The sequence below is a fragment of the Asparagus officinalis genome, chromosome 10, assembly GCF_001876935.1.
Source record: "Asparagus officinalis chromosome 10, Aspof.V1, whole genome shotgun sequence".
Taxonomy (NCBI): domain Eukaryota; kingdom Viridiplantae; phylum Streptophyta; class Magnoliopsida; order Asparagales; family Asparagaceae; genus Asparagus; species Asparagus officinalis.
This window is the reverse complement of record NC_033803.1, coordinates 60,166,689-60,238,777: the sequence shown is the minus strand read 5'-3', so window position 1 is coordinate 60,238,777 and position 72,089 is coordinate 60,166,689.

Below are 72,089 nucleotides of genomic sequence, written 5' to 3'. Positions count from 1 at the left end.
CGAACTGTCCTGACTTAAAGTTACCACCCTTGAACTTAAGGAAAATTGCTGTGTCTATCTCCAGAGCCATGACAACATCCGCCACCTCCCGCACTGAACAGAACCTCCGAGATACTAAATATCGACGTAAACCTGGGTGAAGTCCCATCATGAACATCTGAGCATGCCGCTCCTCGGTGTGCCACATGCCCGTGAATCTAAGTAATGACATGAATTTACTCTCAAAATCTATCACAGACATATCCCCCTACTCCAACCAAGCTAACTCTAACTCCTTACCAGCTTTCACTATAGCTGAAACATACTGCTCATCAAAGAAGTACACAAAAGTCTCCTACGAAACCATCATCCTCTGCTCTAGAGTAAAACAAAATCGATACCATCCTCCTACATCACCCTTGAGGCTGAAAGCTGCTAGTCTCTGCTTCTGCACGGTATTCACATTAAGCATGTCCAAGATGTTGCTCACATCTTCCTTCTATTTGTGTGTAGCAATCGAATCTGTCGAACCATGAAACTCTGATGCCTTCAACTTTAGGTACCTCTCTACCAGACGAAGCTAAGCCTCCTACTCAAGAGCTAACTGAGGGTGGTGGTGTATCTACAAGTGTCTCCTCTGGTATCTCCTCCTAAATAGGTGTCTCCTCCCAAATAGGAGTCTCCAGTCGAGCCTGATCTACTAGCTACTCCTCAATAGCTGCCAGTCGAGCTACCAATGGTGCTATGAGATCCACAAAGTACTACGAAGCTTGCTGCGACTCTGGCTCTCTGTTGTCTTGCTCAACTCCCTGTGCACGAGCACCTCTGCATCCACGTCCTCTTCCTGACATCTATAAGTTTTGGAGTAGACCTTATTAAACATAGTAAATAGGATCTCAAGCATGAGAAGATATAATGTATATCAGTAAGTAAATCGTATAACATATTCCTCATAGCATGCTTTATAATTCAAAGCAAATAGTTCATAAAAAAATTTAGAATTTTTTTGCATATATATATAATACGTCCTCACTCATACTAAGAAATCCTACGGACTGTATACATGATTCCTAGGAAGCTCTATCCTAGCTCTACAATATGACACAGGGATGACCCAAAGGATGTTAGAACTAGAGCTCTGATACTAACTGTGATGCCTCAGAGTTCACGCAAGGCTGCAGTCCAAGGTGAAATCCGGATTTGTCAAACCTGCCTGGCACCAAACACCATGCTACGATATGTTTCACCATACATAAGAAGGGATTTGTAAGGTGCATAAGAAGGGATTTGTTCAAATACATCTAAGAGAGGATGATACGTGTTGCCGTGCGAGCACTCTTGATCGCGGAATTATCAAGAGTGGGTAAAGAAGAAAACAACTGAAGAACACAAGAGTTATAATTAGGGCGAAGGAAAATACCTTCTCTAGATTATGAGAATCAATTAGATTTACAAAATCTCTCTTTCACAATCTCTCTAGATCAAAGAACAACCTCCCTGATCTCTTTTCTGATTACAATCTGAGTTCTAAACCCTAGAAAAGTCATGTTTCTATTTATACTAAGCAGAAATCCCAACTGGAGCAGGAAACAGACCCAGGCCCGGAACCGCTACGCGGTCGACCGCAGTGCCCAAGGTGGTCGACCGGTCAGAATGATGAAAACTAAAAAAATCGATTATAGTGTTTTCGGTCGACCGCAGCGCCACCATCGGTCGACCGATCTCAGTCCCGAGACATAGTCTAGGTCTGTGCACTAAGCGGTCGAGAAGATACACCCGTATCATGGGTCCCCCCTTTAGGAACTTAAAGTCCCATTCAAGTTAGAACTTCAGCTGAGGGAACTCGTGAGCCCCTCCTTCTCTGTTGAACCACTTAGCCTTGCTAGGAGCCTGACCTTGACGCCCAATGAGAAACGACTCCATTGTCCCCCGCCTCATCTTGGTCGTCTTCCGTTCCAAAATGCAATCTTCTTTCAGTGACTCCTCTCTATCAAACCACAAGTCTTCAACATGCGGTAAGATCATCTTGTCATCACCTTCATCATCCAATAATGGAGGCTCAAACAACTTCAAGTACTCTACATTGATTACCGAATACATGCCTAAGTAAGGTGGCAAATCTAAACGAAAAGCGTTGTCGCCAATCTGATCGATAATCCGAAACGGACCATAACGAATAGACTTCAACTTCTTCCCTTCTCCTTTGAGCCTCTCCTTACTCAATTTTAGCCATACCATATCGCCTTTGCCAAAATTACAAGGAACCCGATGTTGGTCATGCTTCGCCTTGTACTTAGCCTGTGATTTCTTCAATTGAGCTTCAACTGTGGCATGGATATTTGCAATCTTCTCGAGAAATCGCTGAGCACGTTGTCTTTCATTCCCCTCCTTGCCGTCCACCGTGGCTTCACCTGAAAACACAAGATTGAACGGGCTCGGCGGTAAAAATCCATAACAAGTCTCAAATGGTGACTTTCCGGAAGATCCATGAATTGCTCTTCTTCAATTTGGTGTCCATCAAACTCCACAAAGAATCCCAAAAATGCCCGAGAAAACGGCTATCCCGATCCGAAATAATCGAATTCGGCAACCCAAAGTGCTTCCACACATGCTCAAAGAACAATTGTGCTGCACCCGCTCCCGTCACGGTCTTCTTACAAGGAATCAATATCACCATCTTGCTGAATCGGTCCACCACAACGTACAAATAGTCATGCCCGCGCTTCGTAGTCGGCAACCCTCCTAGAAAATCCATAGAAATGCTCTCCCACGGTCTAGAAGGAACCGGTAATGGTAGGTACAATCCCCTCTTTCTGTTAGAAGGCTTCGAAATACAGCATAACTTACACCCTCCAACATACTTGGTCACATCATCAAGCATCCGTGGCCAAAACACATGTCGCCGTAGATTAAGAAGCATTTTCTGAATGCCAAAATGCCCTTGCACACGCGAGGTATGCGCTTCCCGAATCCACTGCAACCTATCACCATCTTCCAGAATGCATAGTGATGTCCCACGATACAACAAGCCATCTCCTCCAAGTGCATACTCCCCCCTTCGACCAGCCCTCGCCTGCTCAAACACACTACCGAAGTCCCTACTGGATGCATACAGCTGTACATACTCCAAAGGAACCAAGGGCTGAATACGCGTCGCCACCAATAACGACCTTATCGGCGGACGAGATAACATATCGGCCAACTTGTTCGTCGCCCCCTTCTTGTACCTAATAATGATGTTGAAAGCCATCAAATAAGACATCCACTTCATGTGCCGTGCCTGCTGTAGCTTTGTCTGGGCATGTAAGAACTCCAACGGCTTGTGATCCGAGTGCACGACCACCTCCTTCCCTAATAAGTACACCCTCCAATGCTTAATTGCTTTATATAGTGCATAGAACTCCTTGTCGTAGGTTGGGTAGTTCGCAATAGCACCCAAAAACTTCTCAGAATGGTATTCCACCGGTTTCCCATCCTGAATCAACACTGCGCCCATCGCATAATTAGACGCGTCGGTCTCTACCTCGAAAGTCCGCTGCAAATTCGGCAATGCCAACACCGGTGCCTCCGAGATCTTTCTTTTTAGCAACTGAAAAGCCTCCTCATGCGTCCTTCCCCACTCAAACTGAACTTTAGCCTTTGTGAGGCCATGTAACGGTGCCGCATAAGTCGAAAAATGTCGAATGAACTTGTGCAAATACTGGCAATCCCCCATGAAGCTCCTCACCTCAGTCACTGTCTTCGGCGTCGGCCACTTTGTGATCACCTCCACCTTGCCTGGATCTATCCTTCGCTGGCCCTTCCCTACGATGAAGCCGAGATACACCAACTCGTCCTTCCCGAACTCGTACTTCTTCCCGTTGAACTTCAGTTGTCCGTCCTGCAACACTTCAAATACCTTCTCAACATGAACGAGATGCTCCTCCCAAGTCCTGTTGTACACCAAGATATCATCAAGGTAAACTATCACAAAATCCTCTATAAAGGGTCGCAACAAATCATTCATAAGCCTCATAAATGTAGCCGGAGCATTGCACAATCCAAACGGCATCACCAACCACTCGAACAAGCCTTGCTTGGTCTTGAACGCAGTCTTACAAGTGTCTTCCTCCCGAATCCTCACTTGATGGTAACCATACTTCAAATCTAGCTTCGTGAAAAACCTCGCTCCCTCCAACTGGTCCATAAGATCATCGATCCGCGGTAATGGGTAGCGATTCTTGATGGTTATCTTGTTGAGCGCCCGGTAATCCACGCACATGCGCCAGCCTCCATCCTTTTTGGGCACCAACAACACTGGTGACCCGCAAGGTGAACAACTCCTTGCTCAAGGCGGACAAGCACATCCTACTCAGCTGCTCTTCATACGGTCGAATGAACAATAAAACGAACTTCCTGCCCGCGTTCACCAACCTCTTAGCCTGAGTCACTATCACCAAGCTCGTCTCCTGTGGAAGAGATGTTGAACGAAAAATGAATTGCTCGCCATCCTTGTTGAACGTGTACTTTTGGGCTCGCCGATCATATACTGCGTATCTATCCCACAAATAAGGATTGCCCAAAATAACTTGGCAAACATCCAACGGAACCACGTCGCATGTGACCTCGTCAATATATGACTCATGGAGTGCAAATCTGAATGAACACTGGTTCACCACACTCAATCCCGCCTCCTTCTGAATCCACCCTAATGGATAGGGCTTCAGATGCTTCACCGTTTTCAATCCCAGCTTATGTACTAATGCCTCAGATATCAGATTTTTCTGACTCCCTGGATCTACAATAACATCCACTAAACTGGTCTTGACCTGCAATTTCAGAACAGAGAGCTGCTCCCTCGGGTCGTCATCTTCTTTGGTGGCCTGCTTCCCCGCCATAAGGTTGAGACTACTATTGGGTTCGGTCATCCCGGGAACCTCCTTCGGACCCTGTGCTATCACATACGCCTTCTTTTCCTCCTTCTTCTTCAATCCTTTTGGCTTCAGATGAGGATACTTATCCCAGCAACGATCAGCCACATGCCCTGTCTGCTTGCAGTGATTGCATGTCAATCCTGCTTTTCCCGAGTCAACCTTCTTCTTTTCATACTTAGACTGAGAGCCACCCGTCTTGCTCCCCGATGGTTTGGAATCCCCCTTTGTCTCGTTGCCCTTCTTCTACCTGCCCTCAATGGCAATGGCCTTCACGCTCGCCTCTGCGATTGTCTCTACTGAAAACAGCTTCATCTCCTTCCGGATATAATCATTCAGACCCGCCATGTACTTCATGAAGATGGGGGTATTCTGACGTTGCGATGTTTAGGACCATCGCCTGTTGCTGGAACTCCATCGTGTACTCTTGAACGGTCTGATTAAATTTTTGTCACAAGCTATACCACTTGTACCAACGCTCCTCAAGGAACCCCACTGGATAAATTTACTTCCGAAGTAGCTCCTTGAACTTGTTCCACGACGCCGCTTTCTTCTCCTGTTTGCAATAGGATTTCCACCAGGTCAACGCGTGCCCTGAAAGCTTCAATGTCGCGAACACTATTTTCTCCTTGGACGAATATCCATAGAGAGTGAAGTACATCTCCATGCGTTTGATTCAATCATCAAGCTTCTCCACATTGATACTCCCATCATAAACAGGAATCTCAACCTTGAAGTCAATCTTCAGATTCTGGTAATGATTCTTACCCCCTTGATGTCCAGCAGTCTTGACAATCTCAGTCTCCCCCTCTGAATCAGCTTTCTCGCTCTCCTCATCGGATTCGAAGAGTCCCTTCTTACCCTTCGAAGAAGATTCCTCCTTTTTGTCTCCTCCGTTGATGAGACCCACGAGTTGGGTAAGAGTCGTCCCGATCATCTCAATCTGCTTTTCCATGGCATCAAGTCTTGCTGAATTATCTGATTCAGTCATCTTCCCCTTCCTTAATTTCTGGACCCCCTCCGAGGAATTAAGGATCTCGCCAAGCTTCTTTTACTGTGAGCGAGTAAGGACCATACACAGTTCCCCCTTTCACAGGATCTAGCACTATGATACCAACTTGATACGTGTTGCCATACGAGCACTCTTGATCGCGGAATTATCAAGAGTGGGTAAAGAAGAAAACAACTGAAGAACACAAGAGTTATAATTAGGGCGAAGGAAAATACCTTCTCTAGATTATGAGAATCAATTAGATTTACAAAATCTCTCTCTCACAATCTCTCTAGATCAAAGAACAACCTCCCTGATCTCTTTTCTGATTACAATCTGAGTTCTAAACTCTAGAAAAGTCGTGTTTCTATTTATACTAAACAGAAATCCCAACTGAAGCAGGAAATAGACCCAGGCCCGGAACCGCTACGCGGTCGACCGCAGTGCCCAAGGCGGTCGACCGGTCAGAATGACGAAAACTGAAAAAAATCGATTACAGTGTTCCCGGTCGACCGCAGCACCACCATCGGTCGACCGATCTCAGTCCCGAGACATAGTCTGGGTCTGTGCACTAAGCGGTCGACCGCCGTGACCAAGCCGGTCGACGGGCCAGAGTCCAACTGTAATTCCTGCAGTTTTGACGAATCCTTCGACTTCGTCGCCTCCAATGGCCTCGTCCACGACTCCTCTACTCTATTCTCAAGATACCATGAGAATCATCTATCCTCAAGCTCCCATGAGGATCGCTAAGCTCCCGAAGAGAAGATACAGCCGTATCAGAGGAATGCTGACCTTAACCTTCTTAAAATTTTCTAGGATCTTCTCTACCTGATGGGAATTTTTTCTATGTCTGATTCTATCTAGAAAGAAAGCAATTGGTTTAAACCGATCAAAATTGAGCTCAGATTAGTGTTCGGGTTCAGGTTCATGGTTATTGGAAAGGGGTGATTGTTGAATAGAGTTATAAGAATAAGAGAGAGAGTTTGTTCAAGTTCAAGAGTTTGGCTTGGAGGTGTTCTAACTTGATTATCGACCTATTTTCCTGACTGTAGTGAATGGATTTCATTCACTTAAGCTTTCTAGGTTGAACTTGATCCAGTATCCCTAGGATTGGCCACGAGTTGACTCGAAGATTCCCCCCCTCTCTCTCTTTCTCTCTCTCTCTCTCTCTCTCTCTCTCTCTCTCTCTCTCTCTCTCTCTCTCTCTCTCTCTCTCTCACTCATAACACTAGCTAGTTGACCAAGTTGGGTTTCCATCTTAGATATAGCTTAGGTATTGAAATTGAGCATTTGTCCATTTGTTTGCATTAAGGAATTTAAACTATTTGATGTCTGAGTAGTAAACTGGTGGTCTGTGTAGAAGCTTTAATCACAATCTCAAAACCCTTTTCTAAGACACTGAGTCATTTATCATGATCAGAACTTGAAAGAATATGATATACAGATCGATGGTGAGGAGGCTGATTTGGATAAGGCAGATTTGGTTATCAAAAATTATTTTATAAATTGAAAGGAATTGTGTTTATCCTAGGAAATTGTTAGGTTGAAGTAGGAGTAAAGTTATGATTTTTAGAATAGCTTCCTTAATTTCATCCAAATTTTGGGTGATTTCTCCAATCTGGGTTATAGGTGAGGGAAAATGGATCATTCACGGGATGTTGTAATGCAGCGTTTACCTAACCTAATGGTTAATTATTTTCCAAGAGAGGATGTTTCTCTCAAACATGTGTTGGCGAAAGATAGTTATGATAATATGAGGTAGAAACTTGATTGATTTGAGCTGGATCTCGTTCTTTGATTTTTAAGGCCTCTAACTTATGCAGAACCATACCCATCTTTGCTTCAGATGCTATGTTTACCTCTAAGAAAAGACCATAAAATTTAGATTGAGGAACTAATAAAACTCTTTCATCACAGTATTTCCATTGCATGGTTTTCTCAGATAAGCTCTCTAAAAATTTTCAAGTTTCATCGGCATTTTTCTTCATGAAATCCCCTTGACACATTGATTCTAAGGAAATTTTTGAAGAATAATTTAATTCTTTATAGATGATTTGGCATAATTGCCACTTTTTTAGACCATGGTGAGGACATTGGATAAGAAAATCCTTAAACTTATAAAAATACTTTCAGAATAAATCTCTTAGGACCATCTTAAAATTCTAAATATTGTTTCTAAGCTTAATCATTTTATAGATACGGAAAAACTTATTCAGAAAACAGTAACAAACTCACCCCAAGTTGAGATAGAATTTGTGGGTAAGCTATACAGTCATTTCTTTGGTCTCAAAAAATAGTTCAACATATATTAAACAATTGGTATTATTCCTAATCCAAATTCGCGTACAACAAAATAAATTCATTTTGGAAATCTTTTTTAGAATATTAGGGAAAAGATCTAGGAAAAACAAGTTAATTAAAAATAGTTTTGTAAATAAAAAATAGGAAAAAGATCTAAGACAAGTTAAAAGTTTCTTAAAGAGAATCTAAAAGACCTCAAAGATAATGAGAAGAAGTAGAACGATAAAAGAAAAACCTAATTAAATCAAATTAAGAGCAATCTCCTTGTATTAATAACCTTTAATTTTAGGATTAAGCCTAAACTTAACTAGACCAGCTCCTAACCAATAACTCTTTAGTAAAAAAGATTTGAAATTTACTCGGTCAGTTAGCTAGGTAAGGATATACTACAGGGAGGTCAAAGACCAATTAAGTACTTCATTCCTTACGGAGCGCTTTACGTAACCTCTAAATCTTACCTTAAACACCGACGAATTCAAGTAAACTTATACCAGTTCACTTAAGGATTTTTTTTTTGTTTCTTAATGAGCTTGAATCCGTAGGGGACAACGTCTAATGAGGTTAAAAAAGACTTGGGTTTGTGTAGTAAAGAATTAGTGATTTGTGGGCTAAGAAAAGAGCAATGAAATCTCTCATCTTATCTTGATTAGAGAGTATTGCCCTTAAGAGTATTTTCAAGTGAGTGCTTAAATCAAAATGCTTAAATCACTTTGGTAAATTTCTACTATTATATTCAAAAATAATGTTTTTATTTTTAATTAATGTCAACAATCATATAAATATGAGAAAGAGAGCTTTTGTTTAAATTTATTATCTTGTTAGTCAATACCCAAGTGGAGTGTGAATTTTATTAAGGTTGACAAAAGTAAACTTCTATCAAATAAAAGCAACTATAAAATGATGCAAAAATATTTTTTTTTATTTTTAGTTAAGGTCAACAATAAAATAAATATGAGAAAGGGAGCTCTTGTTTGAATTTATTGTCTTGTTAGTCAATATCCAAGTGGAGGGGAATTTTATTTAGGTTAAAAAAGGTAAACTTTTTTAATTAGATCGTAATTGTTTCTAATTGTGAGAAACTAACTAAAGAATAAAATTGAAAATACAAGAAAGATGACTTATCTTAAGCAAATATTCAATCTTCAATATTCAATCCTCAATCTTCGATCTTCAAAGTGGTTCCTTCGGAAGAAAACACACAAATTAAACAACTAAAATAGAAAAATTCTACTTATAAGCACCTTCCCTAGCAACAACGCCAAAAACTTAATAGGAGATAAATAAAACCTAAGTTGCAAATGCACAACTATCAAGTTTTAATATAAAAGATATTAAATCCTCGAGGAAAGCATTGCAGGAAATAATCTAGATTGGTTTATAAGTTATGTGTTGTGTTGACAATTAAGAGTGATAAATGTGGTTGTGGAGAGATATGGAGAGTGGGTGTGATTATATGCAAATAAAACAAAGCTAGATTAAAAGGGGAGAAGAAATTAGAAAAATAAAAAATAAATAAAGAAGAAGCAAGAATAAAGAGGAAAATCACAAGTAAATGATGGATAAAAATAATTAGAGAAATAAGGAATCGATAGTTGAATCTACTAGTTAATTTTACTTAAAATTTATAAACTATTCTCTTTTTAACATATTTTACTTTAGATTTATTAAGCATAGGCTATCAAACAACTTAAGAAAAGTATAACCGATTAAATTATCATCTAAGTAAAATTACTATTCATGAAAAGAATAACAACTAGATATTAATTCTATAATTTATAAGTATAACCTATCAAACCACTCAAGATAAGCATAGATTATTAAATTCTTCTTTTACCAATTGGTACTCTAGTTGATTATCCTCAACATGATCATTTTAAGCATAATAAAGGAATCCACAAATTAGAAAAAAATCAAACTAGTTGTGACGCCCCTGGGTTCACACAAGGCTGCAGTCCGAGGTGAAACCAGAAATGTCAAATCTGTCATGCACCACACCATGCAATAACATGTTTCACCATCACATTTACTATCTCTCTAGTGGAATCAACAACAGGTGTAGGTACAAAGCAAGTATAAGGTTTTTCAACAAATACTTGATGAAATGATAGAACATCGAACTAACACATCTCATCAACCAAATAAACTAGAATACATAGTCAAAGTCTGAAATGAATAACAACAATCTGGAGATCTCAACATATCTCAAAGTACATGATATCTGATACAGGAAATAAGGCACACAGCCTTTACAACTCTAGAATATAAACCTCTCAAGTCTAAAAATGTCTCAAGTGGAGTACAAAATAAAATACATCTAAATAGAGGATAAATAGGCACTAGTAAGGGTCGCCCTCAACCTGCGACTCTCCGGGCTCCTGGCTCGTTACCTGAAAGGGGGAGGGACAACGAGCGTCAAAACGCTAGCGAGCAACATCACAACCAACCCCAAGGGATAGGGCTCGTTGTATAGGAAAATACAGTTAATACATAATAATATAAAATCATTTATCCTAACAACAATGGGTTTTGGTACTTAGGAAATTACAACACGAGCATAGGTACGTCGAGCGAAATAATCCAAACAAGGAAACCCTCATGTATATACCTTGTATCTCAAATTGTAAATCCCTAAATACTAAACCCAAAATCTAATACAAGAAACAATAAAGGAAACGAATACAAACCCATCTCTACCGATAAGTACTGTAATCATGTCATGGCCACAATAAGTGTCATGTCTGAAAATGATTAAGCGTCCGACCCATAGACTATATAAATTAAACGTCCAACCCATAGACTGCATGAAGTAAACGTCCAACGTATGGACCAGATGTAACCGTTGTCCAACGCATGGACCGAATATAACCGTTGTCCAACGCATGGACCGGATGTGACCATTGTCCAACGTATGGACCGAATGTGACCGTTGTCCAACGCATGGACCGGATGGTAATGCATATCCAACACGAGGATTTAATAGCAATGCATGTCCAACACGATGACTAAGTGGGAAGGGTGTCCAACACGAGGACTAAAAGGTAATGCTTGTCCAACACGAGGACTGAGTATAAGAAAGTATGCATGCCATATTCCCGTACTTACCCTACTTGTACTAACTTACTTGTGTCCGAAAGGTCATCTCACATGTATAGGTGAAATCATATTCACTGCAAATAAATACTCAATAAACCAGGCACTCCTCAAGTCCAAACATGGTAGATAGTACCCTTGAATATGTAAACACTGTATACATACATACTTATGTATATATATATATATATAGATCTGTTACGAGTCGACTCAGCAGAAAACATATGATAACAGGAAATGACTTCGTGAGTCGACTCATGGTTAGTTATGAGTCGACTCATGACTTATGGGTCTACTCGTATTTCTGACGAGTCGACTCAGCAGATACTTAAGGCAACGTAACAAGGCTTCGTGAGTCGACTCATGACAGTCATGAGTCGATTCAACCTGATGAGTCGACTCGTGATGAGTCGTGAGTCGACTTACGGGCTGAAATCTGCATATATCACAACTGCAACTCGTCCATCTCGATCCATACTTCCACTATACTGATCTACACCTCCCTAACTATCAATTCTAAACTATGAGGCAGTGAAAGAATTCATACATAGCATGAGAAATGATTACTTGCATGTTAAACCTAACATTTAACCCCTAAACATGAAAAAGAGCATTTAATCAAAATAAAACTCATATTTTCATTTCTTTAAATAAATTCCCAGATCTGGGTTTTCATCAAAAACTTGTTGGTGGAAGTTTAAAAATCTGAAACATATGATCTTTAGCATTTACACTAATAAGAACATCGTTTTATATTTGAAAATATGTCTTAGGCTCAATAAAACTCATGAAAAACGTTTATAAATTCATAAAAGCATGGGAGAGAGATTGGGCGAGATGTTACTCGCCTCAGATGTGATGAAGAACGATTCCCTTCGCTGAAATCCAAAAGAAACTGCTGAAAAATCCTTTGGAACGTCCCAAAATCACCAAGAACACCTAGGGTTTGTGAGAGGAGAGAGAGGGACTAGGGTTTCTGGGGAGAACTGATGAATTGAAGTGTTTTCGGGTAGAGGAGCATATATATAAACAGTCAAACCCGACCCGATACCCCAAACTGACCCGAACCGTAAAATTGGAAAACCCTCGATGAGTCGACTCATGCTCAGTCGTGAGTCGACTCATGACTCATGGCTTATGGGTCGACTCATAATATAATGAGTCGACTCAGCAGAGACTTATGACAACGGGAGATGATATCATGAGTCGACTCATGACAGTCATGGGTCGACTCATGAGCTGAAAACTGAGTTCTTTGACTCTGATGCCTATGATTTGCAAATTTGCAAACTCAACCTCATAACTAATGCATATATACATTCTCATAAGCTCAAAAATGCTAGATTTCATGCACAACCATGCCATGAAGATATTTTTCACATATTGAATATTGCGTTTCACTAATATCCACATATATGAATTATCAAAATCAACGAGGTCTTACACTAGTTTTATACAACTCTAGAATTCCTACAAGATTTTAACTCCACATTATTAAAATTAAAGAGAATAAAAAAATCTAAACTAGAGAGTATGAAAGAAAGAAAGTAAAATACAAGAAAAATAAAAACTAGCTATAAAAGTAAGAATAAGAACAAACAAATAAGATCTAAACTTTGAACATAAAAATAAATCTAACTACAAAAAGAAAATACAAGAAAATAAATCTATATTACTAAATAAAAATTCAAGAAAATAATATAAAAATAAAAACATGAAAGTAAATCTATTCTACAACGCATCAAAATAAAACTAATCTACCAAAAGAAAATAAAATCTTAAGACATGAATATCTAAGCAAAAATAAAAGAAAAAAAGAAAAATTATATTGCAAGAGGGTTCTAGCCCCTTGAAGGAAAATCTTCATTTTCATCTTCATCAACAAATAAAGAGAAGAAAAAAATATGAAGAGGTAAAAAATTCTTTTATTAATTACAACAAAGTTATAATTTTGGAAGGTCTTCTCAATTAAGAATAACGCTCCTCTCCAAATGGAGTTTTCATAAAATATTTCACACTCAAACCCCTCAGAATCTACCCTATTTAGCTGATAGCAATGAATGAGAACCCTTAGGTTATGCTTGGAGAACAAGGATTAAATCAAGGCCAGAAAATTGGTTTTATCGCGAACCAATCAGTTGCTTGACCGATTGGCCAATCGGTTGGTCAAGCAATTGATTTGTAATAAATGTGATTTTTTGTTGATTTCTTGACCTGATTTCTTCATGGATTTTTAAGCTTTCTTGGTCCTTCTTTTTTCTTCTTATTTGTGCTTCAATAAATGGTTGAAAATTAGGTAATTGAATTCTTTGTGCTTTTATTCATTAATACATCATTAACCTGTAAATTAAGATAAAACATGTTACTAGTGACATATTTATTTAAATAAAATAGATAATAAGGGTATAAACATGTAATAAATATATGACTATCAAATCCCTTGGATACGACCACCATTCTATGGAAATTCTTGCCCCCGATCACCATTTTGTTGATATCCTTTCCCTCGACTCCCAACCTGTGAAGACCCAATGCCCCCTAAGCTTTGCAATTTCTTGATTCTTGACCAACTCCTTGACATCGAGAGCAAACTTTCCCTAGCCATATGATTGATAGAATAACACCAAAAGCACAAATTCTTTTGATGAGCAAACTGCACCGAGAGCTCGGATCTAGTGTTTTGAGTGGAAAAGGGCTTGTTTTCTAGAGGCAGCAATGAACTAGACTTAAGGTTTTATTCCTAACTACTAAAACTCAATCCTTGTTCTCAAAGATCCACCGTTAATTCCTCCCACAGTCAACACGAAGGATCAATTCTATCCACTCCATTCAATTGTGGGCACAAATCTCTAATCCTAGACACTCTCACTCACACATGGAATTAAGAAAGAAGTCCACGAATCATGAGCAACCAAAGTGAGACGAGATTAAGCTCCAACATGGTTGAATTGGGCTGAGAGAAGATGTGCTCACCTTGAGCATCTTCATTAAGATGTTGATTGGTAGAAATTAATTTGATAAGAGGAAGAAGCCCTAGGATCGAGTCGTCATACCCTTAGGTTTTCTTGAATTTTTTATTAAAAATTTTCCACAATTTCAATCAATTGTAATTTGAAGTAGGCGTTAAATTGTTCATTAGAAAAAACCAATTAAGAATCAATTTGTAGTTATCGACAGGCTCCTTTCCTCCAACAGCTTATTATTATGGGCTATGCTAAACCTTCAAACCTTCCACCAGGATTGAAGAAGCGGGTTTGATAGAACCAGCAGGAGCTTCTATTACCCTAACTGCTGATGTTCCAAAAAACAACTTCTTCGAGAGCAAGCCCTTTTGAATTCTGATTCACTTCCTAACAGAACAGGGCATTTCCTAAACCACCCGTTCTTCCAGCAAGAGCTCCAAGGCAAAAGTTATTGAAGTGATTATCCCCAAAGCAAATGAAACACCGGCTGATATGCCATTTGACACCTGAAATGATTGACCTATGGATCTCACTGCACTGACCATAGTAAACTTCTCCTCATTGTACCGAAACGGAGATCTAATTTAAACGACCAGGTACAACATCACAATAATTGACACCTAAAGAAGGTGCAGCCCGACCGACTATGAGGTACATCAGCAGGTGTTACAATCATACCTAGATGAGTTTCGGCTGCAACCGTCCACCCAATCAAGTGCAAAAAAACACAGTGGAATCACACAACGCACGCTGCTTGTGTGCTTCCTGCCTATGAGGAAAGAAAGATGAGCGACAAGGTTAAGATTTGACGTATTGTTTGCTGCATGGGAGCTGATTACCCAAGAAACCCCACATTTAACAAATCCTCCCAAATCCTCTCCATCTTTGACAACATGCAAGAGAATTCTCAGTTGGCATCACAATTTATGTTTGCAAAACCCAGTAACCTAATGAAAAACTTCTTCATTGGATAACTAATCTGTGAAATTTAGATGACAAACTTCTTAGGTAAAAAAATCTGCAGATTTCACCCATGTCCGAGAAAACAAACATGCCCTCGTGAAAGCAATTACAAGAATACTAATTGTCTTCTTCTAGATTGATCCAATGGATCATTATCCTTTTTTCGGAGACCAGTATCCTCTTCAATTATGTGGTAAGAGGAGAACATATCATTACTCCAATCCCCCTATCTATGAGCTCCCCTTTACTATGTGCACAAATGAGGAGATTTCTCCCCCCCTTTGTCACCATCAAAATGGGGTAAAAAATAAACAAAAATGCATGTGAAATGCAACTAAACAAGCAAGCAAATATAACTTTCACATAGTGCATAAGCCCAAACCATTTCTTATGCGATAAAAATCATCTTCACCAAGAGGCTTGGTAAATATATCCGCTAATTGAGATTTTGTGTTAACAAACACAAGGGATACATCTTGTCTCTCTACATGATCGCGTAATATCCGCTAATTGAGATTTTGTGTTAACAAACACAAGGGATACATCTTGTCTCTCTACATGATCGCGTAGGAAATGATAGCGCACATCAATATGCTTGGTTCTAAAATGCAAAACCGAATTTTTTGAAATATTGATAGCACTAGTTTTATCACAAAAGATTTTTATATTTTCAAAAATCAAATCATAATCAACTAAGCTTTGTTTTATCCACAAAACTTGGGCACAACATAAGCCGACGATAATGTATTCCGCTTCCGTAGTGGACAATGTAACACAATTTTGTTTCTTGGAAGCCCAAGAAATAAGAGAATTTCCCAAGAATTGGCATGTTCCACTCGTACTCTTGCGATCTACCTTACATCCGGCAAAGTCGGCATCACAAAAACCATATAAATCAAGAGAGGTGCTCTTTGGATAAAATAAACCAAGATCAATAGTTCCATGCACATATTTAATAATTCTCTTAACGACAATCAAATGAGATGCTTTAGGAGAAGCTTGAACATGCACATGCACACACACTAAACATGATATTGGGTCCACTAGCGGTGAGATAAAGAAGACTACCTATCATGCCTCGGTATAGTTTTTGGTCCACATCTTCACCACTATCATCCGCATCAAGCTTGACACTTGTACTCATGGGAGTTGGTGCATGCTTAGAATTCTCCTGTGTGTGTGTGTGTGTGTGTGTGTGTGTGTGTGTATACATGTTTTGGTTTTATAGTTTTCAAGTTTATACAAAAATAATTTTGTGAAAATATTGTTTTATTAGTTTATAGACTTCAACATCACTTTATACATTATCTATCAAGTCTATAAAAACATTTCACAAAGTTTCAAAAGTTGGTTTATGTCCAATGTCAAAAACAAATATTTTCATTTACATGTTTTGGACTATTTTGTAAAATGAAGAGATTTATTATCATGTCTACAAGCATTTCCCAAAGTTTTATATTTCTTTGATTTTATTTGCTATTTTTAAAGGTAGTTTGAAAATCAGATTTCTATTTCAAAACAGCCTGATAACTTGTTATCAGTCGACTGGTTAGTCGACTGATGAGTCGACTAAAGAAATTGCCTGGAATGTCAAAAAGTTTTTGTTTTGTTTTGGTCGACTGACCAGTCGATGGATAAGATCATCAGTCGACTGATTAGGTCCGTCAGTAGACTGATGAGCTGGAAAGCATCTCTAACGGTTAGCTCATCAGTCGACTGATGAAAGCCGTCAATCAACTGATACAGTAACGACTAGTTTTTTTTAGTCTTTTTCAGATTTGGGTTTTTGATCTTTTTCCTTGTTTTCTCTTTCCTTTGGGGTTCTTATAAATACCTCCACATATCATCAGTTCTAAAAAATAGAGAAGGTTTTTAAACAAGTTTAAGAGTGTTTTAACAAGGGATTGTGTTTTGGTTTAAGTTTATTTTAAAAGCTTTTAAGCATTTGAGAGTTTGTTTTGTGAAGATAATTTCACAAGAGCTTGAGAAAGATCATCCGTTGGTGTTTGAGCTTGAACTCTTCTCCCTCTCTCTCTTGATCTATAGAGAAGTTTTTCTTGACTCAATTCTAATATTTTTTATGTTTGATCTTAATTTCGTAAGCTAGATTTTATATTGAGTTTAATTGTTTTTATTGAATCTCTTTGTTCACACACAACCATTGAGTTTATAGTATTTACATTCATAGTATAATTTAGGTTGTGGGTTTGTGACTTAGAGTGTGAGCTTACATTGAGTTCTCACCCATATTAGAGAACAGTTTGTTGTATCGAGCTTCATTATGAGTTGCATATTATATTATACTTGGACACCGAGAGAAGTGGTTGGTAAGAGACGAGGTCGGTTTCAAGAGGAGTGGGGTCAGTAGTAAAGCCTAGTGAGAGGTGGTAATTCTGAACACTTGAGGAAGGTGACACGGGCTAGTCCAATACTTAGAGGGTGTGAAGTGTAATTGTAAGTTTGTAAGTGGTAAAGTTTTCAATAAACTAGAAAACCGATTATTATATTGAGCCTAATTGTGATGATTCACTTTGTATTACACTAGTACACCAAGAGGAGTGTGTGGTGAGAGACGGGGTCATCCCAAGAGGAGTGGGGTAGGTGGTAATGCCCAAAGAGAGATTGTAATTCCTAACACTTGAGGGAGACACAGGATAGAGACCAACACTTGTGGTGGTAATTAGTATAGTTATATTATGAATGATTGTGAACGTTGATCGGTGAGTGTTGAAAACCGACATTGTGAGGTATAAACGTTTTTCGGGTAAGCGTAGAATACCCAGTGTGATAGTGGAGATCTCCTTGACGTGAGAAGCGGAGACGTAGGTCGTGGGGATCGAACTCTGTGAACATATCATTTGTTTGTGATTGTATTGGTGTACTTTTACATTCGTGCTTATTATTTATTTTGCCTTTGTCAATTGCTCATTGTTTATATTGCCCGCTATCTAGTTTAGTTTGTTCACCCTTGTGTTAACTTGTATATCCTTGCACATATATTGTTCATATCTTATTTTCTAGGATGTATTTGTTAATTAGTTTTTAATTGGCATAAATCAGATTAGATTAGCATAAACTCTATTCACCCCCCTCTAGGGTTCTTTCCTAGTGGCATTAGGGTGCTTTCAATTGGTATCAGAGCTTGGTGCTCTTTGATTTAAGGTTTAATCATCTTGAGTTAAAGATCCATGTTATCTTTTTGTGCTAATCTAATTTTGAGATTAGTTGTATCTTGCTTGCACATTTTTTAATTATGGATATGCATTTTGCACATTGTTTAGGCTATGATCCTAGTATTGCTCCTAAATTCAATGTCTTCCACTATGACAAATGGTGTTCTAGATTTAATATATCTGTTAGATCTAAACATTTCGATTTATGGGAAGTTATTAAAAATGCTTATATTGTACCCACTTTGAAGAAATCTAAGTGGAGTAAAAATGATCATAAAATGTTTACGATGAATAAGCTATTGTTAAAATTTTTGCGTAACGCTTTTGATTCATCTTTTTCTAACAAGCTTGATTCGTTTGATAGTGCTGGTAAATTATGGAAATTCATAGAAGCACATAAAGGGAACTTGGAGGCGATCCGACGAGCTTTGGCGGCTTCCTCTTCAAGTTCTATTGGAGAATCATCATCATGCACACGGTCACTAGGCGATAGGCCTAGTTTGGTAAACGATTCGAAATCTGATAGTGATATATCCATTAATGAACTCACTTGTGCATATGATATATTAATACATACCTACACTAAGTTGCATAATAATTTTATTAATCTTAAAAGAAAGCATGTTGCATTAAAATCCGATCATGAGGAGCTAGTGTCCAAATTTAAGGACATTGCAAAAGAAAATACTATGCTTAAAGAAAACAATGACTTGTTAAATTTGGAAAATAAAAAATTGACCCCATTTATTTCTAACATATCTCATGAAAAAGATAATGCCATATTAGAAGTAGAGAACATGAAAAATAATACTGCTTCTTTTATAAATGACTATTTATGTTTTACTTCTAATGTTAATGCTAATATGCCTAATGATGAGTTGAACAATGTTAAAAATCGTATTTCTTTTTTAGATTCAACTCTAACTATATGCATTAACAACCATAAGATGCTTGTGAATATGTGTGCTAAGTCTAGCGAAAATAAGTCAAAATCATCCACTCACTATACACATATGTATAGCAAAATTTACAAATGCTCTATTTGGGGCCAAAAAGACCATCTTTCTAAATTTTGCTATGATACACGTAAACCCACAAAATCTATTATTCCTTGTGCATCCCATCAAGTTTCATCTTTATGTACACATACACATTCACATGCTCATACTCAGAAAGTTTATCATAAGCATGCTAATGTGTTTAAATATGATTTTTGTGATAGATTTGGCCATTTGGCAAAGTTTTACTTTGATTTGAGAAAATATTCAAACTTGCCAAAATTTTTAAAAAAACCACATTTGTTTAACAATATTTCTCATTTGTAAAATAATTTTAAAAGACCATCTATGTTTGCAAATGGTTCCTGTTCACTTACACATGGTCATCATAAACAAATGCATCCTTTTCATTGCACTTATTGCAATCGAATGAGTCATTTGAGTAATTATTGCTATGAAAAATCTCGTGCACTAAATGCGCCCAAACAAGATCATTACTGTAGGGCTTTGAGCTTAAATGACAGGGGTCATGTCCCTAAAATATTTATTTGGGTTGAAACTAGCTTAAAAGGTTGATATGGTTGCCTCTCTTATTTTTTGAAAATCGATGATGGTTTGGTTTTATTTTCTTATATGATTTACTTGTGATTTTATTGGTTGATTTGTTTTCATTTGAAAACTTTTTGCATGATTCTCATATTTTCTTACTTTTGATTTCACAAATTGTTTTTGATTAAGTTTTGTTCTAAAACTAATGCTTTGAGACACAACTTTTTTTAATGACATATCTACATGTGTTCTCATTGTATTTTTGGTATGTGAGTTTTGCCTAGCATGTTTTCATATATGTTTGCTCACATATTTTCCTTAGTATTCATTGCATATATTCATTAAGGTATTTTGATAGGGGGAAATTTTCCCTATATTTGTTTTTTATACTCACCGTGGTTATTTGTAGGGGGAGCTTTCGCTCTCTTCATTCTTTTAGTTTCCCCTTTTTGATGTTGTCAAAGGGGGAGAAACATTGTGAGTATGTATTTCTTGTTTATATGCATGATAGTTATAATTTATATATTCTTTTTCTTTCATGCATATATATCTTTTTGTAAATTGTTTGTCATCATCGAAAAGGGGGAGATTGTTGGATCCTTTTGTTTTGATGATGATTTACAAATAATTTACATCTAATGTTGTTTGTCTAGTGTTTGTGTTTTGTATCTATTCTAAGTAAATAATAAGTTAGAGGATGGATGGAATCGAGCCTCAATGATCATATCCAATGGAGGTTAGCGGAATTGTGGTATGAAACCTTGTAATTCAAGTTGAAGATCAAAGTTCAAGCTTCATCCGTAAGTGTACCAATATAGAGCTTCGTTGAAGATCACAAGCTTGAATATATTTAGTTTAGGTTTATATTATGTGTGTTAAGTACTCTAAGCTCAATCATAAACACACACATTTTATTGGTTATATATATATAAATTCAAGTTGAAGATCAAAGTTCAAGCTTCATCCGTAAGTGTACCAATATAGAGCTTCGTTGAAGATCACAAGCTTGAATATATTTAGTTTAGGTTTATATTATGTGTGTTAAGTACTCTAAGCTCAATCATAAACACACACATTTTATTGTATATATATATATACATATATATATATATATATATATATATATATGTTTTGGTTTTATAGTTTTCAAGTTTATACAAAAATGATTTTGTGTAAATATTATTTTATTAGTTTATAGACTTCAACATCACTTTATACATACTTTATCAAGTCTATAAAAATATTTCACAAAGTTTTAAAAGTTTGTTTATGTCCAATGTTAAAAACAAGTGTTTTTCATTTACATGTTTTGGACTATTTTGTAAAACAAAGAGATTTATCATTTGGGAGGTGCTTAATTTTACAAGAGCTTGAGGAAGATCTTCCCTTGGTGTTTGAGCTTCAACTCTTCTCCCTCTCTCTCGTGATCTATAGAGAAGTTTTTCTTAAACTCAATTATAGTATTTTATATGTTTGATTTTAATTTCGTAAGTTAGATTTCATATTGAGTTTAATTGTTTTTTTTAATCTCTTTGTTCACACATAACCATTTAGCTTATTGTATTTATATTCATAGTATAATTTGGGTTGTGGGTTTGTGACTTAGAGTGTGAGCTTACATTGAGTTCTCATCCATATTAGAGAACATTTTGTTGTATTGAGCTTCATTTTGAGTTGCACATTGTATTATACTTGGACACCAAGAGAAGTAGTTGGTAAGAGACGGGATCGGTTCTAAGAGGAGTAGGGTCGATAGTAAAGCCTAGAGAGAGGTGGTAATTCCGAACACTTGAGGAAGGTGACACATGTTAGGCCAATACTTAGAGGGTGTGAAGTAAAATTGCAAGTGTGTAAGTTGTAAAGTTTTCGATGAACCAGAAAACCGAATGTTGTACTGAGCCTAATTATGAGGATTCACTTTGTATTACACTAGTACACCAAGAGGAGTGTGTGGTGAGAGACGAGGTCATCCCAAGAGGAGTGGGGTAGATGGTAATGCCCAGAGAAAGGTTGTAATTCCTAACACTTGAAGGAGACACATGATAGAGACCGACACTTAAGGTGGCAGTTAGTGTAGTTATATTGTGAATGATTGTGAACGTTGATCGGTGAGTGTTGAAAAACGACATTGTGAGGTGTAAACGTTTTTTGGGTAAGCATAGAATATCTGGTGTGATAGTGGAGATCTTCTTAAGGTGAGGAGCAGAGACGTAGGTCGTGGGGACCGAACTCCGTGAACATATCATTTGTTTGTGATTGCATTGGTGTACTTTTATATTCGTGCTTATTATTCATATTGCCTTTGTCAATTGCTTATTTTTTATATTGCACACTATCTAGTTTAGTTTGTTCACCCTTGTGTTAACTTGTATATCCTTACACACATATTGTTCATATCTCATTTGCTAGGATATATTTGTTAATTAGTTTTTAATTTGGCATAAATCAGATTAGATTAGTATAAACCCTATTCACCCCCCTCTAGGGTTCTTTCCTAGTAGCATTAAGATACTTTCATAAAAGCTTTCGATCAGTATAAACTCGCTCAAGACGATGATGGTTTTTAGCCAGTTGATCGTGGATGAAGACGTGGTGTAGGACTTTCTGTCCAATCATCATCTCCTATGAACCGATATATTGAACCGGTTTTTTAGAAGAGACAAAGCGTTATGGATAGAATGAGTGGCGCTTCATTAAATTTATTAGCGTCGAATAATGTGCAGAAGCGGCGGTTGGTATTTCGAGCAATCCGTTTCAGATTCTCAAAGTGGATCTTTCTTGGTGGCTTCAAGATTGTGCCTCTTGAGTTCTTCTGCATGCTTTTTTGGAGGCTCCACAAATATCCTAGGGGCTGAGAGGATTTTCTCATAGACTTTTCATCTTCAAAATCGTTGGATTTTGTAAAGAAGGAACTTTTCCATGGCTTCTCCAGCTCCCGCTTCTAGCCATCACGAAGAAAAGCTTGTCATACTTCCACGTCTGCGTTCAAGGATCCTTAGGGATCAGTTAAAATAGGCGTGCGAGAGGTTCGATATTCCTCGAGCCATAACACTTGAGGATCCCAAGCTGACAGGGTCTGTATATAATCATGGTGAGGGGCGAGTGCCGTTGTACTTAGTACATCTGGAGCAGGGTCTGCGGCTGCCTCTTCATCTGTCAGGGGAGTACATGCAGCTCTGGGGGTTCCTCCCATGCAGTTTTATCCGAATGCAGTAGGGGCTTTGGTGGCCTTCATGATCATTTGCTACCGAATAAGGGTACGGCCTAGCATGAAAGTGTTGGGTCATTTGTTGAGTGTGGGATTGACTGAAGGGGACCCGTACTATTTTTATCATATTAATGATAATTTCAAGCTCTCCATGGATTTTCCTGAATTAAAGGAGGATTAGAGGGAGCATTTTGTGTAGGCTTATGGAGCTGATGATAGTTTTTCCTGCTCGACCTAGCCAACAACAAATTTGGACGCCCTAATTCTAGCTACCCATAGTAGTCTGGAGAAGGTGGCCCTGGAGAAGATCCGTTCTTATGTCAGGCCTTTGGACATGGAGGACTTGGTGGAGGACATGTCCATGATCTTGTCTTTCACTAGCTTCACGGTTAGGGCGAGCTCTCATATTCCTCCGTCAGTGGAGGTATGTAACAGGAGGCTTGAGGCCAAGAGGGAAAGCTCTGCTATGGAGTCTCAAAAGTGATTAAGGGGGGCCCTTGATGTGGAGGGGGATTCTGATAGAAGGCCCTTCGTAATCGAGGTTGCTCCCTCTTCTAGTGGGACGAGGGATACGAGAAGGTACTTGGCCGACTCTGTGCATGTAGGGTTTTCTAAGGAATCATCCCCGAGACCTGGACCATCTCGTCGGCCCAGCAAAGAGCTTCTTGCTCTGGTTGATGAGGTGGATTATGCAGACGAGTCCTTTCCTGGTCCTGGCGGTGACGCTGGTGAGGGAAATCTGAAGGAAATGTCAAGCAACAACATTCATCAAGCTTTTCAAGCCTGTCAGGCCCAAGGGGTTTCATTATAGCTGGCTCTATTCCGTCGACTCAAACACATGCTCTCCGTAGAGAGATCAGCCAGGGAAGAGGCAGAGAGATAGGCTGTTGCCTTAGGGGTTGAACTGGCTGAGACAGAGCGGTTGCTAGGTGCTACCAGACCATCAGCTCCAGACAGTCCAGGATTATCCAGGGACTGGAACAAGAAAGTGGTATGCTCTAAGGTCGCCGCTGGCGACTCCCTTTGGCCGATTCTTCTTTTTTTTTTTTTCTTTTTTCTGGCGGTAGCCAGGCGAAGCGACCAGCCCTTCTTCTGACTTGGCGTCGAGGGCATTAGAAGATATCCTGCCCCCCCCCCCCCCCCCTCTTTTTTTTTGGAAGAATATAGAGGACAATTTAATGAAAACTTTTTGAATGAAAGAACAATTTTTGCTTTTATGCCTAAGCATTTGGCTCAAGTTTTGTAGTTTGAGTAAATTAATTGCATAATGTCGATCCATATGTAGAAGACTGCAATTAGTTTACTTTGAATGCTCTATGCTTGGTTAAGCAATCTGATCGACAACTTGTTTATTTTATGTCGATGGATTGTCATGCTTGCTTGAATCATACCTTAGTGCAAGTGGTTACAAGACTTGTTGATTAGACAACAATTCGTAGGTTGTGTCTAGGTCTTATGTTGACGTCAAGGTCTTCAAATTTCCCCTAAGGCCGAGAGGCGACTGTGGGAGTCGGCCAAAGGGTTATGCCTTGGGTTTATGTAAAACCCCAAAAATTTGAATATTTATAATAAATAATAAATATGTTGTATTATAAAAAATAATATTTATTAATATTTAAGTATGCTAGGAATTGATTTGAGATCAATTCAATGTATATATGTGAATATAGAATTGAAATCATGCACACGTGCATGGGCCTGAATCTGAGAAAAACGACTAGTTAAAAGTATATGTATTTTACACATTGAACCAGTTGGAATCTAAAAAACTTAAAAGACAAAAGTTGTAGGTATATTTTATATCTTTCCAACAAATCTTATATGACCTCATTCCGAGGTCGGACGTGAAAGTTATGATCAAAATACCAAAGGTTATTTTCCTAGTCAGACTAGGTTTCCTGGTTCGGGTCAAACAGGTTTGTTTCGCGTTTGCCTCTATAAATACCTATGTTTTCATGAAAATTCTTCTATTTTATCATATCTATGAACCCTAACAGCCACCCTCTCCCCTTAAAAGCCCTAGATATTTTTTTATGAATTTTGAGAGCTTTGTGGAGCACAATACCGACACAAGGGCGAGATCTTTGTGACAAGGGAGAACGGGTTGTTTATGCTTGTGGATTACTTGTTGTTCATTTTAGAGGCTTAGAACATGGTTTGAGGCAATCTTATCTTCATCCAAAACCCATCTCCATAGTTAAATAACTAGTGTAGATGATTAATATGATGTTGAATATGTGTTTTCATGCTAGTTAAATAACTAGTGTAGATGATTAATATGATGTTGAATATGTGTTTTCATGCTTTAATTTTAACCTGAGGTGTTAAAAGTCAGATTTTTGATAATAAATCTTAAACCAATGCTAGATTAGTAATCTTTTCTTGCTATTTATGATAGTATCGTGATCATGATCATTAGGGTCATTCATAATTTTATTTATATATGAGAAATTTAAGTGATGTACTAAATATATATTTTCTGCAGAAAACTACAGCACTTATATAATATTTAATTGATATTTTAATATAGTAAAAAATTTCAAATTTAACCAATCTAGTTCCAAATGAAAGATATATATATATCTAGTTTCTAAAACAGAAAACCATTCTTAAAAAGAGTTTATATAGAGAAAGATATGTTATGTTAACTAACAATATGTCCTGCAGAAAAACTGCTGCATATGTATAATGTTGAACAAGATATTAGGGATAAAAATAAACTCCAAACTGAACCAATCTTATGCCATTTGAAATATGTGTGAATCTAGTTTTCAAAACAGAAAACCATTTGTAAAAATAGTATTTCTAGAGAAAGATATGCTCGTTTTACTAACAGATGTCCTATCTATTTTCCTGCTCATTTTGTGGAGCTGTGTTGCGCCGTTTTGAGATGTGTTCGCAGAGTTTTGAGCCGCTTGATGTTACACGTATCGTCATGAATATGTTGTGTTACACATTTAAGAATCCTAAGAGGATTATGATGAGTTTTGATTTGATCATATTTAAATTAGATATTGTTCATACACAGGTTGGATGTCCTTGATGAGCACAGCTCAGTACTATATGGAATAGTGCGTCGACATACCAGATATACACGGTTGATACAAAAGGTGAATGTTGTTGATGTGTGACGCCCCTGGGTTCACACAAGGCTACAGTCCAAGGTAAAACCAAGAATGTTAAACCTACCATGCACCACACCGTACAATAACATGTTTCACCATCACAATTAACATCTACCTAGTAGAGTCAACAATAGGTGTAGGTACAAAAGCAAGTAAAAGAAAGTACAAGAAATAACTGATGAAGTGATAGTGATCACATAAGTATCTCATCATCCAACATACAGAAATACATAGTCAATGTCTGAATAGATAACTGGAATACTCAACAAGTCCCAAATACAAGTATCTGACAAGAGGAAATAAGGCACACAGCCTTTACAACTTCTAGAATAAAACTCTCAAATACCTAAACAAAAGTCTACTGTGGAACTCCAAAAGACAATATAACTAAGTAAACAGCTGAAGCTAAAATGCCTCGCCATCAACCTGCGGCTCTCCGGGCTCCTGGCTCGTTACCTAAAAGGGGGAGGGACAACGAGCGTCAAAGCGCTAGCGAGCAACATCACAACCAACCTTAAGGGAGCAGGGCTCGTTGTATAAGAAAATACAGATAATACATAATAGGTCAAAAATCATTGATCTTACTAAAGAGGATTTTGGTATTTAGAAATTTACAACACGAGCATAGGTACGTCGAGCGAAATAATCCAAACAAGGAAACCCTCATGTATATACCTTGTATCTCAAATTGTAAATCCCTAAATACCAAACCCGCGGTACTAGTACAGGAACAATAATAAAAGAAAAACAACAAAACTTAGCGCATAAGTACAGTGCCATGTCATAGCCTACATGCATATCATGTTATTACTTACATAAGTATCATGTCATAATCTACATAAATGTTATGTCATAAACTCCTGTGAGAAAGTCATATACAGGGTTAAGGAATATGTCCGATACAGGAACTAGGTACTGTGGTTTCTAAACACATGGAATAAGTGGTAAATGTCCAACACGAGGACTGAAGTGGATTATAGTCCAACACGAGGACTTCTATGGATTATAGTCCAATACGAGGACTATGCAACAATGGAAAGTATATGCGGAAAGATATACCAAATCTAAACTCACACGCATCTCGGTTTACATGTCTTTACTTGTGTCAAAGGTCAACCCACATGCACAGATAAGTCATTAACATGGTAAACTAGTGTTAGGTCATCGAGGCGACCCGAAAAGCAACTCAAACAGATCAAGAATCTGTAAAACATCTCATCAGTCGACTGAGTCATCGAGGCGACCCGAAAAGCAACTCAAACAGATCAAGAATCTGTAAAACATCTCATCAGTCGACTGATGTGTCGACTGAGAATCTGTAAAACATCTCATCAGTCGACTGATGTGTCGACTGATGACATCAGTCGACTCATATGTCGACCAAAAAGCTCAGGCAGCACAGCCTCAGCTCACCAGTCGACTGACTTGTCGACTGAGGTACTGAGAAAGCACAATCAACCCATCAGTCGACTGATGACTGAAATTTCAGCCTGTCGGTTGACTGATCAGTCGACCGATGGACTGCAGAAACTCTGCACAGGTTGTTATTCACCCAAAAGTTGATCTAAACTCATCCCCATCAATCCCAAGCATGAAAAATACTGATATCAACATATATGTACCAAACTAGAATGAAAGATCTACATGTAAACATTTATCAAAAACCTTAAACACATAAAAAAAACATGTTTGATACGTTTTGAAATCAATAAATCATGAAATAACTCTTATCAAACGTTTTCAGATCTAGATCTCTTTAATAAAACTTTGATGATCTTTTTATAAACTGAGAAGCTCAATACTTCACATCATATACCATAAAGATTTATTCTTTGTACTAAAAATACGTTTTTGGCTCAATAAAAACTCATTAAACTTAATAAATTCTTGTAAAACAAAAGGGACAAAGTTGGGCGAGATGTTACTCGCCTCTGAGGTGATGAACAACTCCTGGATCTGAGAGAGAGAGGTTCCCCTTCGCTGCAACGAGAAGATTTCGACGAAAATCCTCAAAGTTCTTCCCCAAATCACCAAGAATAAAGCTAGGGTTTTAGATAGGGGAGAAGGGCTAGGGTTTTCTCTGATCTGAAGATGAGAGGGGATGATTTCGGGTGAAGGAGAATATATATGAAAAGCTAAACCCGACCCAAACCCGAACCAAAACAAAACAGACTCGAAACCTGTAAAAATTGGAAATCAGCGTATCAGTCGACTGTTGTGTCGACTGATACCGTCAGTCGACTGATGTGTCGACCGATCTGGAAAATTTTAGTTTTTGTGCATGTTTTGCTTATTTACAAAACCAACGCACAAAACTCTACACCCATATTCTCATATCATCTCAAATAACTTGTTATCATGTACATCAATGACCTCAAGCTATTTATCATGAAAGAATTAATTATTTACTAATAATTCACATATATTCATATAAAAAAATACGGGGTTCTACATTCTTCCCCCCTTAGAAGAATTTCGTCCTCGAAATTCGGAAACCATATACATCTCACCCCATGAACTTCCAGATAAACATATAGAGATATTTATACTTAACGATCTAAAATGGTAATATTCCCGCTCAAACCCTAATCTAGTGAAACTAGTACATCGGGTGAAAAATCCAAACAAGGAACCCCCCATATATATACCATGTGTTCTGAAAGATTAAGAATTAAGCGCGAACATTCCCATTCTAGTGTTAAATGTAAATATAACCAAAGATATAAATATCATACAAGATACACATAATAAAAATTTAAATTTACCTGTTCAAACAGGTGTGGGTAGTCGCGACGTAAATCCTCTTCGCACTCCCAAGAAATCTCCTTAATGCCTCCTCGGTTCCACTGAACTTTCACCAAGGGAATTACTTTGTTTCTAAGTCTCTTGTCCTCTCTGGCAAGAATACGAACCGGAATCTCGACAGTAGTCAAATCCTACTGAAGCTCAATCTCTGGTGTATCCAATACTCGCTGCTGCTCCTCATCATGCAAGTGTTTCTTGAGCATAGAAACATGAAATACATTGTGTATACTAGACATCAATGTTGGAAGATCTAGTCTGTATGACACAACTCCTATGCGCTCCAAAATCTGGAATGGTCCAATATATCTCGGCGCAAGCTTCCCCCGTCGTCCGAATCGCTGCACGCCCTTCATAGGCGATACCTTCAACGTAACTGAATCCCCAACCTGAAACTCTAAGGGTCTTCGCCTCTTATCTGCATAGCTCTTCTGTCGACTCTGAGCGGCTAGGATCCGCTCCCTGATCAATGATACCTTCTCGGTAGTCGGTCTTACCAGCTCCGGTCCAAGCACCAAGCTATCCTCCGGCTCTGCCCAACATATCGGTGATCTACAGGGTCTCCCGTACAATGCCTCATAAGGAGCCATGCCGATTGTCGCTTGATAACTATTGTTATAAGCGAACTCTATCAATGGAATGTGATCCTCCCAGCTGCCTTGAAAGTCAATGACACAAGCCCGCAACATGTCTTCCAATACTTGATTTACTGTCTCTGTCTGACCATCCGTCTGTGGGTGGAAAACACTGCTGAATGATAGTCTGCTGCCAAAAGAGTCTTGAAAACTCCTCCAAAAGTGCGAAGTGAACACCGAACCTCGATCCGATACAATCGTGTCTGGAACTCCATGAAGTTGAACTATCTCCCGGATAAATATCCTCACATATGCCTCGGTGGTATAGGTAGTCCTCACTGGAATGAAATGTGCCGACTTCGTCAACCGGTCCACAATCACCCAAACTGAATCATTCCCCTTCTTCGACTTCGGCAACCCTACAATGAAGTCCATAGAAATGTCCGCCCACTTCCACTCCGGAATGGGTAAAGGCTGAAGTGTTCCTGCCGGTCTCTGATGCTTTGCCTTTACCTGCTGACAGGTAAAACACTTAGCCACATACTCTGAAATCTCCCTTCGCATACCACTCCACCAAAAGTGTCTCTTCAGGTCCTTGTACATCTTAGTAGTCCCTGGATGTATAGTGTATCGAGTACGATGAGCTTCATCAAGTAACTCTCTCTTCAGCTCGGCACTGGCTGGCATGACTAGCCTACCCTTCATCCGGAGACCTCCATTTGCTCCAATGATCCAATCAGTCTTAGGCTCCTTGGAAATCTCCTCCTTTCGGATTTGAATCCAAGAGTCTCCCAACTGAGCTCTGACAACTCTGTCACTCCATGATGGCTACACTGACACAGCTCCCAAAAATGCACTGGTTCCTCCAATCTCGGGTCTAAAATCAAACTGGCCAAGAGTGATAAGATCCCGATGCAATGAACACCTCAAAGCTGAAATCTGATATCGACGCTTCCTGTTTAAGGCATCTGCTACGACGTTCGCCTTCCCCGGATGATACTGAATCGTGAACTCGTAGTCCTTGATAAACTCAACCCACCTCCTCTATCTCTGATTGAGTTCCTTCTGAGAAAAGAGGTACTTCAGACTCTGATAGTCTGTGAACAACTCAAACTGCACTCCATATAAGTAGTGCTGCCATGACTTCAGTACAAATACCACTGATGCTAACTCCAAGTCATGAGTGGGATAGTTCTGCTCATGCACCCTCAACTGCCGTGAGATATAAGCTACTACCCTCTGAGTCTGCATTAATACGCCTCCTAAGCCTACCAACGATGCATCTGTATATACGAGGAATGTCCTGTTGCTGCTCGGAATAGTCAAAACCGACAGTGTAGTCAATTTAGCCTTTAAAATATCAAAGGCCTTCTGGCACTCCATGCTCCATATGAACTGTACACCCTTCTTCGTAAGGTGTATAATTGGTGTTGCAATCTTCGAGAAGTCCTGAATGAACTTCCTATAATATCCAGCTAAACCCAAAAAGCTGCGAATCTCTGTCACCGTGTTCGGTGGCTCCTAATCAAGAACTGCCGTGACCTTGGCTGAGTCCACTGCTATGCCCTCTCTACTGATGATGTGGCCAAGAAATCTGACTTCTGAAAGCTAAAATTTGCACTTGCTGAACTTGGCATATAGTTGATGCTCCTGAAGAGTCCTCAACGCTATCCGTAGATGCTCCTCGTGATCTGCCTCCGATCTCGAGTAAATGAGAATATCATTAATAAAAACGATCACAAACTGATCTAAGAAAGGATAAAAAACCCAGTTCATCAAGTCCATGAATATCGCGGGTGCATTGGTCAACCCAAATGGTATGACCAAGAACTCAAAAGATCCATATCTAGTAAGAAAGGTGGTCTTGGGAATATCCATCTCCCGGACCCGCAACTGATGATAGCCAGAACGAAGATCAATCTTCGAGAAATACTATGCTTCCTGCAATTGGTCAAATAAGTCATCAATCCTAGGTAGTGGGTACCTATTCCGGATAGTGACCTTGTTTAACTCTCTATAATCTATGCACAATCTCATACTACCGTCCTTCTTCTTCACGAAGAGGACCGGCACGCCCCATGGAGAATGACTCCGACGAATAAAACCCTGAGCTAACAACTCATCCAACTGGGTCTGAAGCTCTCTCATCTCAGCTGGTGCTATGCGATAAGGTGCGCGGGATATCGGGACTGTGCCTGGCTGCAACTCAATACAGAACTCTACCTCTCTCACCGGAGGTAATCCAGGTATGTCCTAAAAGACATCCTGATACTCTGAGACAACTCTAGCCTCCAATAACTCGGCACCCTGATCCCATCGCATCACTTCCTCGATGTACGCCAGAAATGACTCCGCAAATCGGTTACCCTGAGAGGTGGCTACAATCATCTCAGACCTATCGGATGTTTGCAACTTGACTATCTTCGCAAAGCAGTCAATACTAATATGATAGGAAGACAACCAATCCATACCAAGGATGACATCGAACTCGGACATATACAACACTATCAAATCTACTATGAACTCCGACTCGTCTAAACTGACGGTACACCTCCTACAAACGCTCTCCAGAAGCGATACCTCACCTAAAGGGGTGGAAACAGATAAAGGGGTGTCTAGAGGCTGAGCTATGAGCTGGAGTCTAGCCATAAATGCATGAGAGATGAAAGCATGCGAAGCTCCCGATTTGAAAAGAATACGGGTGGGGAAAGAATCCACAAGGAACGTACCCTCTACTACGGCTCCGCAAGCTCCATGATAACGGGGAACTACTGCATAAACCCTGCCTGTGACTGAAGACTACTCTGCTACTGGAGATGGAGAATATAGGACAATCTGTCCCTGAGGAACCTCTTGAACTGCTCGAATCTACCCCTCAATCCTCTGAGCTGCTGGCGGTACCTCGAGCCTGTTCTACTAGCCCTGACCTCTGCCCTGCTGGCGCTGCTACTGGTTCGGACCCTTGCCCTGCTGGGCTCCTGATGGTGCGCTACGACACTCCGATGCCTTATGCCTGACCTTGTGACAGTTAAAACAAGATCCCTGGAACTTGCATTGCTGATGCGCTCTTTGATCCTGCTGGGGTCCCTTCTTATAAGAGCCCTGATACTGCTGCTGATGTTCAGAAAAAGATCTCTTGTTCTTGCCTTTGTCACCGCTCTGCCCTACCTTGGTCTTCCATTCCTTATCCTTCTGTAACATGCTAGTCTCAATCTCCTGTGAAGTGGCGGCCTCAGCTACCTCCCTAACTGAATAGAACCTCCTCGAGACTAGGTATCGACGGAGATTAGGGCGAAGCCCTGCCAAGAACATCTGAGCCTGACGCTCTCCTGTCTGCCACATACCCGTGAAATGTAGCAACTCCATGAACCTGCTCTCAAAGTCTGCAACTGTCATGTCCCCCTGAGTCAACTGGGACAACTCAAGCTCCTTCCCAGTCCGTGCTGCAGGAGAAATGTACTGCCCATCAAAGAAGTATATGAAGTCCTCCCATGTGAGGGTCATCCTCTGCTCTGGAGTAAACTGAAGTCGGTACCATCTCCCGGCATCTCCCTTCAGACAATAGGATGCTAACCTCTGCTTCTGGACTAAATCTACACTGAGTATGTCAAGAATGTTTCCCACATCCTCCTTCCACTTATGGGCTGCAAGAGGGTCTGGTGATCCCTGAAACTCTGGTGCCCTCATCTTCTGGTATCTCTCTACCATGCGGATCCAAGCCTCGTACTCTGTGGCTCTATCTAGGACTGCTAGAGGAACAACTATAGGCGTGATCTCTGGGGATCTCTCTCTGACAGGAACGGTGGGTATCCCTTGCTGCTGAGCTGCCGGTGGTGGTGGTGTCCGTGGTGCTATATGAGTCGTCACCAACTCCTCAATGGCTATCATCCGGGCAATAAGAGGAGCCATGATATCCACCAAATACTGAGGAGCCTACTGCGGCTCGGGTGGTACCTGCTGAGGCTCGGATTGAGCTGGCTGCTGCTCAGATGGAGTCTGCTATGACTCTGCCTGCCCAGCTCTCCGAGTACGAGGCCTACCACGTCCTGCCATCTCTCTGATCATAATAAAATAAGAGTTTATGAGTCAAAATAGACCTCTATAAATAACGTATCACAATATAATTTTCACAACATATAGTATTTGCACAAATACTTTAAACTTATACAAAAATAGTTGTCATAAAAAAAAATTCTCAAATTTAATTAAAACATGACAATGCAATACATCACTAAATTTATACTTATTAATTTGAATTATTAGTTTGTTGCATATATCTAAAAATATTTGTGAATGTTCTTATATTACAGGCTATGATACCAACTGTGACGCCCTGGGTTCACACAAGGCTGCAGTCCAAGGTAAAACTAAGAATGTCAAACCTGCCATGCACCACACCGTGCAATAACATGTTTTACCATCACAATTAACATCTACCTAGTAGAGTTAACAATAGGTGTAGGTACAAAAGCAAGTAAAAGATAGTACAAGAAATAACTGATGAAGTGATAGTGATCACATAAGTATCTCATCATCCAACATACAGAAATACATAGTCAATGTCTGAATAGATAACTGGAATACTCAACAAGTCCCAAATACAAGTATCTGACAAGAGGAAATAAGGCACACAGCCTTTACAACTTCTAAAATAAGATTCTCAAATACCTAAACAAAAGTCTACTGTGGAACTCCAAAAGACAATATAACTAAGTAAACAGCTAAAGTTAAAATGTCTCGCCATCAACCTGCGGCTCTCCGGGCTCCTGGCTCGTTACCTGAAAGGGGGAGGGACAACGAGCGTCAAAGCGCTAGCGAGCAACATCACAACCAACCCCAAGGGAGCAGGGCTCGTTGTATAAGAAAATACAGATAATACATAATAGGTCAAAAATCATTGATCTTACTAAAGAGAATTTTGGTATTTAGAAATTTACAACACGAGCATAGGTACGTCGAGCGAAATAATCCAAACAAGGAAACCCTCATGTATATACCTTGTATCTCAAATTGTAAATTCCTAAATACCAAACCCGAGGTTCTAGTACAGGAACAATAATAAAAGAAAAACAACAAATCTCAGCGCATAAGTACAGTGCCATGTCATAGCCTACATGAATATCATGTTATTACTTACATAAGTATCATGCCATAATCTACATAAATGTCATGTCATAAACTCCTGTGAAAATGTCATATACAGGGTTAAGGAATATGTTCGATACAGGAACTAGGTACTGTGGTTTCCAAACACATGGAATAAGTGGCAAATGTCCAACACGAGGACTAAAGTGGATTATAGTCCAACACGAGGACTTCTATGGATTATAGTCCAACACGAGGACTGTGCAACAGTGGAAAGTATATGCGGAAAGATATACCAAATGTAAACTCACACGCATCTCTGTGTACATGTCTAAACTTGTGTCAAAGGTCAACCCACATGCACAGATAGATCATTAACATGGTAAACTAGTGTCAGGTCATCGAGGCGACCCGAAAACCAACTCAAACAGATCAAGAATCTGTAAAACATCTCATCAGTCGACTGATGTGTCGATTGATGACATCAGTCGACTCATATGTCGACCGAAAAGCTCAGGCAGCACAGCCTCAGCTCACCAGTCGACTGACTTGTCGACTGAGGAACTGAGAAAGCACAATCAACCAATCAGTCGACTGATCAGTCGACTGATGACTAAAATTTTAGCCCGTCGGTCGACTGATCATTCGACTGATGACTAAAATTTTAGCCCGTCAGTCGACTGATCAGTCAACCGATGGACTGCAGAAACTCTGCACAGGTTGTTATTCACCAAAAAGTTGATCTAAACTCATCCCCATCAATCCCAAGCATGAAAAATACTGATATCAACATATATGTACCAAATTGGAATGAATGATCTACATGTAAACATTTATCAAAAACCTTAAACACATAAAAAAAACATGTTTGATACGTTTTGAAATCAATAAATCATGAAATAACTCTTGTCAAACGTTTTCAGATCTAGATCTCTTTAATAAAACTTTGATGATCTTTTTATAAACTGAGAAGCTCAATACTTCACATCATATACCATAAAGATTTATTCTTTGTACTAAAAATACGTTTTTGGCTCAATAAAAACTCATTAAACTTAATAAATTCTTGTAAAACAAAAGGGACAAAGTTGGGCGAGATGTTACTCGCCTCTGAGGTGATGAACAACTCCTGGATCTGAGAGAGAGAGGTTCCCCTTCGCTGCAACGAGAAGATTTCGACGAAAATCCTCAAAGTTCTTCCCCAAATCACCAAGAATAAAGCTAGGGTTTTAGATAGGGGAGAGGGGCTAGGGTTTTCTCTGATCTGAAGATGAGAGGGGATGATTTCGGGTGAAGGAGAATATATATGAACAGCTATACCCGACCCAAACCCGAACCAAAACAAAACAGACCTGAAACCTGTAAAAGCTGGAAATCAGCGTATCAAACTACTGATGTGTCGACTGATACCGTCAGTCGACTGATGTGTCGAGCGATCTGGAAAATTTTAGTTTTTATGCATGTTTTTCTTATTTACAAAACCAACGCACAAAACTCTACACCCATATTCTCATATGATCTCAAATAACTTGTTATCATGTACATCAATGACCTCAAGTTATTTATCATGAAAGAATTAATTATTTACTAATAATTCACATATATTCATATAAAAAAAATACGGGGTTCTACATGATGAGCATAGCTCATTACTATATGGAATAGTGCATCAACATACCAGATATACATAGATTATACATGAGGTGGATATCATTAATGAGCTCAGTTCAGTACGACAAGAGGAAGTGCGTCGATATTCCACATGTACAGGCTATTGAGTCGGATTTTAGGAGGCTTGATCTAGCCGTCCGTCCAGTGCGTCGATATTCCACATGTACAGGCTATTGAGTCGGATTTTAGGAGGCTTGATCTAGCCGTCCGTCCCGCACTAGGGTGCGATGATGAGTCGGATTTTAGGAGGCTTGATCTAGCCGTCCGTCCCGCACTAGGGTGCGATGAGGCTCGTGAGCTATATTTCTAGGATGCCTATTTGGTAGTCCGTCCCGCACTCATGTTACGCACTAAGATTATGATGAGACTAATGAGCCGTGTACACAGTTCAGGATACCTATAGGGTAGTCTATTACATTAAGACAATTACTTGATAGCATAAGTGTGACAGATGTAGATTATGAATACGACCTACCACTGAGCTATATGATCGAGATACATTGCTTTTGAAAGTATACAAAATTATATATTGGTATTTTATTCTATCTTCCTAGTGATAATAGAAGATATTATAAATACAATGTGTTAATATCTTACTTCTTTTACTGCCTTCTTTATTTCTTAGTTGAAATCAATGATTAGAGATTCACAACTTGAGACATATGGTATATATATGAGTGTTTCCTTCTTTGGATTATTTCGCTCGACGTACTAGTCTCGTGTTATAGATATCTAATTGTTGGTTTTATTAGATTGTCTTTTTTTAGTTTGATGTTAATATTTAGATATCTACAATTTGAGACTTATGGTATATACATGAGAGTTTCCTTATTTGGATTATTTTACTCGACGTACTATGTCTCATGTTATAGGTTTCTAAATTTTAATCCCACTTAGATACGGGGAAAATGAATCTAGGTAGACTATGCTTAATAGATAGAGCCTTCACTCCATCTAGCAGCCCTTCCCCTGGAGGCGGATGGAGGTAATCTTGTTGTAGCACTCTGATGCACTTGTTATTGTTCTTTTTCTTTTAAATTACTTTTCAGGTAGTTTGGAGTTTCGGAGAACCGCAAGGTGACGGAGTTCTGGCATAGTCGTCGTCGCGTATTTTTACTTGTAGAGATTCCACTGTAGTTTTGAGTTTCATTCAGACATTAGAGTTTCATATTCATATTGTAAAGGCAGTGTGCCTTAGTATGATTTTTAGTTGATTCATGTTGAGACATTTTCATTATTCAGATATCAGATGTATTATAGTTGAGGCATGATTATTTTTATTTATGAGATATCTCATCTATATCATGTCTATTACATTTATTCTCTTTATTTTGCATGTTTTGTACCTACACTTCTATTTGGTTACGCTAGAGGATATTGCTATGATTGGTGAAACATGTTTATGCATAGTGTGGGTGCATGGCAGGTTTGACATCTCTGGTTTCACCTTAGACTGCATCCTTGTGTGAACCTAGGGGCGTCATAGTTGGTATCAGAGCTCTAGTTCCATCATCCTAGAATCATTCCTGTGTCGAGTCGTGGAGCTAGGATAGAGTTTCCTAGAAATCATGTATAGAGTGCGATAAGGATTCTTAGAATGAGTGAGGATGATATATACGTATATCGTTTTTCCTATTGGTATATGTTATGTTATTTATGATTGGGATCTCACTTACTGTGTCAAATAAGCTCTCCACTTGGTATTTTAAGCATTGGAACGAGGACGTGGTCGAGGTAAATTAAGCTTTTACCCGGAGAGCTGGGCAAGTAGAGCCCGAGCCGCAGTAGGCTCCATAATATCTGATCGACTTGCTAACACCAATTGCATAAGCAGAGACTAGCAACACTCGAGGAGTGAGTAGCAAACCAGATTTCACTCTCTGAAGTTCCACCACCAGTTATACCAATCGTACCTATTAAAGAGGTAATACCGAAGGCCTCGCCATCGCCACATCCAGCTATTAATAGAGTCGCGGAGCAGGAAACTTGGCTCGGTAAGATTGAGGAAGATATTAGAAGTTGGAAGCAAAAAAAATTTAGGGCACATCAGATTCAGTTACAACCTGTAAATGGAGGAAATATGTGGGAAATACTTTTAAAATTACTTAATGTTGACTTAGTACATAGGTGGAGATTAGTTATATTCAGCTTAAAGGACAACACCGAAGGATAGCACCGATTTCAGTTATGCCGAAGCATCGAATGTCAATTTCATAGAAGGATTTCATCACTATTTCAAAAAGCAGCTTGACCTAACCCGATTGGGGCAGAGAGATATACTAAGAGTTAATTTTGAAAGCAGGATTTTCCAGAGATCAGAGCAAGGACAATAAACCTTTTTGCAAGACCGGGAGGAACCCAATAATAGGGTAAGGATTTTCATCACCACCAGTAGATCAGTGGTCAGGGTCAATAGTCATAGGGCCACGGTTACGGACAGTAGCAAAAGATCGAGGCACCACCTACCATTCCGAGGATAGAGGGACCAGCAGGCCAGATTCGCGCTATCCAAGAAATTTCTAAGTGATAGATAGTCTCATAAATTCTACCGCTAGTAACACAGTAGTCACCAGCCACCAACAGAGTTTATACAATCGTACCGCGTGATCATACTGCGAGCTGAGCTTTTTTTAGTGATTATTCCTTTCCACCTTGGATTTTGTTCGATTCAGGAGCTTCTCATTCTTTATCTCTCATACATCCATGGATAGGTTCCAGCTAGTTGCATATCCTTTAGATGTACTGTTATCCGTTTCTACTCCTTTAGGGGAGGTGTCACTATTAGCGAGTGTCCATAGGAGATGTGTCATCAGTCTAGACGAGTTCGAGTTTATCGTAGATCTAATTGTTTTGCGGATATTAGTGTTCGACGTCATTCTCAGTATGGATTGGCTATTATCCTACCACGTTTTATTTTTGTATGGACTGTTTTGCTAAAACAGTCGGTTCGCGAGCATCCAATAGGTTTGAGTTGATAGTAGCGACCTTACAGGGCAACCAGTTTGTGGAGTTATTTCTGGCGTACATCGAGGAGGTGATGCTACGGGATTGTGGTGCCGATTTGAGCAAGACATGAGTGGTCTCAGAGTACTAGGATGTCTTTCAGGACATACCAGGTTTACCTCCAGTGAGAGAGGTCAAGTTTTTTTTTTGCATCAAGTTGCTGCTATGTATGACACTAATATCCCAGGCATCCTATCGTACGACACCTACTGAGATGAGGAAGCTACAGACCCAGTTAGATGAGTTATTATCTCAGGGTTTTAGTCGTCGGGGTTATTCTCCATGGGGAGCATCGGTCTTTTTTGTGAAGAAGAAGGACTATAGTATGCGCCTATGTATAATTTTTTGTGAGTTGAACAAGGTCACTATTCGGAACAGGTACCCATTATCGAGGATTGACGACTTGTTTGACCAGCTGTAGGGAGCGTATCATTTCTCTAAGATTGATCTTCGTTTTGGCTATCATCAGTTGCGGGTTCAGGAGATAGATATTTCCAAGATCACCTTTCTGACTCGATATGGGTCTTTCGAATTCCTTGTCATGCTATTTGGTTTGACCAATGCACCCACGGTATTCATGGATTTGATGAACCGGGTTTTCCGTCCATACTTGGACCAGTTCGTGATCATCTTTATTAACGACATCCTTATATATTCGAGATTAGAGGCAGAGCACGAGCAGCATCTCCGTTTGGCATTACAGACATTATGGGAGCATCAGCTGTACGCCAAGTTTAGCAAGTGTGAGTTTTGGCTTTCCGAAGTCAGATTTTTAGGTCATGTTATTAGCCAGGAGGGTATTATAGTAGACCCAGCTAAAGTGGAGGCCGTACTAGATTGGGAGCCGCCAAAGACGGTTACAGAGATTCGTAGTTTCCTGGGATTAACAGGCTATTATAGGAAGTTTATTCAGGACTTCTCGAAGATTTTTGACACCGCTTACACATTTTACAAAGAAGGATGTACAGTTTGCTTGGGGCACAAAGTGCCAGGAGGCCTTTAAGACTTTGAAGATTAAGTTTTCGAGCAGTGATAAGACCTTTGTCGTCTACAAAAATGCACCATTATCAAGTCTAGAGGTATTTTGATACAGATCCGGAGAGTAGTAGAATACATTTAACAATAGTTAAGGACGCATGAGCAAAACTATCCTACGCATGACTTGGAGCTAGCAGCAGTGGTCTTCGCACTGAAAACATGGAGACATTACTCGTATGGAATGCAATTCGAGATTTTTTTTTTCCTGATCACCAGAGCTTGAAATATCTTTTTCTCAGAAGGAACTTAATCAAAGACAGTGACAATGGGATGAGTTTATTAATGGCTATGAGTTCACAGTTCAGTATCATCCGGGGAAGGCAAACATTGTGGCAGATGCGTTGAGCAGGAAGCGTCGACATCGGATTTCAACTTTAAGATTCTCGTTGTACCGAGATCTTTACACCCTCAGCCAGTTTGATTTTAGACCGAAGACTTATGCAAGGATATTCATCAAGGAGAAAGTTAGATTACATGGAGTTCCAGAGAAGATTGTATCAAACCGAGGCTCAGTTTTCACTTCACACTTTTGGAGGAGCTTCCAGAATTCTTCCGGTAGCCAGTTGTCGTATTCTTGTGGTTTTCATTCACAAACAGATGGACAAATGGAGAGAGAGTTAATTAAGGATTGGAGGATATGTTGCGGGCTTATGTTATAGATTTCCAGGGCAATTGGGAGGACCATATCCCATTGATTGAATTCTCTTATAACAATAGTTATCAAGTAACAATTGGTATGGTACCGTATGATACGTTGTATGGGAGGCCTTGTAGATCGCCTAGTTGCCGGGTAGAACTAGAAAACAACCTATTTCTTAGACCGGAGTTAGTGAGACAGATTATAGAAAAAGTAGCAATAATTCGGAAGTGCATTTTTCAGCTTAGATTCATCAGAAGAGTTATGCAGATCAGAAACGACGATCATTGGAGTTCCAGGTTGGGGACTATGTATTATTGAAAATATCGCAAATGAAGGGAGTTCAGCGATTTGGTAGATGGGGGAAGCTTTCCCTGAGGTATATTGGTCCATTCAGGAGAGTGGAGCTCTTTGGAACCATTTCATATCGGCTAGATCTTCCAACATTGATGTCGAGTATACACGATATCTTCCATGTTTCGATACTTAAGAGGCATCTATGTGACGAGGAGCAGCAGCGAGTGTTAGGCACGCCAAAGGTCAATATTCTTAATTATATGACTATTATTGCAATTCATGTGTGTATTATTGCCAAGGAGGACAAGAGACTTAGAAACAAAGTGATACCTTTAGTTAAAGTTCAATGGAATCGGAAAGGAGTTGAGGAAGTTTCTTGGGACGTGATGAGGATATGCATCACGATGACTTGCACCTATTTACTTGTACCTATTTGAGCATGTAAATTATTTGGATATGATTTGTCTATGTTTATGATTATCTATATGCTCATATCTATACTTAACGCTAGAATGGTGGTATTAGCACTTAGCTCCTAATTATTCGGAACATATAGTATATATATGAGGGTTCCTTGTTTGGATTTTTTGCTCGACATACTTGTTCCGCTTACTTAGGGGTTAAGTGGGAGTATTTGCTTTCTAGATAGTTAAGTATAGATATCGAGGAAGATTCTTGGGAGCGCGAAGATGTTATGCATCGCGACTAGTTAAGTATAGATATCGAGGAAGATTCTTGGGAGCGCGAAGATGTTATGCATCGCGACTACCCGCACCTATTTGAACAGATAAGTTGATTGATTTTGATTGGTGTTCATGATTACCCATATGGTCATATTTATATTTAACGTTAGAATGAGGTGTTAACACTTAACTTCTAATGATTCAGAACACATGATATATATATGGGGGGTTCCTTGTTTTGATTTTTTACTCGACGTACTAGTTCCGTTTAGTTAGGGGTTAAGTGGGAATATTTACATTCTAGAGTGTTAAGTGTAGATATTCAATGTTTTATATCTGAAGATTTATGGTAATGTATTATTAACCTCTAAGATATGTTTGTGGAATTTGGGGACGAAATTCTTTTAAGGGGGAAGAATGTAAAACCCCAAAAAATTGAATATTTTGTAATAAATAATGAATGTGGTGTATTATGAAAAAAAATATTTATTAATATTTGAGTATGCTAGGAATTGATTTGAGATCAATTCAATGTATACATGTGAATATAGAATTGATATGATGCACACGTGTACGGGCCTGAATCTGGGAAAAACGACCAGTTAAAAGTATATGTATTTTACACACTGAAGTAGTCGGAATCTGAAAAAATCTTAAAAGAATAAAGTAGTAGGTATTTTCAAGATCTTTTCTAACAAATCTTGTATCATCTTATTCTGAGGTCGGACGTGAAAGTTATGGCCAAAATAACGAATGTTGTTTTCCTAGTCAGACTAGGTTTCCTGGTTCGGGTCAAACAGGTTTGTTTCGGGTTTGCCTCTATAAATACTTATGTTTTTCATGAAAATTTCTCTCTTGTATCATATCTATGAACCTTAGCAGGCACCTTCTCCCCTAAAAAACCCTAGATATTTTTTTATGAATTTTGAGAGCTTTGTGGAGCACAATACCGACACAAGGGAGAGATCTTCGACGTGTGACAAGGGAGAACAGGTTATTTATGCTCGTGGATTGATTGCTTTTCATTTTAGAGGTTTTGAACAATGTTTGAGGCATGATTATCTTCATCCAAATCCATCACCATAGTTAAATAACTAGTGTAGATGATTAATATGATGTTAAATATGTGTTTTCATGCTTTAATTTTAACCTGAGGTGTTAAAAGTCAGATTTTTGATAATAAATCTTAAACCAATGCTAGATTAGTAATATTTTCTTAATTTTTATGATAGTATCATGACCATGATCATTAGGGTTATTCATAATTTTATTTATATATGAGAAATTTAAGTGATGTACTAAATATATATTTTCTGCAGAAAACTGCAGCACTTGTATAAACTTTAATTGATATTTTATGATAGCAAACAAATTCCAAATTTAACCAAAACAATTCCAAATGAAAGATATATATATCTAGTTTCTAAAACAGAAAACCATTCTTAAAAAACATTTGTATAAAGAAAGATATGTTATGTTTACTGACATTATGTCCTGCACAAAAACTGATACATATGTATAATGTTTAACTGGAGATTTAGGATAACAAATAAACTCCAAACTGAACCAACCTTATGCCATTTGAAGCATGAATCTAGTTTTCAAAATAAAAAACCATTTGTAAAAATAGTGTTTCTAGAGAAAGATATGCTCGTTATACTAACAGATGTCCCGTCTATTTTCCTGCTCGTTTTGTGGAGCTTTGTTACGCCGTTTTGAGATGCGTTCGCGGAGTTTTGAGCCGCTTGATGTTACACGTATATGTTTTTGTCGAAAGTTGATTTTTAAGTAGAATCCATTAAAACATCAATCGCTTACAATGAATTACACAACAAAATAAGAAAATTACAACTCTCTAGAAAATAACATAGGAATCGTTTATCAACTCCTGCTTTTGTGGGATCTTTGCCTGTGCCGAAGGTGCGTTAGTGCATGGACCACTGATTCACAGATTCTGATTGAATCGTGAATGCTTTTGGATGTTCTTCTTTGTTTATCGAAGTAAGAATCTTAAGCGAATATCTTATCGATGTAAGATATTCACTCTTCCAAAGATCAAGTTAGAGCTTAGATCTTTAGGAATCGCCAAAAGCTTCTTAAGGATATTTATGAAGACTGAAGACTCTCTCTCTTGCTCAAATTCACCAAAAGCTAAAGTCTCTCTGCCCTAATTACCTTGGATCTGCTCCCCCCCCTGAATCTCGTGTATAGGAAGGTATTTATAGCCTCTGGGAGTCAATAATGCAAAATAACTAATATTAACTTTTTCCTTTAGCACGGCAGTGGATACTAACACGGTCAACGAAGGTAGTTTTTTCCCTTTCATAACCACTCCCACCATCTTTAATTGCCATTATTTCAGCGGTTATAGGCGTGATTTTTGCTTGTAACTGCTCACCTACGTTCATAAGTGATCACCGGCAGTTAATAAGCCATGTGGGCCATAGGAAACTTAAAAAACTATCAAAAATAATGTTTTCAGCTTCTCAGTAAGCCCGACAGTCATAACTATCTCGCATTGCCACGGCAGTTACCACTGCCACGCACCTCTGAGATAGTTTGTGTTGTCTCGATTATTTTGGCTCTAACTTCCTCATCTGATCTCGGAATTAGGTGATCCAAGATGCATTGGAAAGCTGATGAAGAGATCTATAACTTTTACCTTTTGAGATTCTTTATATTTGGATTTTATCATAGCTTAAACTGTCGTGAATTACTGTGACAGTTACCACTGCCGCGCACCTTCGAGGCAGTTTGCGTTGTCTCGGGTATTTTGGCTCTAACTCCCTCGTACGATATCAGAATGAGGTGATCCAAGATGTGTTGGAAACCTAGCGAAGAGCTTTATAATTCCCATAGGCACAGCACTCTCTTTTCTTACACATCACCTTCCACTATTGCGCCTATGCGCGTTAGTGTACCTTATCGCGCACCTCTGAGGCAGTTTGCGTTATCTCGGGTATTTTAGCTCTATCTCCCTCATCCGATATCAGAATAAGGTGATCCAAGATGTGTTGGAAAGCTAGCAAATATCTCTACAACTTTCGATAGGTACAGCACTCTCTTTACTTGCGTGTCACCTTCCACTCCTGTGCCTATGTGCGTCAGTGTACCTTATGCAGGTATTTATGTTGTTCTTCTATGTTGTTTCACTTGTTCCTTTGCTTCTTTTGGCTTTAGGTGATCCTTTATGACTTAGATAATGACATTTTTTGTCTCTTCTTTATCTTAAGCTTTATTTAGATATCTATAAGTATTTTTAGATGCCTACAGTATAGTCATGAATATGTTGTGTTACACAATTAAGAATCCTAAGAGGATTATGATGAGTTTTGATTTGATCACATTTGAATTAGATTTTGTTCATACATAGGTTTGATGTCATTGATGAGCACAGCTCATCACTATATGGGATAGTGCGTCGACATACCAGATATACACGGTTGATGCATGAGGTGAATGTCATTGATGAGCACAACTCAGTACTATATGAGATAGTGCGTCAACATACCAGATATACATAGATTATACATGATGTGGATATCGTTGATGAGCTCAGTTCAGTACTATATGAGGTAGCGCGTCGATATTCCATATGTACATGCCATTGAGTCAGATTTTAGGAGGCTTGATCTAGCCGTCCGTCACGTGCTAGGGTGCGATGAGGCTCGTCAGCTGTATTTCTAGGATCCCTATTTTGTAGTCCGTCCCACACTCATGTTATGCATTGAGATTGTGATGAGACTAATAAACTGTGTACACAGTTTAGGATACCTACAGGGTAGTCTGTTACATTGAGATAATTACTTGATAGCCTAAGTGTGGCAAATGTAGATTATGAATACGACCTACCACTGAGCTATATAACCAAGATACGTTGCTTTTGAAAGTATACAAAATTATGTGTTGGTATTTTATTCTATTTCCCTAGTGATAATGGATGATATTATAAATACGATGTGTTAATGTCTTATTTCTTTTACTGTCTTCTTTATTTCTTAGTTTGAATCAATGATTAGAGATTCACAACTTGAGACATATGGTATATATATGAGGGTTTCCTTGTATGGATTATTTCGCTTAACGTACCAGTCTCGTGTTATGGATTTTTAATTGTTGGTTTCATTAGATTGGCTTTTTTTAGTTCGGTATTAATATTTAGATATCTACAATTTGAGACTTATGGTATATACATGAGGGTTTTCTTATTTGGATTATTTTACTCGACGTACTATGTCTCATGTTATAGGTTTCTAAATGTTAATCCCACTTAGATACGGAGAAAATGAATCTAGGTAGACTATGCTTAATAGATAGAGCCTTCACTCCATCTAGCAGCCCTTCCCCTGGGGGCGGATGGAGGTAATCTTGTTGTAGCACTCTGATGCACTTGTTATTATTTTTTTATTTTAAATTACTTTTCAGGTAGTTTGGAGTTTCGGAGAACCGCAAGGTGACGGAGTTCTGACATAGTCGCCGTCGCGTATTTTTACTTGTAGAGATTCCACTGTAGTTTTGAGTTTCATTCAGACATTAGAGTTTCATATTCATATTGTAAAGGTAGCGTGCCTTAGTAAGATTTTTAGTTGATTCATGTTGAGACATTTTCATTATTCAGATATCAGATGTATTATACTTGAGACATGATTCTTTTTATTTATGAGATATCTCTTCTATATCATGTCTATTACATTTATTCCCTTTATATTGCATGTTTTGAACCTACACTTCTATTTGGTTCCACTAGAGTATATTGCTGTGATTGGTGAAACGTGTTTATGCACAATATGGGTGCATAGCAGGTTTGACATCTCTGGTTTCACCTTGGACTGTAACCTTGTGTGAACCCAGGGGCGTCACAGTTTATTCCTGATAAGGTACCAAGGGCTTGATTACTGACTGAGAAGTTGTTATGCTTTGGGCTTATGCTGATAAGGAGCTAAGGGTTTGATATTCAACTGAGAAGTCATTGTGCCGTGGGCTTATCCTGATAAGGAGCCAAGGACTTGGTTACCGATTGAGAAGTCGTTGTGCCTTGGGCTTATCCTGAGGAGGCGCCAAGGTCTTGGTTTCTGACTAAGAAGTCGTTGTGCCTTGGCATTATTCTGAGGAGGTGCCAAGGTCTTGGCCATGATGGTCGATGAGAGCAGGAGGAATCGACCACCAGTTGTACCTTGAGCTTACCCTGATAAGGAGACAAGGTCTTTATTGCCGACTAAGGAGTCGTTGTGCCTTGGGCTTATTCTGAGGAGGCTCCAAGGTCTTGATCATGATGGTCGATGAGAATAGGAGGAATCGACCACCAGTTATGCCTTAGGCTTACCCTAATAAGTAGCTAAGGTTTTTGTTGTCGACTAAGGAGTCGTTATGCCTTGGGCTTATCCTGATGAGGAACCAATGGCTTAGTTGCCGACTAAGAAGTCATTTTGCCTTAGGTGTATCTTGATGAGGAGCCAAGGTCTTGATATTCGACTGAGAAGTTATTATGCCTTGGGCTTATCCTAATAAGGAGCCAAGGGCTTAGTTACCGACTAAGAAGTTGTTTTGCCTTAGGCTTATCCTAAGGAGGCGCCAAGGTCTTGATATTCAACTGAGAAGTCGTTGTGTCTTGGGCTTATCCTAATGAGGAGCCAAGGGCTTAGTTACCAACTGAGAAGTCATTGTGCCTTGGGCTTATGTTGATAAGGCGCCAAGGTCTTGACCATGATGGTCGATGAGAGCAGGAGGAATTGACCACCAGTTGTGCCTTAGGCTTACCCTGATAAGGAGCCAAGATCTTTGTTGCTGACTAAGGAGTCGTTGTATCTTGGGCTTATCCTCAAGAGGCGCCAAGGGCTTGACCATGATGGATGATGAGAGCAGGAGGAATCAACCACCAGTTATGCCTTGGGCTTACGCTGATAAGGAGCCAAAGTCTTTCAAATCTGACTTGGAAGCCGAATGCCTAGAACCCTTAAGAGTCGACTAGGCCTTTGATGTTTTTTTAACTTTCATTAATTGTTGAAATTTTTACATCATGGAGCGCAATTTATCAACATTTAACGTCCGAATGGCGTCGAATTCTTGTTCTCTTCTCATATGTATTTGAAGATTGCCTTTTGTAGGAGACAAGGTCACCGAAACGGAACTTCCTTGGTTGTTTCTTGTCTTCATTGAACATTCTTGTTTTGATGAGGGCGAGTCGCTGCTTTATTGACCATCTTCATTGCTGTGTGACTTAGGACACTAAGTAACCAGTCGTTGAATATTCGGAGTCGGATGTTGCTCTCTCTTTTGAGGGCGATTTGTTTGGCTTTAGACGTCGCTCAGTTGTCGACATATTTGCCATCTCATCTGCCAGGACCTTTTTGAACATGAGTCTTTATTGAGGTCTTTGCAGGCCAACGGCGGATGTGTTGAATTTCAATAGATCTCGCTTCACCATTGTTGGTTGCCCTGTATGTAGGGGTGCATTCGGTCCGGATACGGCTCGGATATGATGCTTATCATATCCATATCCGCTTACCCATCTTGCATATGGATACGGATATGGATATACCTACGAAAGAAAAATTTATAACCATATCTGCTAAAATCGGATACGGTTACGGGTATACATATGGATATATAAGCGGATATGCATGCAGATACAAAACAGATATGAGAAAACTAGATAGTATTGAGAAAAACATAGTTCATGTGATACAAAAGAGTTTGTTAATATGTCCATTATAATTGAAAAGTTAAGATTATACATCTTGATCATCAAAATTAACCACAAATCCATAATCTAAGAATCGAAACTATCGTAAGAGTATGACTAATATGTATTCGGATATTTTAGATACGGATACAGATATTTCACTACAAAACCATATCTGTAACCATATCCTATCAGTTATAGATTTGAGTAACCATATTTGTATCCTAACGGATACGGTTACGAATATTTTCTCGGATACAGATATGGTTTAGCACCCTTACCTGTATGGCTAGTGTCCTGTTGATTGAGCCTTCCGAGGCCGTTGTTTTAAGGAGGCCAGGCAACTTTTGTGATAGGGCCTTCTTGTTGGTGAAACCCTAGACGTCGATGCTTTGTCTCCTAGAATTTGATGGGATCATAGTTTTCCCTTGGGGATTCCAAGAATAGCAACGACTGGACCATCCTGTGAATGGAAGAACCTACTTGTAGGGAGAGTGCAGGTCTCATGCTTCGACCACTAGTGCTTGATTCGGCTTTGGTGGTTTGAACTTCTGCCGAGGGGCCAGTACTGGATTTCTTAAGAAAGTAATTATCAGGTGGCCCTCCAAGTTTTTTCCACTATCTCATCCTTAGCAAGTAGGAACTCTCTTGTGAAGGTGGTGATGGTTCGAGGAGCCTGTCACAGACTTAATCACTACTCATGAGCTTGAATAAGCTATTGCTGATGGGAGCTTAAACAACATTGGATCTGATCATAACCCTAGTTAGAGGTAGGGTTCTGTTTTGTGATCCGACTCCAAGCTCCTTGGCTATCCAGGAGGTGGAGTTCATCTGTGGTGAGATAAGAAGCCTGTGCTTTATTTTCAAGCCAGACAAATACCATAGTGGTGTGTCTTCTCTTAGGAGGGCTCTCAGGGTTTTGGTAGCGAGTCCATCTTCTGGTGGATGGCTTGCTTGGCAAATACTCTCCAGAAGTTATTGAAGCCTTCGAGGGCTGCACCTATGTTGGCTCCTCATAGCCATAGGCTAATCCTCCTTAGCTTGAATGATGTGATTCCAGACTTTGTTTAGATTAAATGGTGCGATTCTAGTGTTCTTATTCAAGGATGAACAAAATCAGACCCCTGCTCAGAATTAGGCATGTCTTCTCAGAGAAGAAAGTAGGCCCTACGATAGAAGCCCAACTGTTGATGTCTAAGATCACACAGTCGATGGAAGCTATCTGCTAATGGATGTAGTGCAGATCTTTGCATTGATGATGAAGAGGGAGGGGATGAGAGATGGGGCCGACTCCTCCTACGACTTTATGTCTGATCCTTAGACTGGAATTCTTTGTTCTTCTGTATAAACAAGAAGAACAAACCCGTAAGAGGGCGGGGCTTGTTTTTCCCGTGGTACCTCCAACGGTCAAGTTAGCTGGTGAGCTTGAGTGGGGTTTGAGGGAGAGTCTCGGGACTATTGAGGTCCTTATAAAGGGGGTACACTTTTAGGGTTATTAGTAAGAAGAAATAGATCAATAGGGAGAAATGATCCCCTGAGTTTAATGAAGGTCCAGCCTCCTAGTAGAGTCCAGATTAAAAAAAAGAAGGGAAGAGAGGCTTTCCTTACCCTCCTTCCTCCCTTTTATAGTCCTTCGCCCCTAAGATTCTAAACATTGGCTTTGACTATGCACAGGAGGGTGATGGTGGGGTGAGATGATAGGCTGCTAAGTCATTCTTTGATTTGCAGATGTTGGCTGGTGACTAGAAGGGAAGTCATTCGAGCACAGGAAAGGGTGTCTCCAACATATCCTGGATTTGACAGATGAGGCATAACGGAAGATAGGTTGGCTACTTAGTCATTCTTTGCTTGACAAATGTTGGCTGACGACTGGAAAGGAAGTCATTCGAGCATAGGAGAGGATATCTTAGTGATATCTTGGAAGGGACTTTTGAGCAGAGTAAGCTATTTATGCCTGAGATTTGTCATAGTTGAGATCTTGAGAGGATCGATCAATAATGTAGTGTCGATTGATGTATATCTGAAGGGAGCTGAGTTGGATTTTATCCCCTCAGTAGAGACGGGTTGGTTTTTGAGTCGTCCCTATGATTTGCCGACCAGATAGCCTAGTGAGCTTCTGGCCGAGGAGACAGCCGAGTAGATGGTTGAGCTGACTATTTGAGGAGTCGTGTCGATTTATGAGGGGTCGACTAATCCCACACTTCGCGTCGGTAAAGATGACTCGTTTGCTCGGCAGGTCAATAGACTCGTTCCTGGCTGGGCTTTGGTCTACTAAGTTGGTTTGGGCCGTAGCTTTTTTGGGCCTATGAAGACATAGTTTCTCGATATTTCTGTCTTTAGATGGTGAATTATCATAACAATCTGTATATGAGATATAGGGATAGCTTAAATTGGTTATGTGACTTTATTGGCTTTCGTCATGAGTTTGCATAAGTTAAATTTAAGCCAGTCAAGAAATGATGTGTCCAAACTTGACTAGCATTTTATGATTTGTTGGCTATCGTCAAGGTCATAAAAGACTAGGGGTAAAATTATATCAAGAATTACAAGAGTATAAATGATAAAAGTTGTCTACTAATTTTTGAGTTTCTCAATTTGATGGCTTTCGTTAAGGTTGATACATTAAGTAATAATTAGATCTTGATCCCACTTGAAAACAAGGGGTTGTTTTTTGATCACCTTTTATAAGGTTTTGAGGGACTCGAAAAATAGTGGGAGGCATAACTTAGATGAAAATGAATCAAATCTATTTTATGTATTGAACATCTGTTAAAATATTCTCTCTCTCTTTTAGGCCATTATGTCTGGCTTAAAAATCATATTAGAACAGAACAAGTTAAATGATCCTAATTACATATACTGGTTGAGAAATGTTAAAATGAACTAGCTAGAATTATTAACCTCACTCATCAAGAAGAAGCAAGTTGTTGCTTCATCTTCAGGTGTGTTTGTTACTCAGAATTGTTTTTCTATAAATCCTACATCTTGGGTATTAGATATCGGATCATGATCTCACATCTGTAATTTGTTATAGGGGTTGAGAAGTTATAGAAAACTTGGACCTGGAGAGATGACCCTACAAGTTGGCAATGGTGCAATAGTTGCAACACTTGCAGTACGGGATTTTCATCGATCTTTGCCAAATGGAAATATTTTGATTTTAAATAGATGCTATTTTGTGCCAACTATGATGTATAATATAATATCTATATCTTTATTAGATAAAGATGTATATATATTCAAGTTAGAGAACAATGTTATGAGTATCATATTTAATCAAAAGTTTATTGCTTATAGAACATTGTGTAATGGCATCTATATTCTTAATCAAAACACTATTCTGAATACTCATTACACTAATAAAAGAAAGCACTATGTTATAAATGATGCTTTCTTATGGTATTGTAAACTTGGTCATATTAATAAAGAAAGATTTGGCGAGCTACATAAGCATGGATATTTAGATCCAATTTAACTTTGAGTCTTATGATACTTACAAGTCTTGTCTTAAATATAAAATGACCAAGACTCCATTTACGAGAACTGGAACAAGAGTTACAGAACTTTTAGGACTGATACATAGTGATGTACGTAGTCCTATATCTATAATGGCCAAAGATGGCTACTCATACTTTATTACTTTTACTGATGATTTTTCAAAATTTGGACATGTGTTTTTGATGAAACACAAGTCTGAAGCAATTGAGAAATTTATCGAGTATAAAAATGAAGTAGAGAACCAAACGAGCAAGAAAGTTAAAATTCTTTGATCAGATCGAGGAGGCGAATACTTGAGTTCAGAATTCTTAGGGTTTTTAAAAGAGAATGGGGTTCTCTCTCAGGTTACTCCACTCTTTACACCATAGCTTAACAGCATGTCAGAAAGGAGGAATTGTACCTTATTAGATATGGTATGTTCCATGATGAGTAACACTGAGTTACCTTTTTCATTCTTAGGGTATGTGTTAGAAATAGCAGCACACTTACTGAATAGGGTTCCAACTATAGCGGTGTCTAAAACCTTCATATGAGATATGGTATGGGATAAAACCACATCTTAATTATATTAAGATTATGATTATGTAAAAATACAAGATCCCAAAAAGTTAGAGGCACGCTCAGTATTGTGTAAATTTATAGGATATCCAAGAAATTCCCATGGATATCAATTCTACCACATCGATGAACAAAAGATAATTGTTTCTCGGTATGCTACATTTTTGGAGAAGGAATTTCTTGAAAAAAAATTAGTGGGAACATGGTAGAACTAGAAGAAGTTTCAGAGATACAAATCAATACTGATAATTTAGTAGAACCAACAAATTTAGTTATACCAGAAGAATCTCAGTCACTCCGCACCTAAGAAACAATATGATTTTCTCATTGAAGGTAGCATGTTAGATCACATCATAGATGATGACGAACCTTTGAGTTATCAACAAGCCTCTTAGAGTAGAGACTCTATTACTTAGCATAATGTAATGAAATCTGAAATAGACTCTATGCGCACCAACAAAGTATGGATCTTATACAATGCTCCTAAATGGGTGATACCCATAGCTTGCAAATAGTTGTTTAAGAAAAAGTTAGGTGTAGTTGGGAAAGTAAGGACTTTTAAAGCTAAACTAGTAGCTAAAAGTTTTTCGTCAAAGACCTGGTTTGGACTACGATAAAACATTTTCTCCAGTGGCTATGCTAAAGTGTATTTGGATCCTACCTGCTACAACTACTCACTATGACTATGAGATCTGGCAAATGGATGTCAAAACTGTATTTCTAAATAGTGATTTAGAAGAGTGCAAATATATGTCTCAACCAGAGGGATTTTATAGTCCATGGGAGCAGTGAAAAAGCATGTAGGTTGCTTAAAGCTATTTATGGACTGAAGCAAGTATCACTGAGATGGAACATCTATTTTGATGATGCTATCAAAGAGTTTGGTTTCATCAAAAATCCAGATGAACTATGTGTGTATAAAAGGATAATTGGGAGTATAGTATCATTTCTTATTTTGTATGTAGACGATATACTCTTAATCGGTAGTGACATACCGTCATTATAAGCGGTTAAAATTTGGCTATCAAAAAGATTTTCCATAAAAGATTTAGGTGAAGCATCCTATATACTAGGTATTCAGATCTATAGAGATAGATCTAAAAGGATATTAGGATTATCCCAATCTAGATCTCTTCTTCATTACGATCACTATCGAAATTCTGATTGTCTAGTATCATTCTAAGGACTTTATCTGTATTTAAAAAATACCAAATAAATACTGACCAAAATAGCATACTATTATTTTGAACAAGGATGTTATATTCATATAGGTCCTGTTATAATATACAATTATTGCCTGCAGGGCACCTATATCTAACACCATTTACCCGACACCCTTGAGCGACCTAGTATCTCCAAGTCGCCAGAGATTGTCATGGAAATAGAGGTGCCTGTGATACCCTGTTGGTTGGATCCTATCATCCTTTACCTAACGAAGGAATTCTCGCCGTCATCTCATGACTGACAAATAACTCTACCGGGCGTCTTACTCCAGTGGTGGTATAGGACCCTATCTGTGGTGCCTTCGGCCACAAGAGGCCAACTATGTATATATATATACATACATACATACATACAAATACCAAATTTTCATCTATCACATTACAATAATCATCCACCTCAAAACTCTAGCTTCTCAACCTCAATTTCTGAAGAATCTTTGAAGAAGAATCGCATTTCTTCGCGTGTTTGGGCGATCAACGCGATCAAATCAAGGCAAGTTCATCTCATCTCGAACCCATCCCCTTAGTTTTTCATTCTTAATGGTTTAAAAACCTAATTTGATGAATAAGATCTACAGATCTGGACACTAAATGAAGAAAAGATAGCATTTTGACGAGTAGAACCCTAATTAATAGAGAGATTAGATACCAAAAATCATATTTTGATGATGAATAAGTGTTTGGCCAAACCCCCACTTTGTTAAACACGATATTTATACATGTTTTCACACCCATATAAAGTTTTATGAGTTCTTTTTGAGAAAAATTGAATTGAATTTCTTGAAAACTAAGTTCCTGTTCTAGTACTCTAGTCGGTCGACTGATCCCGTGTATCGGTCGACCGATTTGACCCTGTGAAACTGCATAATTATCCTCTGGATGGTCGCCCGATAGGATCTATTAGTCGACCGACCGAAGCTTGTTTTTGTGCATGTTTGTGTACATTCACTTCGGTCAACTGATGGGATAAATCAGTCGACTGATTCACTATTGGTCGACCGATCTCAAGAATTAACTAACTGATCTAGAGCCGTTTTGCTAGTAATGATTTTCTATGTATGTTTTGGTGATAAACACTTAGAACGGGACCACATGTCGATACACGTTCATGTCCATAGTGGGGTAAACGCTAGGTTTAGGCATGTACAGATCCTCGGGAGTGCGTGGCTATGTGTCGAGCTGTCGCGATGTAGGAGCGACAATTATCGAGTTGTATAGTCAGTGTCAACATTCGTATGGATAGCCAAGATGGGTTGTGAGCCGCACGAGATTGCGATGAACCGTAGGATACTACGAGTACCCATGTTCCGCATCATACCTCTTTATGGATGTCCGAGTTCAGTTGTGATCCGCATGAGATTACGATGAACTACAGGATGTTGTGAGTACAATGACACCACATTCCTTTCGTTTTCAATGTGTTTTGGATTAGGCTCACAGGGTGTACGAGTCAAGTAGTGAGCTGTAAGATTATGCGATGCACTAAAGGTTATTGTGATCACCTATACTCTACACCATTTAAGTTGAAGAGAATTATACAAGATTGTATTCTCTCCAGTTTCATCTACTCCGAGGGTAGTGTGTGTAATATTGTGTTTAGACATGCACGATGTGTTCTTGATGAGGTATCTCTTAGGTTTGTATTTTTGTTCCATGCCACCTACCCAAGGGTAGTGTGGGATGTTTAATACGACATAAGTGACGTGTTTCTTGATCAGGTGTTGGTGATGTGTTTTCTTTTGTTGCTTATTTACTTATAGGATTTTGGATTAATATTTAGTGAGTCACAATTTGAGATACATGGTATATATATGAAAGTTTCCTTATTTGGATTATTCCCTCGACGTACTCATCTCGTGTTATGGATTTCTAAATCTTAACTTCTCTTAATACAAGGTAAATGAGGTTGGTAGATTATGCATTTTCTAGGTAGAGCCTCCATTATATGCATAGCCCTTTCCCTGGGGACGGGCGAAAATGTTCTTGCTAGAACTCTAACGCTATTATTTTCACCTCTTTTTAGGTAATGGGACAAAGTTCCGGAGAGTCACAGGTTGACGGAGATTCGGCATAGTCACTGTCATTCGTAGGTTTTTGGTGCTCCACAGTCGATTATCTATGATTTTAGTTTCCTATTAGAGACGTACTTTATTTTGGAGGCTGAGAGCCTATGTACTTTTTAGTTGACTCTTATGTATTAGAGATTTAATGTTATCATTCTAGTATATCAGATGTATTTTCTTTTCTTCTATTAGAACATGATTATAGTTATTATTGTATATCTCTTTTCTATATTGTGTTCTTTGTATTGTTATCTTTGATGTATCTGCTTGTACCCTCACTTCTTATTTTTTAGATATCTGCTAGAGCGATCTTAATGTGATGGTGAAACATATTTTTTTACTGTGTTAGGTGCATGGAAGGTTTGACATCTTTGGGTTCACCTTGGACTGTAGCCATGTGTGAAACCAGGGGCATCACAGTGGATATCAAAGCTCTAGTTCCAATATTCTTAGGATATACTATGTCGAGTCGTGAAGCTAGTATAGAGTTTCCTTAGGGCTCATATATAGAGTTCGCTAGGAATTCTGAGATTGAGTGAGGTCGTTATGCATATAACTCAACAATTTTCAAGAATTTTTTATGAATAACATACTTGATTTATGAAGTATTTTCAAGGATACGATGTGTTATGTTTTTCCTATTGCTATATTCTATGTTATATATGCTTGTGGTCTCATTTACTGTGCTTAATAAGCTCTCCTCCTGAACTTATAAATGTCCGAATGAGGACGTGGTCATGGTAGATCTCGTACCCAGAGAGCTGGACAAGCTGAACCAGAGCCCGAGCCACAGCAGGCTCCATGGTATCTGATCAACCTCATGGAGCCAATTGCAGCTAGATTGGTAGCGATTAAGGAGCGAGTGGCGAATCAGGTTCCACCAGTAATACCACCTCCTGTGGTTCCACCACCAGTCATACCAGAAGTCACACCACCACCAATTGTTAACAGAGTCGTAGAGTAGGAAGCTTGGCTCTGATTGGTGGAGAGATGTTAGAAGCTGAGGGCACTAGAGTTCTAGGGTTCATCAGACTCACTTGTAGCCCATAAGTGGAAGGAAGACGTGGGAAACATCCTAGATATGCTTGACGTCGATTCAGTCTAGAAGCAAAGGCTGGCAGCATTTAGCCTTAAGGGCGATGCTAGAGGGTGGTATAGACTTTTGTTTATACTCGAGCAGAGGATGACACTCAGTTGGGAGGACTTTATTTAATTCTTTGATGAGCACTATATATCTTCAACAACAAAAGCTGGGAAAGAGGTAGAGCTATCCCGATTAGAGCAGGGAGACATGTGAGTAGCTAATTATGAAAGTAAATTCATGAATTTACTTAGGTTCACAAGCATGTGGCATACAGGGGAGCGTCAGGCTCAAATGTTTTTGATGGGACTTCACCCCAACATTCGTTACTATTTGGTATCCCGTCATTATCGTTCTGTGCGAGAGGTGGCCGATGCTGCTATCTTCTAAGAGGCTGAGACCGCTATGTTTCAAAAGAGAAAAGAGGGAAGCTCTAAAGCAGGATAGTTCGGGGAGAAAGGCAAGGGCAAGAGATCATTTGTAGGACTAGATGACCTCAATAGTATATTGGGCCTCATATGGGTGGACAGCAGCAGCAACAGTAGGGTCCTCATCAGAAGGGACAATAGGATCAGAAGGTGGTGGAGTAGCACAAATTTCAAGGCAATTTCTACAATTGTAACAAGTATGGACATCTGGCTAGGGACTGCCATAGCGTGCCAGTAGGAGGATAGCAGGGCAAAGGTCAGGGACTATAGCTGAACCATAGACAGGGTTGTTGGCACGGTTAATATTCAGGATCTAGCTCAGGGATAGATGGATCCGTATATTCCAAAGCCTTCAGCACAACAGACCCCAGCTTTCGGTCGAGTTTATGTAGTTGTACCATGTAATCATGTTGCGAGCAGGGCCTTGGTGGAAGGTACATTCCTTATGAACTCCTTCCCAGCCCGGATTCTTTTTTATTCAGGTGCTTCGTACTCCTTTATATCTTTTGCATTTATAGATAGACTTTAGCTTGTTACACAGCCTTTAGACATTCCTTTGTAAGTTTCTACTCCTTTAGGGGACGTATCCCTACAAGATAGCATCTGTAGGAGATGTATTGTCAGCCTAGACAAGTCTGAGTTTATAGTTGATTTGATCATCTTGCGCATGTCTGAGTTTGATGTGATTCTTCGTATGGATTGGTTATCTTCCTACCATGTTAGTATCGACTATTTTACCAAAACAGTTAGTTGTGAACGTTCGATGGGAATGAGTTAGTTGTAGAAACCTCACAGGGGAACAAGTTTGCCGAGTTATTTCTGGCATGCATTAAGGAGGTGTTGTAGCGGAATCAGGGTGCTAATTTATACAAGACCAGAGTAGTCTCAGAGCATCAGGATGTCTTTTTAGGACCTACCTAGATTACCTCAAGTGAGAGAAGTTGAGTTATGCATAGAATTGCAGCTACGCACAACACCGATATCCTGTGCACCTTATCGTATGACACCTGCTGAGATGAGAGAACTATAGACTCATTTAGAGGAGATCATTGCTCAGAGATTTATTCACCGGAGCCATTCTCCATAAGGAGCACTCGTCCTTTTCGTGAAGAAGAAGGATGATAGCCTTCGTTTGTGCATTAATTACCATTAATTGAATAAGGTCACTATCTGAAAAAGGTATCTGTTACCCAGGATTAATGACTTATTTGACCAGTTGCAGGGAGTGCAGTGTTTCTCAAAGATTGACCTTCAATTTTGTTATTACCAGTTGCGTGCTTGGGAGATGGATATTCCTAAGACCGCATTTCTGACTAGGTATGGATCCTTTGAATTTCTTGTTATGCTATTTGCATTAACTAATGCACATGCAATATTCATGGATTTGATGAACCGAGTTTTTTCCATAATTGGACCAGTTCGTGATCGTTTTCATCGACAACATCCTCATCTACTCGAAATCATTGGCCTAACATGACCAGCATCTTCATTTGGTATTACAAACTTTGCTGGAGCACCAGTTGTATGTAAAGTTTAGCAAATGCTCGAAATCATTGGCCTAACATGAGCAACATCTTTAGAGGTCAGATTTTTGGGTCACGTCATTAGCAAGGAGGGTATTGTAGTTGATCCAGCTAAAGTTGAGGCAGTGCTTGATTAGGAGCCACCGAAGACAGTTACGGAGATTTGAAGCATATTGGGGTTTATCGATTACTACAGGAAATTCATTCAGGATTTCTATAAAATAGCTACCCCATTGACACACCATACAAAAAATGATGTTCAATTTGTTTGGAGGCCAGAGTGTTAGAATGCCTTCGAGACTTTAAAGGCCAAGTTGACTACCGCACTAGTGTTGATTATTCCGAGCAGTGGTAAAACATTTGTTGTCTACATGGATGCATCATTATTGGGGCTAGGAGGTATTTTGATGTAGGATGAGAGAGTGTTCAGAGAGATGTTGTTGGGTATGTATCTAAATGCTTTACCTATCAGTAGGTGAAGGCAGAACATCAGAGACCAGCTGGAACCCTACAACCCTTACCCATTTCTGAATGGTAGTGGGCAGATATTTTGATGGATTTCATTATGGGATTGTCGAGGTCTAGTAAAGGAAATGATTCCATTTAGGTTATCATTGATCGATTGACGAAGTTAGCACACTTCTTGCCAGTTTAGACAACTCATACTACAAAGACTTATGCAAGGATTTTCATTCAGGAGATTGTGAGTATGCATGGAGTTACAGATATGATCGTGTCAGATAGTGGCTCAGTATTCACATCATATTTTTCAAAGAGCTTCCAGAATTCTTTTGGTAGCTAGCTAGCATATAGTAGTGTTTTCCACCTATAGAAAGATGATCAAATAGAGGGAGTAACCAAATATTGGAGGACATGCTTCTGGCATGCGTGATAGATTTCCAAGGCAGTTGGAAAGATCATATACCATTAATTGATTTTCCTTACAATAATAGTTACCAATCGACCATAGGTATGGCTCCTTATGAAGCATTGTATGGGAGGCCCTAATTTGTTAGGCAGAGCCAGAGGATAGCTTACTGCTTGGACTAGATCTTGTGAGATAGACTATGGAGAAGGTAACATTGATTTGAGAGCATATTCTTACAGCCCAGAGCTGGCAAAAGAGTTACGCAGATCATAGGTGACGACCTCTAGAATTTTAGGTTGGAGACTACGTCTTATTGAAGGTGTCATCTATGAAAGGTGTCAAGCGGTTTGGTAAATGGGGAAAGCTTGCCTTGAGTTTTATTGGTCTGTACAGAATTGTAGATCGTATTGGAGCTATCTCATACCAACTAGACCTTCCAATATTGATGTCGGGTGTGCATGATGTCTTTCATGTCTCGATGCTCAAGAAAAAATTACAAGAAGAATAACAGCCGGGGTTAATCCGTGGACCACCGCGCAATCTAGATCCGGTCGGATCTACACGATTTGACGGGTGTTATCTCACTAAGGAAATAACAGCCGGGGGGGTACTATTTCACCAAGGAAATAATAGCCTTTAGTTCTCGGGATCAAAGGCCAAGCTTTGCTCGGCCTTGGCCGAGCCACCAAGAGGTGGCTCGGTTTCGGCCGAGCCTCTCTTGGTGTTGTTTTTTTTTTCGTTGTGTCCGTTCTCCGGTTCTGTGGTTGATTTATCCGGACTTCATTCGTTGACCTGATTTGGCAGTAAATCCGGATCCTGATTTGGCAGTAAATCCACTTTTGAGTTTGAGTCCGAAACTGATCTTGATTCGATCTTGATTCGTTCGAGTCCGCTCTTGGTTGGAGGACTCGTTGATTCACCAAACCGTTAGCTTGATTCCGCATGCGAGTGGATGTATTCCATTGTTTGCGTGTGGTTCGTTAGCCTCGTCGCCTCGTTAATCCGTTTCGTTGTGTGTCCCTTGGCTTTGGCGTTGTGGACTGACGATCGTGTTTGGATATGTCACCCGATGGTTCATTGGTTTGTTGAATCATCGTGCCAAGCCGTGTTAAGGGACCTATAAGCAGTTTTATACGCCTACAAATAGAAGTAGATAGTAGTGGACAAATGAGGAGTGTTTTCTGGGCCGATGGAAGATCTAGAGCATCTTATTTGAAATTCAATGATGTTATTGTGTTTTATGTGACATAAAGAACTAATAAGCTCAGTCTTCCATTTGCTCCATTTACTGGTGTAAATCAACATAGGCAGTCCACTTTACTTGGTTGTGCATTATTAGCCGATGAACAGGAAGATACCTTTGTGTGGTTATTTAAAGAATGGATAAAATACATGCATGGCATTGAACCAGGTGCTATTATAATAGATAAGGATAAAGCAATGTGTAATGCTATTCACTCAGTGTTTCCAATGACAAGACACCGTTATTGCTATTGACACATGCAAAAGCACATTATCGATCATTTGCCTACTTTGGAATCTTGTTATGGTGAACAGTTTCAAAGGTATTAGGGCTTGTGGTATAACAGTTCTTCAATTGACTAATGTGAAGGATATTGGCTTGAGATGAAGGAGAAGTTTGATATAAATGAAGAAGAGGATGGATGGTTACAAACAGTTTATAAATGTCGAGAACACTGGGTGCCATGTTATTTGAAGGATACTTTTTTTGCTGGAAAGAGATCGTGCCAAAGGAGTGAAAGTATTAATGCATTTTTTGATGGGTATGTTAACTCACAAACTCAATTACACGAGTTTGTGGCATAATATGAAAAAGCAGTAACTCATCGTCGCTTAAGTGAAGCCCATGAAGATTTTAAGATTCTTTGCACAAAGTCTGTCATGCTCCTTGGACATCCAATTGAGGTCCAAGTTGAAGAAATGTACACACGCATTATGTTTGATGTGTTCCAAACTAAATTCAAAGGATTTGGTACAGAGTTTTCTAAAGAATTGAGAAAAGATGGGGACATTGTTGAATACAAGATCTGTAAGTTTACAGACAGAGGAAAATAGGAGGTGGTTACTTATGAACAATCCAGTCAGATGTAGTTTCGTTGCACTTGTGCTTTGTTTGAAACTAATGGTGTTGTATGTAGACATATATTGTCGCTAATGATAGCTAGGCAAATGGATTCATTACCCGATCATTACATCCTACACCGATGGACTATATATGCTCGACATCGTAACATTGGGGTTAACAACTGATAATCATATTTTATTACAGTTTTATACCCTCATTATCTATTTTATATGAATAAATATACTACTAATAATTATTTTTATCTTTAATTACAGGTTAATGAAGAATAAATCTCAAAACTCTCATCTCTCAGCAAAAAAGCCCTTGATTTATTGAAGAAATGAAGCCCATGGAAGCAAACAATTTCTTTCAATATTCAATGAAGTGTTGAAGCCCAAATGAAGAAAAAATACCAAAGCCCAAAAGAAGCCCATTGAAAAATCAATTTCCAAATTATCCAAAAGCCCAGAATCAAGCCAAGTAGCTTGTAGAATCCTGAGAAAATAAAAAATCCAATATGAAAAGAAATCATATTCAAAATGGTTGGCCACAAAGAAACGACGATATCTCCTAATCCAGAGGGCGGAATTTAACATATAATATATAAAAATCGTCTATCTCGACGAGACAAAGCTATCAGTGAAATCAGAATTTGGATATAGTGGGTATCGATGTCGGCATCGATGCTGGCATCGATACCGGCATCGATGCTGGCATCGATACCAGCATCGATGCCAGTTTACTGTAGCGCAAGTCAATGGCTGGTTTTGCTTTTCTTGGGGCTCAAGTTTGATCCAATGGCTCTCATTCACTGATGTTTACTATAAATAGGGGTAGAGAGTGAGGGGTTAGTGGTGTAAAAATTTTTGTAACTCCTTTTGGAGAGGAGGGCTACTCTTAATTGAGAAGGCCTTCCAAATTTGTAACTTTTTATTACAATTAATAATAATAATTTTTTCACCACTTTAAATATTTCTTCTCTTTGTTGGATGATGAAGATGGAGATGAAGAATTATTTAGAGGTTTGTATTTCTTTTCTATTTCTCTTTTATTTCTTTTTTTATTGCTTATTAGTTTAGATTTATTTCTATGCTTATAGTTAGATTTTATTTTCTTGTTAAATAGCCAAGAGGCTAGAACCCTCTTGCCTTAGATTTATTTCATGCTTATAGATTAGATTTATTTCATGCTTATGGAGTAGATTTATTTTCTTACATTTAATTCTTGCAATTTATTTTGTAGTTTAGATTTTACAATTTATTTTTTAGTTAGATTTTAATTTCTTGTACTATTCACCTTGAGGTTAGAACCCTCTTGGGTATAGTTTTTCTTTTTTTTATTTTCATTTTGTTTGATTCGCCTTTAGGCTAGAACCCTCTAGGGAATCACTCTTTTCTAAGAAGTGGGTTTAATTTTAGATTACCCATATCTATAATTGAATCCACCACTTTAATTTCTTTTATTTTCTTTTATTCTTGAATTTTATTTTTCATTCTTGATTTTTTATTTGTTTCTCGATTTTTTCATTCTTCCTTCTTGCCTTGTTGATCACATTTATTTTTTACTCACATCCACTCTCAAAAACATTGATTTACACACTATAACGTTCACTCTCATTATCTCTCCATAATCACATTCACTCATCACTCCTATTTGTCACGCACACAACATAAGAACCGATTTTATATTTTCTCCTACAAAACACCTTCCTCGTGGATCGATATCTTTATACTATAACTTGACACGGTTGTGCACTTGCAACATTTTTGATACATAATTATGCCGCATCAACAACATTGTATTTGGAAGAAACATCACAAGCTGTGAAGAGAAGATTAATTTATTAAAATCTTGGGTGTTAAGAGCAAAATTCAATAATGCACTTGAGCTTGCATTTGATTAAGAAGAGAAGATGCAAAACTAGGTGATATGCTATCAAATTTCATAGAATCACTTGAAGAAGAAGTTGGAGAAACTCAAGATCAAATGGTGGATATTCCTCAGATTTCCCCACCTATTTCACATACAATGGAGCACGTTCCTCAGATTACAGTTCGTGATCCAGATAGACCTGCAAGGACTAAAGATCATCCACACAATGCTACTAGAATCCAGTCAGATTTAGAACAAGCACAAGAAAAGAAAGAAAGGAAGAAACACATATGTAGCAGATGTGGTGAAATCGGGCATTATAGAACTAGCTGTAAAGTTAACTTGCAAAGGTACAATTAATAAATTTTTTAATGTTTCGAAGTCATCGGTTAGATTTATTATCATTAACTTTGTCATCAATCTAGCTACATTTCTAATTCTGACTAACTCCCAATAATTTATCATGTAATTTACAGCTAAACATATGCACGGGTGCTGGATTATGAGGTTTGTTCATTAGGTACCCAGTCCATGTACGTATGAAAAGATTTATTTCCCCCTTTTTTTTGCTTGTATTTTTCTGTATCAATCTATAATTTTCTCAGTTCTTACTTCTACTGGTTCAAAAATTTGAATACTTGTGGCACAGGTTATTGGAGCACAGGATGTTGGAGCATAGTTTAAAAAAATTAGATCAAAATATTTTGTAGTTTACTCTATTGCGGAGAGCAAGATGTAACTTTGGTGTTAGAGGAAACTATTGGCTATTTTCATATGTTATAACAGATGTAAAACTAGTGGAAAGATATCCATAGATGTAAAAGCTACCTTTCCTATGTCACCAATAACAGAAATCTCTTGCTCATTTTTACTGCCTTCAGCAAACATGCACAAGTCTAGCGACAAATGTTATTGTGTTCTTTCTTTCTTATTTTTCCCTCTATTTTTCTTGTTGAGGTTATCATCCTAATTGTTGTGCAGTGATGTTGAATGGCACACAATTATCTGTTACTCATATGCGGGTTACAAAGTTTAGAGACAAATGTTGACCTTTCTTTCATAAATTTCATCCTTGTAATTAACATCAATAGACCCAGAGGCCATCACACGAACTAAATTTTTAGCTGCAAATAGTCTCATCAAATCAAAAAATTTACAGCACTTCTCTACTAGTGTTCCCCCAGTGTTGATGTTGAACCGATTCTAGTCATTAACCTGAATATATTTAGAGTAACAATACAAAGGGAACTTATAAATACGTAAACATATTCTATAATGCTATGCGCGTGGATGTAGGTGCCTACAGCGTCAAGATATCATTGAGGACAAGACCAGGAATCTAAACAAGACCATGGATCAGTGCGTAAAACTAGTAATTCACAATATATTGAACTGGTTATGAAAGGGAATCTAAACAGTTCACATCATCTCCTCCTTTTCTTTTATCAACTAGATGGGGCATCTCAAGATCTCATCAACAAGCTAATTCCAGAACACGTGAATTTGTTTGACTAGATAGAAACCTAGGATGAATTTGTTTGACTATACTACCAATAATGTAAGAACATGTAGAGAACATACACTTCAACAAATCCAATAATACATTCTTACACCCTACTTAGCACAAATCCAATAAAAATACCAAATACAAATCCTAGAAAAATACCAAATAAAAGAGCAAATATAACAAGCTTCAACAAATCCATAATATCAATCTCAATCTTTCTCTTTTCCCGCACTTCTCCACTTGACACGGCTCTTGAAACTTGCGGCGTCACGCTCGACTGCTTTGTCTGAACAAGCTCTGCCTTTGAACCTTTAAACTCCTCTTCATCAGATACCCATTTGAAGAATCCATAATTACTCACTTTCTAATTAGCGCATCCTAAAAAAATTGAACAGGGTTTGTCTTAGTTCTAGATCTGGAGAGTATACCCCTCCTTCCACAATGGTACAATAGTCCATGACGATTGCTTGAAGATGACTCCATGATCCACGGCTACAGATACAAAAGTTTACATATTCATAACAATTAAAAAATAATAATTGGCAAAAAGGAAACACACTCGAACACTATAACTTCTCAAGGAGAAGGAGGGAAAAAGGCCATGTAGCACACAATTATGCGTACTATGATAAATTTATGCAGCTTAAAAAGACTGAGGGCACACCTTAAGACGATCAAGTTTCCTTACAACTCTAATGCTAGATACAGCTCCTTCTGGCCAGTTCTTTTATGTTTTTACCTTGGCAAGGATTAAATGTTTTAGTGGTAGCAACATAAAATGGAATGTCATTTAGCATCTGATAATACTTGAACTACTAGGATGCCATTATATTTTCCTGAGGTAGAATTCAGCTTGATAAATTCTGTTTCAGTATAAGTTCACAAGGTAGACACATGATATGCATACTATCTATTTGCTGATGGTCCAACCATAATAATCACAAAATTCCCAAGTCATCCAATTTGTTTCCAGTTTCCATTATGATGCCAGGCACTATAAACATCAGCTCTTGAAGACTAATTAATGAACTGGCTAACACAGTTTAAGAAATAGATGTTTACGAAGTCTGTCTAACACAAAGCTATTAAAATACCATATCAACTTGCCTTTTTATGTCTATTTTTGTTGATTTTTTCTTAATTAAGAGGGATCGAGAGGGATTTTTTAAATCAAATATTAATTAGTAAAATGGAGAAAGAATAACACGACTAAAAACTCAAATATTAATTAATAAAAAATTAGTACATCACCAAAAATCACTTTAAATCCCTACAAATAGATCTTACACATTGTAAGAAATAGATGTAAATAAGCCTTTTTATGACTATTTTTGTTGATTTTTTCTTAATTAAGAGGGATCGAGAGAGGGATGAAGAGGGATTTTTGAAATTTTACCTGACAGAGAAATCAGGTCTGGGGTTAGCGGCGACTCGGAGGGATCTCACGGCGGCATCAGAGGGAACTCGCTGCGGCTCAGTAGGAACTCGCAGCGGCTCAGAGAGAACTCGCGGTGGCTCAGTGGGAACTCACGGGCGGCTGCAAGAGGGAACTCGCGCGGACTTTAGAGGGAAATCAAAGGGGCCTTGGCCGGGAGAAATCTCGCGGCGCGTGAAATCAAAAAGAGGGTTGGCGTAAGATTTCGGGAGGACGGGACTGTGGGGAGGGGAGGATCTAGGCATAGAGAGGAGACGATTTTGGGGAGAAGAGAGCCAGATTTTTGGGCTGAGATCATATGATGAAAAGGTCACCGAGGGGGCAGGATTATAATCGTGGGGTTTTTTCATATAAACCGCCCTACAGTTCACGAACTGGGCCGCTGCGATAGCTCAATACAAGTTTTCCTCATATTATATATTATATATATATATATAATATATATATATATATATATATATATATATATAATATATATATATATCTTTATATATATATATATATTAGAACACACACACACACACACACACACACACATATACATACACACACACATATACATATACATATACATATACATATACATAAACATATACATATGTATATACACATATACATATACATATACATATACATATATGAGAAAAATGGGTATGCTTGGAACCAAGCACAAAAATTTATGCTTGGTAGTGAGGTGGTATAATCCCCTCCACTCATTCAAATGGTTGCATATCCCCATACACTCATCAACCCATGTGAAAGTGGTCCCCCATTTGAATGAGTGGAGGGGATTGTGTCCACGTCATAATTTAATTATTATAATTTATTTTCTACAGCATAAAATTTGTGCTTCGGTACCAAGCAACACATATTTCTCTCTACACACACACACACACACACACAACACACACCACACACACACACACACACATATATAATATATATATATATATATATATATATATATATATTATATATATATATATATATAAAAAATATATATATATATATAATATATATATATTATATATATATAAATATGATTGATCTTATGTCAATTAAGAGATTCGGATCGCTCTACTAATGAGCAATCTCCTAATATTTACTCCATAAATCAATCATAACCTTTCATTTTAGCATGTACGGTCACAGATCTCTCTCTCCCAGCCATTAACTCAATCTTCTCTCTCTCTCTCTCTCTCTCTCTCTCTCTCTCTCCCACCCCACCCTCATCTCAATCTCAATATCTCTCCCACTTCTCAATCTCTCGGGCTCCTCCTTCGCCCGCTCGCTGACTCCTCCTCCGCCACTCCCGCCCTATTGCCGACTCCTCCTCCGCTGCCCTCCTCGCTCCGTCACCGATTCCTCACTGCTGCCGCCCTCGCTACCCGTCTCTGAATCCTCCTCCGTTCCCTCGCCGACTTCTCCTCGTCGCTCCTCTCCCCTGTCGCCGACTCCTCCTTATGGCGGAGAATTCTAGCCCCTCCCTCTTTCAAAGCTAAAGTTTGGGGGTTTTGGATTCTTCTCCGTTGAAGGTAACCATACTTCTCTTAAAAAAAATTCTTACTTTCTCTTGAATGCTTCACTCTTCGATTTAAAGTTGAATTTTTTTCATTAGGTTTAGTCTGGGCTTTGTTTATTTTCGGATTTGGGTAGATCTGAGGAATCTGTTTTGAGATTATACACTTTAATGAGAAAATTCAACAAAAGGTGTCACCTTTTTTATTCTAAGAGCTCCAAAGCTCATAAATTGGATAAATTTGTATCTGCTTCAGTTTAAATTCGTTTTTAAGCAAAGGATTGCTTATGGGTTTAAATTCATTTTTATTAGATTGATTGCAGTGCTTGCTTATGATTCTGGGTGTTCCTTTGGATTCTGGTCTGTTCTTCAGCTTGTTTATTATTCTGACAGTAATGTCTTCCTGTAGGGGAAAAATAAGGTAAAAGTGAAGGAAAAGCTTGACAAGCATACTCAAACTGGTTATTGTTCTGACCTCATAGATAGAAAGGCTGAAGTGAAGAACATAATCGAAGGAGTTATAAACAACATGACAAATGACGAAGATGGTGGGGATGGTCTTTGTTTTTAAGTCATGTCTATCTGTAGATCTTCTATTTAATAAGTTTTTCTTTCTCCTATTTAGAGGGTTTCTTTGATTTGTAAATTGTACTAAGGAATATTTATCTACAGTTTTATTGTGTGCATGTACAACAAAATGTTCAATGCTATAGTTCTTCCATGTTTTAACTTTTCATGAGACTTGATGTCCTATGTTCCTTTAGGCTCTTTTTGGTTGTGTCAATTGTTTGGTTGTGGTCTCATATTGTTTACACTTGTGTCTCAGTTTTTCTTGTTTGATTTATACATTTTTTTGCGTTGCAAAAACTATAAATTGATTCCTTAGAAAAATAGAGGGAGATGTATATACTGTATTAGCATAAAATTGTCCCAGAGCAAAATTTCTGGAGGCCCTTACAGAAATATGACAAAAAACAAATATATTCCATCACTCAACAAATATGAACATTAGCTTCAATTCATAGAATGCCTAAAATCATTTGATACATACATACAGAAATGACAACCTCTGAATATGCAAAATAGCGATAAATGTAATATTCATAAATCAATGACTATCTATCCACGTTTACAAGCAACTAGATAAAATATTAAGAATGCATACACATTTCAAATATAGAAAACATATCTAATAAGCAGTACATAGAAAATTCGACTCATCCAATAGAGTCATCATAATCCATTGTTTCACAATGGTCTAGTTGTTTCAAACATCAAATAGTCATGATAAATTCTTATACTATTTCCAATAAAAAAATGATGCTTCACACTGCTTCCAAGCTACAGAACAGTACTAAACAAAAACAAAATCAAAACAAGGGTACAGTCCTTGGAGGTCTCAAGCAAGTAGTCTTTAGAGGTCTCAAATCTCGGTAAAGTCGTCTATTTCCACCGCCTCAGAATTTTCATCAACCTCGGCTTCTCCACTGCCTTTCTGAAAAAAACTGAGAGACAAGTGTAAACAATAGCAGTCTAGAATCCTAACACAAGTTCCATCAAGAAAATGTCTAAATTTCAAAACAAAAGTTACAGGAAGCTAGTTAGAAATGCAAGCAAACAAAATTCCATCTCCTTAAGCCCCAGGCAAAGATATGTTAATATCAGTATTAGAGCTCCTCTATTCAGGTACAGAGTGTAGAGGAGTAGCAGACAAATTATCCCCCTTGAAAGTTGAAGAAATGTTCGGTCTTGGAGTTGAACTCTGCTCAGAATTTGATTTTTCTGGGTCTTGTGCAAATGAAAATCCCATGATATTGGATTGAACAAATTCTTGTGAACTTGGCATATTCAATTGATACCCATGTATCTGTCAAAATACTAGTAATATAAATAGATAGCAAAAAAGAAAATCATATATTTATAACAAGCACAAACTCACATTATACGGATGAAAGAGCATTGGCATATATCTACCATTACCAACTGTCATAGGAGAGTGCATAAGTACTTGTAATTGATAGTAATGAATCATATAACACTATAGTTGTTTGAAAACTCATTATACACAATGTGAAGCATTGTTTTGAAACCTGAGATTGTTGTGAAGAAGGTACATGAGATTGGTCCATTGCATCGCAATGTCTTGGAGCTTTAGTTACCTATCATTGCACAGACATCAATAATGACTATATTCAGCAAGAAGTAAATAATGACTTCAATTATAGTTAAATATAAGACCCGTGCGAGCTTCTTTTTGTTTTTGCTTAATTGAGCTTCAAAACCTCCCTTTACTCGACGTTTTCCACGATGTGTAGCTTCTCTCTTTTTGAATCCCTTTACATTCACAGCGGTTACATTATTAGAGCAATCAACCAAGACATTTTGTGCTGCATCTTGATCAGTGAAAAAAGTTTGTGGAGGCTTCCCACACATTGTCTTTAAAAAGGTTTCAAACAACCATATAAAAGATGATGTGGTCTCGTCGTACATTAAGGCAATTCCAAAAATAATAGTATCTCTATGATGATTTAATCCAACAAACACCGCAAATGGTCGATTTGCTTCATTAAGTTTGTAAGTTGTATCAAAACTAAACATATCACCAAATATACCATAATCTATTATCATTTTAGCATCAACCCAAAAAACGTTGGTAATCTGTTCCTCAGTGTCTTACTGCATCTCATGGAAGAACGAAGGATTTTCCAACATTTGTTTTGAAAAATATTCAATCAGATAACCAGCTTCTCCAAAAGTTTCATTTCTTTCTGTCGGACAGTTCGAAGGTAATTCTTTTGGTCTACCTTTGTAAATCCCAATGACTCTCTACCACTTGCTTGCTGACCCATTAATTCAAATGCAGACTTTGGCGAAAGACCGGAATTTGCTGTCATGTCTAAAAAGGCTTCATCTGATTGTAGCCGCCAAATATTACCTATGGATTCCCACACGCAGCTTAAGACAAAGAGAACATGATGAACGACATCATCCGAGTCAAAGAAGTTTATCTGACAATGATGAAACACATGAAGCGAATCGGTAAAAGCGTACAAATCAACAAATTGACGAAACACACGTAAAAGGGAAAGCAAGTAAACTGAAGGAAATACAAACAGCCAAAAGAATCAAAAAGACATAACAGCTAGCCAGAAGACTTGCACCCATGCGAGTCACCAAATAGTGACTCGCATAGCTCCGAGTCACCAAATGGTGACTCACGCAGCTCCGAGTCACCACGACTATTTGGGCCTCCTAAATTCTCAAAACACGGATTTCGATGTTTTATTAGAATTCTTTCGTCCCAGAACCTCCATAACTGTTTTGAAACTATCCTTAAGAGCGCCTGGGCGGTTATCAACTATAGATGACGTCAAAATATTTGATCTTATCAGCAAATGCGGCGACAAAAGCCTATAAATAGAAGTCCAGGGTCTTCATTCGAGAGGATCTGAAATCTGAGGGTGAGGTGTTGTCCAATTGAACAGTAAACCACGAATTTCAGAGGAAAATTGGCAGATCTTGGCGAACTTTTTTATAAAGGGAAAACCTTCCAAAGATTTGAGATTCTCTCCCCTTCTTTCCTCCGGATCAAACCTTGTTTTGATTTCGAAAGAGCCACAATCTCGCTTGGTCGTGATTGTCGCTACTGTAATTGTTTCCTTCATAAAACAAGAGCGTAATCACACTTGTCAACCGGATCTGATC